The sequence below is a fragment of the Oncorhynchus gorbuscha genome, linkage group LG06, assembly GCF_021184085.1.
Source record: "Oncorhynchus gorbuscha isolate QuinsamMale2020 ecotype Even-year linkage group LG06, OgorEven_v1.0, whole genome shotgun sequence".
In the NCBI taxonomy this organism is placed as follows: domain Eukaryota; kingdom Metazoa; phylum Chordata; class Actinopteri; order Salmoniformes; family Salmonidae; genus Oncorhynchus; species Oncorhynchus gorbuscha.
Genome location: NC_060178.1, coordinates 98,361,613 through 98,433,701, shown reverse-complemented (window position 1 = coordinate 98,433,701; position 72,089 = coordinate 98,361,613). Strand labels below are relative to the sequence as shown.

At 44.3% G+C, this 72,089-nt stretch overlaps 1 protein-coding gene across 1 annotated transcript; it reads left to right on the top strand.

Moving 5' to 3' along the window:
* The first annotated feature begins 30,654 nt into the window (after positions 1-30,654).
* Positions 30,655-48,476, top strand: LOC124038601 (protein LSM12 homolog A-like). The gene is made up of 5 exons (XM_046354655.1): positions 30,655-30,821; positions 44,522-44,652; positions 45,584-45,693; positions 46,334-46,460; positions 47,856-48,476. The coding sequence occupies exons 1-5, from the start codon at positions 30,695-30,697 to the stop codon at positions 47,937-47,939; spliced, it is 579 nt and encodes a 192-aa protein (XP_046210611.1). The 5' UTR covers positions 30,655-30,694; the 3' UTR covers positions 47,940-48,476.
* The last annotated feature ends 23,613 nt before the right edge of the window (positions 48,477-72,089 follow it).

Sequence of the window (72,089 nt, the reverse complement as noted above, 5' to 3'; positions counted from 1 at the left end):
TCTGGGATATACATCTGGTCTGGGATCTTTGATAGACATCTGGGATATACATCTGGTCTGGGTTCTGTGATAGACATCTGGGATATACATCTGGTCTGGGATCTTTGATAGACATCTGGGATATACATCTGGGATATACATCTGGTCTGGGTTCTGTGATATACATCTGGTCTGGGTTCTGTGATAGACATCTGGGATATACATCTGGTTTGGGTTCTGTGATAGACATCTGGGATATACATCTGGTCTGGGTTCTGTGATAGACATCTGGGATATACATCTGGTCTGGGTTCTGTGATAGACATCTGGGATATACATCTGGTCTGGGTTCTGTGATCGACATCTGGGATATACATCTGGTCTGGGTTCTGTGATAGACATCTGTGATAGACATCTGGGATATACATGTGGTCTGGGTTCTGTGATAGACATCTGGGATACACATCTGGTCTGGGTTCTGTGATAGACATCTGGGATATACATCTGGTCTGGGTTCTGTGATAGACATCTGGGATATACATCTGGTCTGGGTTCTGGGATAGACATCTGGGATATACATCTGGTCTGGGTTCTGTGATAGACATCTGGGATATACATCTGGTCTGGGTTCTGTGATAGACATCTGGGATATACATCTGGTCTGGATTCTGTGATAGACATCTGGGATATACATCTGGTCTGGGTTCTGTGATAGACATCTGGGATATACATCTGGGATATACATGTGGTCTGGGTTCTGTGATAGACATCTGGGATACACATCTGGTCTGGGTTCTGTGATAGACATCTGGGATATACATCTAGTCTGGGTTCTGTGATAGACATCTGGGATATACATCTGGTCTGGGTTCTGTGATAGACATCTGGGATATACATGTGGTCTGGGTTCTGTGATAGACATCTTGTCTGGGTTCTGTGATAGACATCTGGGATACACATCTGGTCTGGGTTCTGTGATAGACATCTGGGATATACATCTGGTCTGGGTTCTGTGATAGACATCTGGGATATACATGTGGTCTGGGTTCTGTGATAGACATCTTGTCTGGGTTCTGTGATAGACATCTGGGATACACATCTGGTCTGGGTTCTGTGACATACATCTGGGTTATACATCTGGTCTGGGTTCTGTGATAGACATGTGGGATAGACATCTGGTCTGGGTTCTGTGATAGACATCTGGGATAATAATCTGGTCTGGTATCTTTGATAGACATCTGGGATATACATCTGGTCTGCGTTCTGTGATAGACATCTGGTATGGGTTCTGTGACATACATCTGGGATATACATCTGGTCTGGGTTCTGTGATAGACATCTGGGATATACATCTGGTCTGGGATCTTTGATAGACATCTGGGATATACATCTGGGATATACATCTGGTCTGGGTTCTGTGATATACATCTGGTCTGGGTTCTGTGATAGACATCTGGGATATACATCTGGTTTGGGTTCTGTGATAGACATCTGGGATATACATCTGGTCTGGGTTCTGTGATAGACATCTGGGATATACATCTGGTCTGGGTTCTGTGATAGACATCTGGGATATACATCTGGTCTGGGTTCTGTGATAGACATCTGTGATAGACATCTGGGATATACATGTGGTCTGGGTTCTGTGATAGACATCTGGGATACACATCTGGTCTGGGTTCTGTGATAGACATCTGGGATATACATCTGGTCTGGGTTCTGTGATAGACATCTGGTATATACATCTGGTCTGGGTTCTGTGATAGACATCTGGGATATACATCTGGTCTGGGTTCTGTGATAGACATCTGGGATATACATCTGGTCTGGGTTCTGTGATAGACATCTGGGATATACATCTGGTCTGGGTTCTGTGATAGACATCTGGGATATACATCTGGTCTGGGTTCTGTGATCGACATCTGGGATATACATCTGGTCTGGGTTCTGTGATCGACATCTGGGATATACATCTGGTCTGGGTTCTGTGATAGACATCTGGGATATACATCTGGTCTGGGTTCCGTGATAGACATCTGGGATATACATCTGGTCTGGGTTCTGTGATAGACATCTGGGATATACATCTGGTCTGGGTTCTGTGATAGACATCTAGGATATACATCTGGTCTGGGTTCTGTGATAGACATCTGGGATATACATCTGGGATATACATGTGGTCTGGGTTCTGTGATCGACATCTGGGATATACATCTGGTCTGGGTTCTGTGATATACATCTTGTCTGGGTTCTGTGATAGACATCTGGGATACACATCTGGTCTGGGTTCTGTGATAGACATCTGGGATATACATCTGGTCTGGGTTCTGTGATAGACATCTGGGATATACATCTGGTCTGGGTTCTGTGATAGACATTTGGGATATACATCTGGTCTGGGTTCTGTGACATACATCTGGGATATACATCTGGTCTGGGTTCTGTGATAGACATGTGGGATAGACATCTGGGATATACACCTGGTCTGGGTTCTGTGATAGACATCTGGGATAATAATCTGGTCTGGTATCTTTGATAGACATCTGGGATATACATCTGGTCTGGGTTCTGTGATAGACATCTGGGATATACATCTGGTCTGGGTTCTGTGACAAACATCTGGGATATACATCTGGTCTGGGTTCTGTGATAGACATCTGGGATATACATCTGGTCTGGGATCTTTGATAGACATAATAATAATAATAATAATAATAATAATCTGGGATATACATCTGGTCTGGGTTCTGTGATAGACATCTGGGATATACATCTGGGATATACATCTGGTCTGGGTTCTGTGATAGACATGTGGGATAGACATCTGGGATATACACCTGGTCTGGGTTCTGTGATAGACATCTGGGATAATAATCTGGTCTGGTATCTTTGATAGACATCTGGGATATACATCTGGTCTGGGTTCTGTGATAGACATCTGGGATATACATCTGGTCTGGGTTCTGTGACATACATCTGGGATATACATCTGGTCTGGGTTCTGTGATAGACATCTGGGATATACATCTGGTCTGGGATCTTTGATAGACATCTGGGATATACATCTGGTCTGGGTTCTGTGATAGACATCTGGGATATACATCTGGGATATACATCTGGTCTGGGTTCTGTGATAGACATCTGGGATATACATCTGGGGTATACATCTGGTCTGGGATCTTTGATAGACATCTGGGATATACATCTGGTCTGGGTTCTGTGATAGAAATTTGGGATATACATCTGGTCTAGGTTCTGTGATAGACATCTGGGATATCTGGGATATACATCTGGGCTGGGTTCCGTGATAGACATCTGGGATATACATCTGGTCTGGGTTCTGTGACATACATCTGGGATATACATCTGGTCTGGGTTCTGTGATAGACATCTGGGATATACATCTGGGATATACATCTGGTCTGGGTTCTGTGATAGACATCTGGGATATACATCTGGTCTGGGTTCTGTGATAGACATCTGGGATATACATCTGGTCTGGGTTCTGTGATAAACATGTGGGATAGACATATGGGATATACATCTGGTCTGGGTTCTGTGATAGACATCTGGGATATACATCTGGTCTGGGTTCTGTGATAGATATCTGGGATATACATCTGGTCTGGGTTCTGTGATAGACATCTGGGATATACATCTGGTCTGGGTTCTGTGACATACATCTGGGATATACATCTGGTCTGGGTTCTGTGATAGACATGTGGGATAGACATCTGGTCTGGGTTCTGTGATAGACATCTGGGATATACATCTGGTCTGGGTTCTGTGACATACATCTGGGATATACATCTGGTCTGGGTTCTGTGATAGACATGTGGGATAGACATATGGGATATACATCTGGTCTGGGTTCTGTGATAGACATCTGGGATATACATCTGGTATACATCTGGTCTGGGTTCTGTGATAGACATGTGGGATAGACATCTTGGATATACATCTGGTCTGGGATCTTTGATAGACATCTGGGATATACATCTGGAATAGACATCTGGTCTGGGTTCTGTGATAGAGATCTGGGATATACATCTGGTCTGGGTTCTGTGATAGACATCTGGGATATACATCTGGTCTGGGTTCTGTGATAGACATTTGGGATATACATCTGGTCTGGGTTCTGTGATATACATCTGGGATATACATCTGGTCTGGGTTCTGTGATAGACATCTGGGATAGACATCTGGGATATACATCTGGTCTGGGTTCTGTGATAGACATCTGGGATAATAATCTGGTCTGGTATCTTTGATAGACATCTGGGATATACATCTGGTCTGGGTTCTGTGATAGACATCTGGGATATACATCTGGTCTGGGTTCTGTGACAAACATCTGGGATATACATCTGGTCTGGGTTCTGTGATAGACATCTGGGATATACATCTGGTCTGGGATCTTTGATAGACATCTGGGATATACATCTGGTCTGGGTTCTGTGATAGACATCTGGGATATACATCTGGGATATACATCTGGTCTGGGTTCTGTGATAGACATCTGGGATAGACATCTGGGATATACACCTGGTCTGGGTTCTGTGATAGACATCTGGGATAATAATCTGGTCTGGTTCTTTGATAGACATCTGGGATATACATCTGGTCTGGGTTCTGTGATAGACATCTGGGATATACATCTGGTCTGGGTTCTGTGACAGACATCTGGGATATACATCTGGTCTGGGTTCTGTGATAGACATCTGGGATATACATCTGGTCTGGGATCTTTGATAGACATCTGGGATATACATCTGGTCTGGGTTCTGTGATAGACATCTGGGATATACATCTGGGATATACATCTGGTCTGGGTTCTGTGATAGACATCTGGGATATACATCTGGGGTATACATCTGGTCTGGGATCTTTGATAGACATCTGGGATATACATCTGGTCTGGGTTCTGTGATAGACATCTGGGATATACATCTGGTCTGGGTTCTGTGATAGACATCTGGGATATACTCTGGGATATACATCTGGTCTGGGTTCTTGATAGACATCTGGGATATACATCTGGTCTGGGTTCTGTGATAGACATCTGGGATATACATCTGGTCTGGGTTCTGTGATAGACATCTGGGATATACATCTGGGATATACATCTGGTTCTGTGATAGACATCTGGGATATACATCTGGTCTGGGTTCTGTGATAGACATCTGGGATATCTGGGATATACATCTGGTCTGGGATCTGTGATAGACATCTGGAATATACATCTGGGATAGACATCTGGTCTGGGATCATCTGGTCTGGGTTCTGTGATAGACATCTGGGATATACATCTGGTCTGGGTTCTGTGATAGACATCTGGGATATACATCTGGTCTGGGATCTTGATGATAGACATCTGGGGGATATACATCTGGTCTGGGTTCTGTGATAGACATCTGGGATATACATCTGGTCTGGGTTCTGTGATAGACATCTGTGATATACATCTGGTCTGGGTTCTGTGGGATAAACATCTGGGATTCTGTGATACATCTGGGATATACATCTGGTCTGGGTTCTGTGATAGACATCTGGGATATACATCTGGGATATACATCTGGTCTGGGATCTTTGATAGACATCTGGGATATACATCTGGTCTGGGTTCTGTGATAGACATCTGGGATATACATCTGGTCTGGGTTCTTTGATAGACATCTGGGGGTTCTGTGATAGACATGTGGGATATACATCTGGTCTGGGTTCTGTGATAGACATCTGGAATATACATCTGGGATATACATCTGGTCTGGGATCTACATCTGGTCTGGGTTCTGTGATACATTTACATTTACATTTAAGTCATTTAGCAGACGCTCTTATCCAGAGCTGACTTACAAATTGGTGCATTCACCTTATGACATCCAGTGGGACAGTCACTTAACAATAGTGCATCTAAAACTTAGGGGGTGGGTGGGAGGGATTACTTAACCTATCCTAGGTATTCCTTAAAGAGGTGGGGTTTCAGGTGTCTGGGAAGGTGGTGATTGACTCTGCTGTCCTGGCGTCATCTGAGGGAGTTTGTTCCACCATTGGGGGCCTGGGCAGCTGGGAACAGTTTTGACTGGGCTGAGACGGGAGCTGTACTTCCTCAGTGGTAGGGAGACAGCAGGTCAGAGGTGGATGAACGCTGTACCTTTGTTTGGGTGTAGGGCCTGATCAGAGCCTGGAGGTACTGAGGTGCCGTTCCCCTCACAGCTGGGTTCGTGATGGGATAGCACCATGGTCTTGTAGCGGATGCGATTCAACTGGAAGCCAGTGGATATAATCGGGTCTGGAGCTGGATGACATCTGAGAGAACATCTGGTCTGGTTGAACACCAGACGGGCTGCGGCGTTCTGGATGAGTTGAAGGGGTTTAATGGCATAGGCAGGGAGCCCAGCCAACAGCGAGTTGCAGTAATCCAGACGGGAGATGACAAGTGCCTGGATTAGGACCTGCGCCGCTTCCTGTGTGAGGCATCTGGGATATACATCTGGTCTGGATGTTGTAGAGCATGAATATACAGGAACTGGGCCACATCTGCCTTGATGTTAGTTGAGAACGACAGGTGTTGTCTGGGATCACGCCAAGGTTCTTGGCGGTCTGGGAGGAGGACACAATGGAGTTGTCATACCGTGATGGCGAGATCATGGAACGGGCAGTCCTTCCCGGGAGGAAGAGCAGCTCTGTCTTGCCTGAGATTCAGCTTGAGGTGGTGATCCGTCATCCATCTGATATGTCTGCCAGACATGCAGAGATCTGATTCGCCAGCTGGTCATCAGAAGGGGAAAGGAGAAGATTAATTGTGTCTGGGTTCTGCATAGCAATGATAAGAGAGACCATGTGAGGTTATGATAGCCAAGTGACTTGGTGTATAGCGGAATAGGAGAGGGCCAAGAACAGAGCATCTGGGGGACACCAGTGGTGAGAGCGCGTGATAGACATCTGGGATACAGATTCTCGCCACGCCACCTGGTAGGAGCGACCTGTCAGGTAGGACGCAATCCATCGTGGGCCGCGCCGGGATGCCTGGGACTCGGAGAGGGTGGAGAGGAGGTCTGATGGTTCTGTGATAGACATCTGGGATATAGATCTAGAAGGATGGAGCAGAGGAGAGAGATTACATCTGCGGGAGCGCCATCTGTGATACAGAGGAGACAGTCTGGTTGAATGACTAGACATCTGAAACCTGACTGATTTGGATCAAGAAGGTCATTCTGGGAGAGATAGCGGGAGATCTGGGGATATACATCTGGTCAAGAGTTTTGGAGAGAAAAGAAAGAAGGGATACTGGTCTGTAATTGTTGACATCGGAGGGATCGAGTGTAGGTTTTTTCAGAAGGGGATGCAACTATACATCTGAAGACGGAAGGGACGTAGCCAACGGTCAGGGATCTGTTGATGAGCAGGTGGGGTATACATCTGGGAGAAGGTCTCCGGAAATGGTCTGGAGAAGAGAGGAGGACATCTGGGATACATCTGGGTCATAGCATCTGGGCAGGTTGTTCTGGCATCTGGCCGGCATCTGGGATCACATCTGGATAGATAGACATAGACATGTGGGATAGACATATGGGATATACATCTGGGATATACATCTGGTCTGGGTTCTGTGATAGACATCTGGGATATACATCTGGTCTGGGTTCTGTGATAGACATGTGGGATAGACATATGGGATATACATCTGGGATATACATCTGGTCTGGGTTCTGTGATAGACATCTGGGATATACATCTGGTCTGGGTTCTGTGATAAACATCTGGCATATACATCTGGGATATACATCTGGTCTGGGTTCTGTGATAGACATCTGGCAGACATCTGGGATATACATCTGGGATATACATCTGGTCTGGGTTCTGTGATAGACATCTGGGATATACATCTGGGATATACATCTGGGATATAGACATCATCTGGTCTGGGATTTTGATAGACATCTGGGATATACATCTGGTCTGGGTTCTGTGATAGACATCTGGGATATACATCTGGTCTGGGATCTTTGATAGACATCTGGAATATACATCTGGGATATACATCTGGTCTGGGTTCTGTGATAGAGATCTGGGATATACATCTGGGTTCTGGTCTGGGTTCTGTGATAGACATCTGGGATATACATCTGGTCTGGGATCTTTGATAGACATCTGGGATATACATCTGGTCTGGGTTCTGTGATAGACATCTGGGATATACATCTGGTCTAGGTTCTGTGATAGACATCTGGGATATACATCTGGTCTGGGTTCTGTGATAGACATGTGGGATATACATATGGGATATACATCTGGTCTGGGTTCTGTGATAGACATCTGGGATATACATCTGGTCTGGGTTCTGTGATAGACATCTGGGATATACATCTGGGATATACATCTGGTCTGGGTTCTGTGATAGACATCTGGAATATACATCTGGTCTGGGTTCTGTGATAGACATCTGGGATATACATCTGGTCTGGGTTCTGTGATAAACATCTGGGATATACATCTGGGATATACATCTAGTCTGGGTTCTGTGATAGACATCTGGGATATACATCTGGTCTGGGTTCTGTGATAGACATCTGGAATATACATCTGGTCTGGGTTCTGTGATAGACATCTGTGATATACATCTGGTCTGGGTTCTGTGATAAACATCTGGCATATACATCTGGGATATACATCTGGTCTGGGTTCTGTGATAGACATCTGGCATATACATCTGGGATATACATCTGGGATATTCATATTGTCTGGGTTCTGTGATAGACATCTGGCATATACATCTGGGATATACATCTGGGATATACATCTGGTCTGGGATCTTTGATAGACATCTGGGATATACATTTGGTCTGGGTTCTGTGATAGACATCTGGGATATACATCTGGTCTGGGATCTTTGATAGACATCTGGAATATACATCTGGTCTGGGTTCTGTGATAGACATCTGGAATATACATCTGGGATATACATCTGGTCTGGGATCTTTGATAGACATCTGGGATATACATCTGGATATACATCTGGTCTGGGTTCTGTGATAGACATCTGGGATATACATCTGGTCTGGGTTCTTTGATAGACATCTGGTCTGGGTTCTGTGATAGACATGTGGGATATACATCTGGTCTGGGTTCTGTGATAGCCATCTGGAATATACAACTGGGATATTCATCTGGTCTGGGATCTTTGATAGACATCTGGGATATTCATCTGGTCTGGGTTCTGTGATAGACATCTGGGATATACATCTGGGTTCTGGTCTGGGTTCTGTGATAGACATCTGGGATATACATCTGGTCTGGGATCTTTGATAGACATCTGGAATATACATCTGGGATATACATCTGGTCTGGGATCTTTGATAGACATCTGGGATATCCATCTGGTCTGGGTTCTGTGATAGACATGTGGGATAGACATATGGGATATACATCTGGTCTGGGTTCTGTGATAGACATCTGGAATATACAACTGGGATATACATCTGGTCTGGGATATACATCTGGTCTGGGTTCTGTGATAGACATGTGGGATAGACAAATGGGATATACATCTGGGATATACATCTGGTCTGGGTTCTGTGATAGACATCTGGGATATACATCTGGTTCTGGGTTCTGTGATAAACATCTGGGATATACATCTGGGATATACATCTGGGATATTCATACATCTGGTCTGGGTTCTGTGATAGACATCTGGGATATACATCTGGGATATACATCTGGGATATTCATACTGTCTGGGTTCTGTGATAGACATCTGGGATATTCATACTGTCTGGGTTCTGTGATAGACATCTGGGATATACATCTGGGATATACATCTGGTCTGGGTTCTGTGATAGACATCTGGGATATACATCTGGGATATACATCTGGGATATTCATACTGTCTGGGTTCTGTGATAGACATCTGGGATATACATCTGGGATATACATCTGGTCTGGGATCTTTGATAGACATCTGGGATATACATTTGGTCTGGGTTCTGTGATAGACATCTGTGATATACATCTGGTCTGGGTTCTGTGATAAACATCTGGCATATACATCTGGGATATACATCTGGTCTGGGTTCTGTGATAGACATCTGGCATATACATCTGGGATATACATCTTGGTCTGGGTTCTGTGATAGACATCTGGGATATACATCTGGGATATACATCTGGTCTGGGATCTTTGATAGACATCTGGGATATACATTTGGTCTGGGTTCTGTGATAGACATCTGGGATATACATCTGGTCTGGGATCTTTGATAGACATCTGGAATATACATCTGGGATATACATCTGGTCTGGGTTCTGTGATAGACATCTGGAATATACATCTGGGATATACATCTGGTCTGGGATCTTTGATAGACATCTGGGATATACATCTGGTCTGGGTTCTGTGATAGACATCTGGGATATACATCTGGTCTGGGTTCTGTGATAGACATGTGGGATATACATCTGGTCTGGGTTCTGTGATAGCATCTGGAATATACAACTGGGATATTCATCTGGTCTGGGATCTTTGATAGACATCTGGGATATTCATCTGGTCTGGGTTCTGTGATAGACATCTGGGATATACATCTGGGTTCTGGTCTGGGTTCTGTGATAGACATCTGGGATATACATCTGGTCTGGGATCTTTGATAGACATCTGGGATATACATCTGGGATATACATCTGGTCTGGGATCTTTGATAGACATCTGGGATATCCATCTGGTCTGGGTTCTGTGATAGACATGTGGGATAGACATATGGGATATACATGTGGGATATACATCTGGTCTGGGTTCTGTGATAGACATCTGGAATATACAACTGGGATATACATCTGGTCTGATATACATCTGGTCTGGGTTCTGTGATAGACATGTGGGATAGACAAATGGGATATACATCTGGGATATACATCTGGTCTGGGTTCTGTGATAGACATCTGGGATATACATCTGTTCTGGGTTCTGTGATAAACATCTGGTCTGGGTATACATCTGGGATATACATCTGGGATATTCATACTGTCTGGGTTCTGTGATAGACATCTGGGATATACATCTGGGATATACATCTGGGATATTCATCTGTCTGGGTTCTGTGATAGACATCTGGCATATACATCTGGGATATACATCTGGGATATTCATCTGTCTGGGTTCTGTGATAGACATCTGGGATATACATCTGGGATATACATCTGGTCTGGGTTCTGTGATAGACATCTGGCATATACATCTGGGATATTCATACTGTCTGGGTTCTGTGATAGACATCTGGGATATACATCTGGGATATACATCTGGTCTGGGATCTTTGATAGACATCTGGGATATACATTTGGTCTGGGTTCTGTGATAGACATCTGTGATATACATCTGGTCTGGGTTCTGTGATAAACATCTGGCATATACATCTGGGATATACATCTGGTCTGGGTTCTGTGATAGACATCTGGCATATACATCTGGGATATACATCTGGGATATTCATATTGTCTGGGTTCTGTGATAGACATCTGGCATATACATCTGGGATATACATCTGGGATATACATCTGGTCTGGGATCTTTGATAGACATCTGGGATATACATTTGGTCTGGGTTCTGTGATAGACATCTGGGATATACATCTGGTCTGGGATCTTTGATAGACATCTGGAATATACATCTGGGATATACATCTGGTCTGGGTTCTGTGATAGACATCTGGAATATACATCTGGGATATACATCTGGTCTGGGATCTTTGATAGACATCTGGGATATACATCTGGTCTGGGTTCTGTGATAGACATCTGGGATATACATCTGGTCTGGGTTCTTTGATAGACATCTGGTCTGGGTTCTGTGATAGACATGTGGGATATACATCTGGTCTGGGTTCTGTGATAGCCATCTGGAATATACAACTGGGATATTCATCTGGTCTGGGATCTTTGATAGACATCTGGGATATTCATCTGGTCTGGGTTCTGTGATAGACATCTGGGATATACATCTGGGTTCTGGTCTGGGTTCTGTGATAGACATCTGGGATATACATCTGGTCTGGGATCTTTGATAGACATCTGGAATATACATCTGGGATATACATCTGGTCTGGGTTCTGTGATAGACATCTGGAATATACAACTGGGATATACATCTGGTCTGGGATATACATCTGGTCTGGGTTCTGTGATAGACATGTGGGATAGACAAATGGGATATACATCTGGGATATACATCTGGTCTGGGTTCTGTGATAGACATCTGGGATATACATCTGTTCTGGGTTCTGTGATAAACATCTGGCATATACATCTGGGATATACATCTGGGATATTCATACTGTCTGGGTTCTGTGATAGACATCTGGGATATACATCTGGGATATACATCTGGGATATTCATACTGTCTGGGTTCTGTGATAGACATCTGGCATATACATCTGGGATATACATCTGGGATATTCATACTGTCTGGGTTCTGTGATAGACATAGGGATATACATCTGGGATATACATCTGGTCTGGGTTCTGTGATAGACATCTGGCATATACATCTGGGATATACATCTGGGATATTCATACTGTCTGGGTTCTGTGATAGACATCTGGGATATACATCTGGGATATACATCTGGGATATTCATACTGTCTGGGTTCTGTGATAGACATCTGGCATATACATCTGGGATATACATCTGGGATATTCATCTGTCTGGGTTCTGTGATAGACATCTGGGATATACATCTGGGATATACATCTGGTCTGGGTTCTGTGATAGACATCTGGCATATACATCTGGGATATACATCTGGGATATTCATCTGTCTGGGTTCTGTGATAGACATCTGGGATATACATCTGGGATATACATCTGGTCTGGGTTCTGTGATAGACATCTGGCATATACATCTGGGATATACATCTGGGATATTCATCTGTCTGGGTTCTGTGATAGACATCTGGGATATACATCTGGGATATACATCTGGGATATTCATACTGTCTGGGTTCTGTGATAGACATCTGGCATATACATCTGGGATATACATCTGGGATATTCATACTGTCTGGGTTCTGTGATAGACATCTGGGATATACATCTGGGATATACATCTGGTCTGGGTTCTGTGATAGACATCTGGCATATACATCTGGGATATACATCTGGGATATTCATACTGTCTGGGTTCTGTGATAGACATCTGGGATATACATCTGGGATATACATCTGGGATATACATCTGGTCTGGGATCTTTGATAGACATCTGGGATATACATTTGGTCTGGGTTCTGTGATAGACATCTGGGATATACATCTGGTCTGGGATCTTTGATAGACATCTGGAATATACATCTGGGATATACATCTGGTCTGGGTTCTGTGATAGACATCTGGGATATACATCTGGGTTCTGGTCTGGGTTCTGTGATAGACATCTGGGATATACATCTGGTCTGGGATCTTTGATAGACATCTGGAATATACATCTGGGATATACATCTGGTCTGGGATCTTTGATAGACATCTGGGATATACATCTGGTCTGTGTTCTGTGATAGACATCTGGGATATACATCTGGTCTGGGTTCTGTGATAGACATCTGGGATATACATCTGGTCTGGGTTCTGTGATAGACATGTGGGATAGACATATGGGATATACATCTGGTCTGGGTTCTGTGATAGACATCTGGGATATACATCTGGTCTGGGTTCTGTGATAGACATCTGGGATATACATCTGGGATATACATCTGGTCTGGGTTCTGTGATAGACATCTGGAATATACATCTGGTCTGGGTTCTGTGATAGACATCTGTGATATACATCTGGTCTGGGTTCTGTGATAAACATCTGGGATATACATCTGGGATATACATCTAGTCTGGGTTCTGTGATAGACATCTGGGATATACATCTGGGATATACATCTGGTCTGGGTTCTGTGATAGACATCTGGAATATACATCTGGTCTGGGTTCTGTGATAGACATCTGTAATATACATCTGGTCTGGGTTCTGTGATAAATATCTGGGATATACATCTGGGATACCCATCTGGTCTGGGTTCTGTGATAGACATCTGGGATACACATCTGGGATATACATCTGGGATATTCATATTGTCTGGGTTCTGTGATAGACATCTGGCATATACATCTGGGATATACATCTGGGATATACATCTGGTCTGGGATCTTTGATAGACATCTGGGATATACATTTGGTCTGGGTTCTGTGATAGACATCTGGGATATACATCTGGTCTGGGATCTTTGATAGACATCTGGGATATACATCTGGTCTGGGTTCTGTGATAGACATCTGGGATATACATCTGGTCTGGGATCTTTGATAGACATCTGGTCTGGGTTCTGTGATAGACATGTGGGATATACATCTGGTCTGGGTTCTGTGATAGACATCTGGAATATACAACTGGGATATACATCTGGTCTGGGATCTTTGATAGACATCTGGGATATACATCTGGGATATACATCTGGTCTGGGTTCTGTGATAGACATCTGGGATACACATCTGGGATATACATCTGGGATATTCATATTGTCTGGGTTCTGTGATAGACATCTGGCATATACATCTGGGATATACATCTGGGATATACATCTGGTCTGGGATCTTTGATAGACATCTGGGATATACATTTGGTCTGGGTTCTGTGATAGACATCTGGGATATACATCTGGTCTGGGATCTTTGATAGACATCTGGGATATACATCTGGTCTGGGTTCTGTGATAGACATCTGGGATATACATCTGGTCTGGGATCTTTGATAGACATCTGGTCTGGGTTCTGTGATAGACATGTGGGATATACATCTGGTCTGGGTTCTGTGATAGACATCTGGAATATACAACTGGGATATACATCTGGTCTGGGATCTTTGATAGACATCTGGGATATACATCTGGGATATACATCTGGTCTGGGTTCTGTGATAGACATCTGGAATATACATCTGGTCTGGTCTGGCTGTGATAGACATCTGTGATATACATCTGGTCTGGGTTCTGTGATAAACATCTGGGATATACATCTGGGATATACATCTGGTCTGGGTTCTGTGATAGACATCTGAGATATACATCTGGGATATTCATATTGTCTGGGTTCTGTGATAGACATCTGGCATATACATCTGGGATATACATCTGGGATATTCATACTGTCTGGGTTCTGTGATAGACATCTGGCATATACATCTGGGATATACATCTGGTCTGGGTTCTGTGATAGACATCTGGGATATACATCTGGTCTGGGATCTTTGATAGACATCTGGTCTGGGTTCTGTGATAGACATGTGGGATATACATCTGGTCTGGGTTCTGTGATAGACATCTGGAATATACAACAGGGATATACATCTGGTCTGGGATATACATCTGGTCTGGGTTCTGTGATAGAGATGTGGGATAGACATATGGGATATACATCTGGGATATACATCTGGTCTGGGTTCTGTGATAGACATCTGGGATATACATCTGGTCTGGGTTCTTTGATAGACATCTGGTCTGGGTTCTGTGATAGACATGTGGGATATACATCTGGTCTGGGTTCTGTGATAGCCATCTGGAATATACAACTGGGATATTCATCTGGTCTGGGATCTTTGATAGACATCTGGGATATACATCTGGTCTGGGTTCTGTGATAGACATCTGGGATATACATCTGGGTTCTGGTCTGGGTTCTGTGATAGACATCTGGGATATACATCTGGTCTGGGATCTTTGATAGACATCTGGAATATACATCTGGGATATACATCTGGTCTGGGATCTTTGATAGACATCTGGGATATACATCTGGTCTGGGTTCTGTGATAGACATGTGGGATAGACATATGGGATATACATCTGGGATATACATCTGGTCTGGGTTCTGTGATAGACATCTGGGATATACATCTGGTCTGGGTTCTGTGATAGACATGTGGGATAGAAATATGGGATATACATCTGGGATATACATCTGGTCTGGGTTCTGTGATAGACATCTGGGATATACATCTGGTCTGGGTTCTGTGATAGACATCTGGAATATACATCTGGTCTGGGTTCTGTGATAGACATGTGGGATAGACATATGGGATATACATCTGGGATATACATCTGGTCTGGGTTCTGTGATAGACATCTGGGATATACATCTGGTCTGGGTTCTGTGATAGACATCTGGGATACACATCTGGGATATACATCTGGGATATTCATATTGTCTGGGTTCTGTGATAGACATCTGGCATATACATCTGGGATATACATCTGGGATATTCATACTGTCTGGGTTCTCTGATAGACATCTGGCATATACATCTGGGATATACATCTGGGATATTCATACTGTCTGGGTTCTGTGATAGACATCTGGGATATACATCTGGGATATACATCTGGTCTGGGTTCTGTGATAGACATCTGGCATATACATCTGGGATATACATCTGGGATATTCATACTGTCTGGGTTCTGTGATAGACATCTGGGATATACATCTGGGATATACATCTGGTCTGGGTTCTGTGATAGACATCTGGAATATACATCTGGTCTGGGTTCTGTGATAGACATCTGTGATATACATCTGGTCTGGGATCTTTGATAGACATCTGGGATATACATCTGGTCTGGGTTCTGTGATAGACATCTGGGATATACATCTGGGTTCTGGTCTGGGTTCTGTGATAGACATCTGGGATATACATCTGGTCTGGGATCTTTGATAGACATCTGGAATATACATCTGGTCTGGGATCTTTGATAGACATCTGGGATATACATCTGGTCTGTGTTCTGTGATAGACATCTGGGATATACATCTGGTCTGGGTTCTGTGATAGACATCTGGGATATACATCTGGTCTGGGTTCTGTGATAGACATGTGGGATAGACATATGGGATATACATCTGGTCTGGGTTCTGTGATAGACATCTGGGATATACATCTGGTCTGGGTTCTGTGATAGACATCTGGGATATACATCTGGGATATACATCTGGTCTGGGTTCTGTGATAGACATCTGGAATATACATCTGGTCTGGGTTCTGTGATAGACATCTGTGATATACATCTGGTCTGGGTTCTGTGATAAACATCTGGGATATACATCTGGGATATACATCTAGTCTGGGTTCTGTGATAGACATCTGGGATATACATCTGGGATATACATCTGGTATGGGTTCTGTGATAGACATCTGGAATATACATCTGGTCTGGGTTCTGTGATAGACATCTGTGATATACATCTGGTCTGGGTTCTGTGATAAATATCTGGGATATACATCTGGGATATACATCTGGTCTGGGTTCTGTGATAGACATCTGGGATACACATCTGGGATATACATCTGGGATATTCATATTGTCTGGGTTCTGTGATAGACATCTGGCATATACATCTGGGATATACATCTGGGATATACATCTGGTCTGGGATCTTTGATAGACATCTGGGATATACATTTGGTCTGGGTTCTGTGATAGACATCTGGGATATACATCTGGTCTGGGATCTTTGATAGACATCTGGGATATACATCTGGTCTGGGTTCTGTGATAGACATCTGGGATATACATCTGGTCTGGGATCTTTGATAGACATCTGGTCTGGGTTCTGTGATAGACATGTGGGATATACATCTGGTCTGGGTTCTGTGATAGACATCTGGAATATACAACTGGGATATACATCTGGTCTGGGATCTTTGATAGACATCTGGGATATACATCTGGGATATACATCTGGTCTGGGTTCTGTGATAGACATCTGGAATATACATCTGGTCTGGGTTCTGTGATAGACATCTGTGATATACATCTGGTCTGGGTTCTGTGATAAACATCTGGGATATACATCTGGGATATACATCTGGTCTGGGTTCTGTGATAGACATCTGGGATATACATCTGGGATATACATCTGGTCTGGGATCTTTGATATAGACATCTGGGATATACATCTGGTCTGGGTTCTGTGATAGACATCTGGGATATACATCTGGTCTGGGATCTTTGATAGACATCTGGTCTGGGTTCTGTGATAGACATGTGGGATATACATCTGGTCTGGGTTCTGTGATAGACATCTGGAATATACAACTGGGATATACATCTGGTCTGGGATCTTTGATAGACATCTGGGATATACATCTGGGATATACATCTGGTCTGGGTTCTGTGATAGACATCTGGAATATACATATGGTCTGGGTTCTGTGATAGACATCTGTGATATACATCTGGTCTGGGTTCTGTGATAAACATATGGGATATACATCTGGGATATACATCTGGTCTGGGTTCTGTGATAGACATCTGGGATATACATCTGGGATATACATCTGGTCTGGGATCTTTGATAGACATCTGGGATATACATCTGGTCTGGGTTCTGTGATAGACATCTGGGATATACATCTGGTCTGGGATCTTTGATAGACATCTGGTCTGGGTTCTGTGATAGACATGTGGGATATACATCTGGTCTGGGTTCTGTGACAGACATCTGGAATATACAACTGGGATATACATCTGGTCTGGGATATACATCTGGTCTGGGTTCTGTGATAGAGATGTGGGATAGACATATGGGATATACATCTGGGATATACATCTGGTCTGGGTTCTGTGATAGACATCTGGGATATACATCTGGTCTGGGTTCTTTGATAGACATCTGGTCTGGGTTCTGTGATAGACATGTGGGATATACATCTGGTCTGGGTTCTGTGATAGCCATCTGGAATATACAACTGGGATATTCATCTGGTCTGGGATCTTTGATAGACATCTGGGATATACATCTGGTCTGGGTTCTGTGATAGACATCTGGGATATACATCTGGGTTCTGGTCTGGGTTCTGTGATAGACATCTGGGATATACATCTGGTCTGGGATCTTTGATAGACATCTGGAATATACATCTGGGATATACATCTGGTCTGGGATCTTTGATAGACATCTGGGATATACATCTGGTCTGGGTTCTGTGATAGACATGTGGGATAGACATATGGGATATACATCTGGGATATACATCTGGTCTGGGTTCTGTGATAGACATCTGGGATATACATCTGGTCTGGGTTCTGTGATAGACATGTGGGATAGACATATGGGATATACATCTGGGATATACATCTGGTCTGGGTTCTGTGATAGACATCTGGGATATACATCTGGTCTGGGTTCTGTGATAGACATCTGGAATATACATCTGGTCTGGGTTCTGTGATAGACATGTGGGATAGACATATGGGATATACATCTGGGATATACATCTGGTCTGGGTTCTGTGATAGACATCTGGTATATACATCTGGTCTGGGTTCTGTGATAGACATGTGGGATAGACATATGGGATATACATCTGGGATATACATCTGGTCTGGGTTCTGTGATAGACATCTGGGATATACATCTGGTCTGGGTTCTGTGATAGACATCTGGGATATACATCTGGGATATACATCTGGTCTGGGTTCTGTGATAGACATCTGGAATATACATCTGGTCTGGGTTCTGTGATAGACATCTGTGATATACATCTGGTCTGGGTTCTGTGATAAATATCTGGGATATACATCTGGGATATACATCTGGTCTGGGTTCTGTGATAGACATCTGGGATATACATCTGGGATATACATCTGGTCTGGGTTCTGTGATAGACATCTGGGATATACATCTGGTCTGGGTTCTGTGATAGACATCTGGGATATACATCTGGTCTGGGATCTTTGATAGACATCTGGGATATACATCTGGTCTGGGTTCTGTGATAGACATCTGGGATACACATCTGGTCTGGGTTCTGTGCTAGATATCTGGGATACACATCTGGGATATACATCTGGGATATTCATATTGTCTGGGATCTGTGATAGACATCTGGGATACACATCTGTTCTGGGTTCTGTGATAGACATCTGGGATATACATCTGGGATATACATCTGGTCTGGGTTCTGTGATAGACATCTGGAATATACATCTGGGATATACATCTGGTCTGGGATCTTTGATAGACATCTGGGATATACATCTGGTCTGGGTTCTGTGATAGACATCTGGGATATACATCTGGTCTGGGTTCTTTGATAGACATCTGGTCTGGGTTCTGTGATAGACATGTGGGATATACATCTGGTCTGGGTTCTGTGATAGACATGTGGGATAGACATATGGGATATACATCTGGTCTGGGTTCTGTGATAGACATCTGGGATATACATCTGGTCTGGGTTCTGTGATAGACATGTGGGATAGACATATGGGATATACATCTGGGATATACATCTGGTCTGGGTTCTGTGATAGACATCTGGGATATACATCTGGTCTGGGTTCTGTGATAGACATGTGGGATAGACATATGGGATATACATCTGGGATATACATCTGGTCTGGGTTCTGTGATAGACATCTGGGATATACATCTGGTCTGGGTTCTGTGATAGACATGTGGGATAGACATATGGGATATACATCTGGGATATACATCTGGTCTGGGTTCTGTGATAGACATCTGGGATATACATCTGGTCTGGGTTCTGTGATAGACATCTGGGATATACATCTGGGATATACATCTGGTCTGGGTTCTGTGATAGACATCTGGAATATACATCTGGTCTGGGTTCTGTGATAGACATCTGTGATATACATCTGGTCTGGGTTCTGTGATAAATATCTGGGATATACATCTGGGATATACATCTGGTCTGGGTTCTGTGATAGACATCTGGGATATACATCTGGGATATACATCTGGTCTGGGTTCTGTGATAGACATCTGGGATATACATCTGGTCTGGGTTCTGTGATAGACATCTGGGATATACATCTGGTCTGGGATCTTTGATAGACATCTGGGATATACATCTGGTCTGGGTTCTGTGATAGACATCTGTGATATACATCTGGTCTGGGTTCTGTGATAAACATCTGGCATATACATCTGGGATATACATCTGGTCTGGGTTCTGTTATAGACATCTGGCATATACATCTGGGATATACATCTGGGATATACATCTGTTCTGGGATCTTTGATAGACATCTGGGATATACATCTGGAATATACATCTGTGATATACATCTGGAATATACATCTGGGATATACATCTGGTCTGGGATCTTTGATAGACATCTGGGATATACATTTGGTCTGGGTTCTGTGATAGACATCTGGGATATACATCTGGTCTGGGATCTTTGATAGACATCTGGAATATACATCTGGGATATACATCTGGTCTGGGTTCTGTGATAGACATCTGGAATATACATCTGGGATATACATCTGGTCTGGGATATACATCTGGTCTGGGTTCTGTGATAGACATCTGGGATATATAGCTGGTCTGGGTTCTTTGATAGACATCTGGTCTGGGTTCTGTGATAGACATGTGGGATATACATCTGGTCTGGGTTCTGTGATAGCCATCTGGAATATACAACTGGGTTCTGGTCTGGGTTCTGTGATAGACATCTGGGATATACATCTGTTCTGGGATCTTTGATAGACATCTGGAATATACATCTGGGATATACATCTGGTCTGGGATCTTTGATAGACATCTGGGATATCCATCTGGTCTGGGTTCTGTGATAGACATGTGGGATAGACATATGGGATATACATCTGGGATATACATCTGGTCTGGGTTCTGTGATAGACATCTGGGATATACATCTGGTCTGGGTTCTGTGATAGACATCTGGGATACACATCTGGTCTGGGTTCTGTGCTAGATATCTGGGATACACATCTGGGATATACATCTGGGATATTCATATTGTCTGGGATCTGTGATAGACATCTGGGATACACATCTCTTCTGGGTTCTGTGATAGACATCTGGGATATACATCTGGGATATTCATCTTGTCTGGGTTCTGTGATAGACATCTGGCATATACATCTGGGATATACATCTGGTCTGGGATCTTTGATAGACATCTGGGATATACATATGGTCTGGGTTCTGTGATAGACATCTGGGATATACATCTGGTCTGGGTTCTGTGATAGACATGTGGGCTAGACATATGGGATATACATCTGGGATATACATCTGGTCTGGGTTCTGTGATAGACATCTGGGATATACATCTGGTCTGGGTTCTGTGATAGACATCTGGGATATACATCTGGTCTGGGTTCTGTGATAGACATCTGGGATATACATCTGGTCTGGGTTCTGTGATAGACATCTGGGATATACATCTGGGATATACATCTGGTCTGGGTTCTGTGATAGACATGTGGGATAGACATATGGGATATACATCTGGGATATACATCTGGTCTGGGTTCTGTGATAGACATCTGGAATATACATCTGGTCTGGGTTCTGTGATAGACATCTGGGATATACATCTGGTCTGGGTTCTGTGATAGACATCTGGGATATACATCTGGGATATACATCTGGTCTGGGTTCTGTGATAGACATCTGGAATATACATCTGGTCTGGGTTCTGTGATAGACATCTGTGATATACATCTGGTCTGGGTTCTGTGATAGACATCTGGGATATACATCTGGGATATACATCTGGTCTGGGTTCTGTGATAGACATCTGGAATATACATCTGGTCTGGGTTCTGTGATAGACATCTGTGATATACATCTAGTCTGGGTTCTGTGATAAATATCTGGGATATACATCTGGGATATACATCTGGTCTGGGTTCTGTGATAGACATCTGGGATATACATCTGGGATAGACATCTGGTCTGGGTTCTGTGATAGACATCTGGAATATACATCTGGTCTGGGTTCTGTGATAGACATCTGTGATATACATCTGGTCTGGGTTCTGTGATAGACATCTGGGATATACATCTGGTCTGGGTTCTGTGATAGACATCTGGGATACACATCTGGTCTGGGTTCTGTGCTAGATATCTGGGATACACATCTGGGATATACATCTGGGATATTCATATTGTCTGGGATCTGTGATAGACATCTGGGATACACATCTCTTCTGGGTTCTGTGATAGACATCTGGGATATACATCTGGGATATTCATCTTGTCTGGGTTCTGTGATAGACATCTGGCATATACATCTGGGATATACATCTGGTCTGGGATCTTTGATAGACATCTGGGATATACATATGGTCTGGGTTCTGTGATAGACATCTGGGATATACATCTGGTCTGGGTTCTGTGATAGACATGTGGGCTAGACTTATGGGATATACATCTGGGATATACATCTGGTCTGGGTTCTGTGATAGATATCTGGGATATACATCTGGGATATACATCTGGTCTGGGATCTTTGATAGACATCTGGGATATACATCTGGTCTGGGTTCTGTGATAGACATCTGGGATATACATCTGATCTGGGTTCTGTGATAGACATCTGGTCTGGGTTCTGTGATAGACATCTGGGATATTCATCTGGGATATACATCTGAGATATACATCTGGTCTGGGTTCTGTGATAGACATGTGGGATATACATCTGGTCTGGGTTCTGTGATAGACATCTGGGATATACATCTAGTCTGGGTTCTGGGATAGACATCTGGGATATACATCTGGTCTGGGTTCTGAGATAGACATCTGGGATATACATGTGGGATAGACATGTGGGATAGACATCTGGGATATACATCTGGGATAGACATGTGGGATAGACATGTGGGATAGACATGTGGGATATACATCTGGGATATACATCTGGGATAGACATCTGGGATATACATGTGGGATAGACATGTGGGATAGACATGTGGGATATACATCTGGGATAGACATCTGGGATATACATGTGGGATAGACATGTGGGATAGACATGTGGGATATACATCTGGGATATACATCTGGGATAGACATGTGGGATAGACATGTGGGATAGACATCTGGGATAGACATGTGGGATAGACATGTGGGATATACATCTGGGATAGACATGTGGGATAGACATGTGGGATAGACATGTGGGATAGACATGTGGGATAGACATGTGGGATAGACATGTGGGATAGACATGTGGGATAGACATGTGGGATAGACATGTGGGATATACATGTGGGATAGACATGTGGGATAGACATGTGGGATAGACATGGGATAGACATCTGGGATATACATGTGGGATATACATGTGGGATAGACACGTGGGATAGACATGTGGGATAGACATCTGGGATATACATGTGGGATAGACATCTGGGATAGACATGTGGGATAGACATGTGGGATATACATCTGGGATATACATCTGGGATATACATGTGGGATAGACATGTGGGATAGACATGTGGGATAGACATGTGGGATAGACATCTGGGATATACATGTGGGATAGACATGTGGGATATAAATCTGGGATATACATCTGGGATAGACATGTGGGATAGACATGTGGGATAGACATGTGGGATATACATCTGGGTTAGACATGTGGGATAGACATCTGGGATAGACATCTGGGATAGACATCTGGGATATACATGTGGGATAGACATCTGGGATATACATCTGGGATATACATGTGGGATATACATCTGGGATATACATCTGGGATAGACATCTGGGATAGACATGTGGGATAGACATGTGGGATATACATGTGGGATATACATGTGGGATAGACATGTGGGATATACATGTGGGATAGACATGTGGGATATACATGTGGGATAGACATGTGGGATAGACATGTGGGATATACATCTGGGATAGACATCTGGGATATACATGTGGGATAGACATGTGGGATAGACATGTAGGATAGACATGTGGGATATACATGTGGGATAGACATGTGGGATATACATCTGGGATAGACATCTGGGATAGACATGTGGGATAGACATGTGGGATAGACATCTGGGATAGACATGTGGGATAGACATGTGGGATAGACATCTGGGATAGACATGTGGGATAGACATGTGGGATAGACATGTAGGATAGACATGTGGGATATACATCTGGGATAGACATGTGGGATATACATCTGGGATAGACATCTGGGATAAAGTAATGAAGGCGTATCCTTTCCACCAGACCTCCAACCATACAAAACACAAAACTCTGAAGCGCTCTAGTTTTATAATGGTATTTTATTTAAATGTATTTGCTTGCTGAGCAGAGTTCTTTAGTCTGTAAATGTGAGCTTGCAGAGCGCTGTGATGAAATATTAATTAAAAACTAAAAGAATGTGTTTTTATCTCATGATAACTGATTGTAATCTGTACAGTCAACCCTATGTATTGAAGAATAGCATATTTATAAATGGTTACCAACTGAAAAACATCCGGCATGTGATTTATTTGCTTTGGTCTTTCAGGTGAATGATATGAATAGCTGCATACAGTATCCTGACATTTTTATTGTCAGGGCATTTCTTATTTAGTGTTACCCCTATATCAACCCCATCGAACACCTTTGGGATGATTTCAAAACAAATCCAATTGTATTTGTCACATGCGCCGAATGCAAAAGGTTACCTTCCAGTGAAATGCTTCCTTACAAGCCCTTAACCATTTATGCAGTTTTCTGAAAAATAAGTGTTAAGTAAAAAACAGATAAGTAAAAAATAAAAAATAATGAATAGCAGCAGTAAAATAACAGTAGCGAGGCTATATCTATGGGGTACCGGTACAGAGTCAATGTGCGGGGGCACAGGTTTGCCGAGGAATTTGAGTTTGAGGTTGTTGTTTTTTTGCAGGGCCAGTGTACATTAATCAACGTTTCAGTAAAAGTGCTGGTTTTAGCCAGCCGGCTAATTTTCAACCGCAGTCCCTGGGCAGGTTATTAAAAACAATTACAATAACAATACAGACAATCATTGAGCAGTGAGTACATGCAGAGCAACGTAGGACAAGCAAGACATAGCATGCAGACAGAACAACATAGCACAAAAAGCAACAATACATAATCCATAAAAGCAACAAAGTGTTTCCACACCTCACAAGTTACAGACAGCATGGAAAGCGGCAATACACAACTAGAGATTATGTTCACAAATCTGAATGGCTTTTAGCCATGTCGTTTGTGTATAGAGATCGCATGACTGTGTGCTCAATTTTATACACCTGGCAGCATCATACCAGGTGTGGCTGAAATAGCCGAATCCACTAATTGGAAGGGGTGTCCACATACTTTTGTATTTATAGCGTAAGTCAAGGGGAACACGAGAACGAAGGCAGCTTTTGTGTCCCCAATGCAAGTGTCAATCAACCAGCGGAGATTTTAGCATTTAAATTGTGGTGGGGGAAAAAAAGAAAAGTGGAATGCATTCTAGCAAAGCCACTACACAACACAACACTAAACAATACATTAATTGCACTATAATGGTGACAAACGGTGACAAAAAATTGTTTGGGCCTGCATAAAGCTGTCCAAACAGCAGAGTCCCAACACCTTACCACTGCTATACCTGGTTATCAGCAGAGCCTTGTCTGGCAGCAAAACAGTTCATTCAGCCCCATTTACTGCCTTTTAAAAAAACATAGCTGATATGGCTGACTTGCTTAAACAAATGTGGTTTCTACTGACAACTGAGATGTACAAACTATGGCATAAGGGGACGACAAGCGGATAAGAGGCAATCCGTAATTTTGATTAAGCCATTAAAGTGCGAGCTAGGACGGACATAACATTAGTCAATATAACTAGTTGTTTAGCACTTTTTAAATGTACAGCGACAGAATTCAGAACATGGGCCGTTCTTAGAGTTCTTCCTGTACACCAAGTCAAATCAAATCTAATTTTATTTGTCACATACACATGGCAGATGTTAATGTGAGTGTAGCGAAATGCTTGTGCTTCTAGTTCCGACCAGGCAGTAATATCTAATATCTAACCTAACAATTTCACAACAACTACCTTATACACACAAGTGTAAAGGAATTAATAAGAATATGTACATAAATATATATGAATGAGTGATGGCCGAACGGCATAGGCAAGATGCAGTGGATGGTATAGAGTACAGTATATGCATATGAGATGAGTAATGTAGGGTATGTAAACGTTATATAACGTGCCATTGTTTAAAGTGGCTAGTGATACATGTATTACATCAAGATGGCAAGATGCAGTAGATCAAATGTATTTATATAGCCCTTCTTACATCAGCTGATATCTCAAAGTGCTGTACTGAAACCCAGCCTAAAACCCCAAACAGCAAGCAATGCAGGTGTAGAAGCACGGTGGCTAGGAAAAACTCCCTAGAAAGGCCAAAACCTAGGAAGAAACCTATAGAGAGGAACCAGGCTATGAGGGGTGGCCAGTCCTCTTCTGGCTGTGCCGGGTGGAGATTATTAACAGAATATGGCCAAGATGTTCAAATGTTCATAAATGACCAGCATGGTCAAATAATAATAATCACAGTGGTTGTCGAGGATGCAGCAAGTCAGCACCTCAGGAGTAAATGTCAGTTGGCTTTTCATAGGCGATCATTAAGACTATCTCTACCACTCCTGCTGTCTCTAGAGAGTTTAAAACAGCAGGTCTGGGACAGGTTGCACGTCCGGTGAACAGGTCAGGGTTCCATAGCCGCAGGCAGAACAGTTGAAACTGGAGCAGCAGCATGGCTAGGTGGACTGGGGACAGCAAGGAGTCATCATGCCAGGTAGTCCTGAGGCATGGTCCTAAGGCTCTGGTCCTCCGAGAGAGAGAAAGAAAGAGAGAAAGAGAGAATTAGAGAGAGCATACTTAAATTCACACAGGACTCTGGATAAGACAGGAGAAATACTCCAGATATAACAGACTGACCCTAGCCCCCTGACACATAAACTACTGCAGCATAAATACTGGAGGCTGAGACAGGAGGGGTCAGAATAGAATACAGTATATACATATGAGATGAGTAATGTAGGGTATGTAAACGTTAGTGCATTGTTTAAAGTGACTAGTGATACATTTATTACATCATTTTTTCCATTATTAAAGTGGCTAGTGTTGAGTCAGTATGTTTGCAGCAGCCACTCAATGTTAGTGATGGCTGTTCAACAGTCTGAGATAGAAGCTGTTTGTCAGTCTCTCGGTCCCCACTTTGATGCACCTGTACTGACCTCGCCTTCTGGACGATAGCAGGGTGAACAGGCAGTGGCTCGGATGGTTGTTGTCCTTGATGATCTTTTTGGCCTTCTTGTGACATCGGCTGGTGTAGGTGTCCTGGAGGGCAGGTAGTTTGCCCCCGGTGATGCGTTGTGCAGACCTCACTACCTTCTGGAGAGCCTTACGGTTGTGGGCGGAGCAGTTGCTGTACCAGGCGGTGATACACCCCGACAGGATGCGCTCGATTGTGCATCTGTAAAAGTTTGTGAGTGATTTTGGTGACAAGACAAATTTCTTCAGCCTCCTGAAGAAGAGGCCTTCTCCACCACGCTGTCTGTGTGGGTGGACCATTTCAGTTTGTCTGTGATGTGTATGCAGAGGAACTTAAAACTTTCCACCCTCTCCAGTACTGTCCCGTCAATGTGGATAGGGGGCTGCTCCCTCTTCTGTTTCCTGAAGTCCATGATCAACTCCTTTGTTTTGTTGACATTGAGTATGAGGTTATTTTCCTGACACCACACTCAGAGGGCATTCACCTCCTCCCTGTAGGCCGTCTCGTCATTGTTGGTAATCAAGCCTACCACTGTAGTGTCGTCTGCAAACTTGATGAACCATAGGATAAATAAAGGGGGCGTATGAGCAGACAATGAAAGCTCTTACAATATTTGATGATTACATTTCTCTAAAACAGGTTATAGGCTACAGTAGAACAGCCAGAACAGTAGGGGAAATTTAGAGGGGTAAATAGACCAAATTATTAGGGTAAGGCACATGGGCTACTAACATCTCACTACACAACATACACTTAGTATTACTTTCTTAGCTACGGTATACATGTCTCCCTGGCATATTACATAATTTATGAAGCAGCATACAATACATTTTTGGACTCACATTGTTCATGCTGTGTTCACTTGAACAAGAAGGTGGCGCTGCGGTCCTCCGAATTAACAGTTTTGAGCGTGGCACAAATCATGCTTATTTGACAGCATGGCCAATGTTGAATGTTTATCATTTTCAATTTAGAAAAAAGCCCCTTAATCCCAGATTTAGGACCACACAGCCACTGTCACTGATTCCTTCCAAACCACTCGCTGAATTTGCGATTTCCAACTTGTTGTGTAATGTTTATGTCCAATAGCCTATGAGCACTGATACGTTTTATCTATAATTTCTCTTCATTATTTCTCTTCATATGACAAGGATTAAAAATGATTTGCCAGTAGATTGTCAATTTGATTCATGAAGATGAATGCTAGCTAAAATTGTGAAAGTATGATGTTGACATGATCAGTCCAATCAAAGCTTCTGTATAACGTGGTTCTCTGTCATTTTCTCTGTGGCCAATGACCTTGAGCCTTCTTGGACGGGCACTTCTATGGCAGCCGAAGGGCTAAAATGTTCAAGGTCTCCTCTTACACTTGGCAGTGATGTAAAGTCTCCATTAGTGACAGAACACTGAGCCAATCACGGCGTAACGCTCCATATGTTCTGCTGGTTTGCCCCACCACCACAGAAAGCACTGAGCTAGGCTGAAACACCTGCCTTACTCAAGAAAACAAAACAAAAAATACCATAGCTGTGTTTGAATACTCATACTAACCACACAATTTGTGACATGAATTGAATATATAGTATGCTTATTGGTCATAGTATGGATATAGTTATTATGGCAAAAGTTCCCGGATGCCGTACTAAATTCACCAAAATACTAACTATACACGCAGAGAACACTATTTCCGTACTTTTAGAGCTGATAATGCAATTCTTAAGTAAATGGGCGTGGCTTCACAACGTTTTCAGATTTGAAGAAAATGGCGGATAATATGCAGCCAAAGTGCGACGAGAGCAAATACAAATTCATTGAACTAACTAATGGCAAAAGTTACTAAAATATTTAGCAATGTAATAAAGTCATGTCTTTTTAAATAAGTTACGTTACATGTTATGTTGGCTGACAATTTGTTAGCTACGCTACTCTTACGAAACACATAGCATTACAGTAGTATGTGCCTGTATGTTAGCTAGTTACCTAATGTTTTGAATTTACAATCTGACGACGCTCTGGATTTACGAACGCGCAGAGTACACGCTGTTGCTGCAGATTGAATTTACGAACACACCCGAAATCGTACTTTTTTTTACTAGTCATTTGTTGTGCTAACAAGCTAGCAAGAGGTTGCATAGCAAGAGGTTGCATAGCAACAGCATCAACTTCCGGTAGACAGGCAAAGCTCTAGTATGCTCAACTGAAACGATACAGTTCATTTACAGTATACTAAAATGAACTAATAGTATATTGTATGTAGTGTATACTCATTAAGTATGTACTATACAGTATGTTAGTATGGTTATTCGAAACACAGTCCATGTTGGTATGCAGCTTTATTAATTCAATAATATATATACTTTTTTATATACATTTTTTCATCCAAGGGATCCTACAATTTGATATCTTTGGTAAAAAAAAATCTAAATGTAATGCTATAATGCCAGCTAGCGAGAGTATGAACTGTGGAATTAATTAAAATCATCATATGCAACGTAGGTAATTTGACATGCCCTGGAGTCGTCCAAGTGACGAGTTCACGTACTAATTTTACGTAATACTGGAGCTCCGCTTTCCTGGCGGAGAAGATGGCGGCTCCTGGACCGGGGGAGTATTTTAGCGTCGGTAGCCATATCTCTTGTCTTACCTGCTTGGGCCAGCGTCTGCAGGGAGAAGTGGTGGCCTTTGACTACCAGTCCAAGATGTTGACTTTGAGTATCCTTTCTCCATTTTAGGGTGCCATTGAATCATTGGCCTGTTTGCCTTCGGCGAGGGCCTGTCTGTAACCAACAAATGTCAAATAGTTATCCGCGCAGGCGTAATTGTAGCTAGCCGAATTGCTTAGCTAGCTTTGTCCCACTTGAAATATTTTGATACAATTCATTACTTTTATATTACATTTTGCAAATATTGCTGGAGTTTTGCTCTGATCGTGTAGTTATTGCTTTCATGTGTTGTGAGCCAACGTAGAATTGCTGGTCCTAGGATCACTATTTGGCAGATCCCATTATGGCATCATGGCAGTTTCATTAATAACAGTATTCCATAATTGTTATTGGCTAGCGTGACCGTCTTGCTTACTGAATGACCAGCGCAAATGATTTTGACATGCGATATATTATCATTCTTATTGCCACCTAACTGATTGCAATGTTCGGCAAATGACAAATAATTTCATTTCCCCAACGCTAACTAGCGACGTTCATTTACTGTTAGTTAGCAGCTAACATAGCATAAATTATAATTTGCTGGCTACCATTTGACGCTGTTAAGAATATCAAGCATAAAGACAGTCTTAGTTATCAATCCGATTAACTAGCACGGCATGATTGACTTGTCAAAGTCAGTGGATGACCCAAGGGTACCTAGTTATCGTTAGCTAGCCTAGCTTGTTAGCTAGCTACGGTAGTATGATGAAACATGCCGGTTCTGTCACTGTACAGTAACGCTAGTTAGCCAAAAGCGAATCTCAATGGTCAACTATATGGCTCTTCAATAAACCTTGGCCCAAGTAACTAGCTAAAAAAATGGATTTCTCGTCAATCCACACGTTTGAGGGTGGGCAAAGGACCACCATGTGCTCCAATGACTGGTTGTTAGTTGCCCTTGATCATGACTCAGTTCCATTCCATTACACTTAAGTGGTTGGATGAAAGCGTCTCCTGTAGTCGTGGGTTGGGGTTGTTAAGATCCAACGGTCGGTCTGATCATTAAGATGCATAGCTTGCAGTGCAGTTTTGTATTTCTACCCCGCATTTTCTGTACTTGAGGCACATGTGCTTCTCTTTTCAACTAGCTTAAAGCTTGGTAGTTGGAGTGTGTGTATTTATGTTTGTATGCATGGTAAAACAACACGAGTAGAAAATATTGAGCTCATGTGGTGCTGACCTGTTGCACCCTCTACAACCACTGTGGTTATTATTTGACCCTGCTGGTCAAATATGAATGTTTGAACATCTTGAATAACAATCTTGCCTTAATGCCATGTACTCTTATCTCCACCAGGCACAGCCAGATGAGGACTGGCCACCCCTCAGAGACTGGTTACTCTCTAGGTTTCTTCCTATGTTCCTGCCTTGGGTGTTTTTCCTAGCCACCGTGGTTTTATATCTACATTGTTTGGGGTTTTATGCTGGTTTTCTGTATAAGCAATGTGTGACATCTGCTGATGTGAAAATTGCTTTATAAATACATTTGATTTGGTATACAGAACACACTACTGCCTAGTGCTGCACCCCCAACTCACTGCGCCATTGACAATGAATGACTTCCACTGGAACAGTTTGATGCAGCCGGTGGACATAAAGACCTTAACTTTAATATCAGAGAGAAATCATTTGAATAATACAGGTTAAATTGATACTCACCTTGATCGTGCCGAAGTGTAACGGAAGTGTAGTTTAGTCTGATGGAGGCTCCATAGCTGTAACTGCTACATGAAGGATTCTTTCACGCTGATGAAAGACGAGGGCCATATGTTTAGAAAGCCATTTTGCAAGCAATAATTATTGATGTTTCTTAACGTTAAAGATGCACTATGCAGAAATCGTTCCACCATTTCCTGGTTGCGCAAATCGTAGAAGTGCCTCTAATTTCCGTTGGTGACAAAACAAGCAAGTATAGTGTAGATTTGTACCATCTAAACCGCTGTGAAAAATATTTTCCATAACCAACATTTTGTATTTTCAGCCATTTGAAGCTTGTGTTCCAAACCAAAAGTAATAGAAAGAACAAAACTTAACGGGCAGTATAGAAAAGGAACACATAGAACAGATCTACCACCTCTTAGACTTGCTTTCAAAGAGTGACAGATCTTTAACTTACATTTCTATGTGAATTTGTTCTGGCTGCCAAAAAAGTTAAGTATTGCAGCTTGAAAACACATCTCTGGGATTGGAGTTCACATAAGTTGTGGCCGAAGCTAATGGCTGAGAACTGTAGGGAGAAGGCAGAATGCTGCCTACAATTTCAGCGCTAGGTTGTCACATGCATGCTGCTATTGCCTTTCCACTGTATTTTTTTAATTGTTATACTAGTCCACTGAGACTGAAGATGTAGTTTACATTTACATTTTACATTTAAGTCATTTAGCAGACGCTCTTATCCAGAGCGACTTACAGATTGGTGCATTCACCTTATGACATCCAGTGGAACAGTCACTTTACAATAGTGCATCTAAATCTTAAAGGGGGGGGGTGAGAAGGATTACTTTATCCTATCCTAGGTATTCCTTAAAGAGGTGGGGTTTCAGGTGTCTCCGGAAGGTGGTGATTGACTCCGCTGTCCTGGCGTCGTGAGGGAGTTTGTTCCACCATTGGGGGGCCAGAGCAGCGAACAGTTTTGACTGGGCTGAGCGGGAACTGTACTTCCTCAGTGGTAGGGAGGCGAGCAGGACAGAGGTGGATGAACGCAGTGCCCTTGTTTGGGTGTAGGGCCTGATCAGAGCCTGGAGGTACTGAGGTGCCGTTCCCCTCACAGCTCCGTAGGCAAGCACCATGGTCTTGTAGCGGATGCGAGCTTCAACTGGAAGCCAGTGGAGAGAGCGGAGGAGCGGGGTGACGTGAGAGAACTTGGGAAGGTTGAACACCAGACGGGCTGCGGCGTTCTGGATGAGTTGTAGGGGTTTAATGGCACAGGCAGGGAGCCCAGCCAACAGCGAGTTGCAGTAATCCAGACGGGAGATGACAAGTGCCTGGATTAGGACCTGCGCCGCTTCCTGTGTGAGGCAGGGTCGTACTCTGCGGATATTGTAGAGCATGAACCTACAGGAACGGGCCACCGCCTTGATGTTAGTTGAGAACGACAGGGTGTTGTCCAGGATCACGCCAAGGTTCTTAGCGCTCTGGGAGGAGGACACAATGGAGTTTTCAACCGTGATGGCGAGATCATGGAACGTGCAGTCCTTCCCCGGGAGGAAGAGCAGCTCCGTCTTGCCAAGGTTCAGCTTGAGGTGGTGATCAGTCATCCACACTGATATGTCTGCCAGACATGCAGAGATGCGATTCGCCACCTGGTCATCAGAAGGGGGAAAGGAGAAGATTAATTGTGTGTCGTCTGCATAGCAATGATAGGAGAGACCATGTGAGGTTATGACAGAGCCAAGTGACTTGGTGTATAGCGAGAATAGGAGAGGGCCTAGAACAGAGCCCTGGGGGACACCAGTGGTGAGAGCGCGTGGTGAGGAGACAGATTCTCACCACGCCACCTGGTAGGAGCGACCTGTCAGGTAGGACGCAATCTAAGCGTGGGCCGCGCCGGAGATGCCCAACTCGGAGAGGGTGGAGAGGAGGATCTGATGGTTCACAGTATCGAAGGCAGCCGATAGGTCTAGAAGGATGAGAGCAGAGGAGAGAGAGTTAGCTTTAACGGTGCGGAGCGCCTCCGTGATACAGAGAAGAGCAGTCTCAGTTGAATGACTAGTCTTGAAACCTGACTGATTTGGATCAAGAATGTCATTCAGAGAGAGATAGCGGGAGAGCTGGCCAAGGACGGCACGTTCAAGAGTTTTGGAGAGAAAAGAAAGAAGGGATACTGGTCTGTAATTGTTGACATCGGAGGGATCGAGTGTAGGTTTTTTCAGAAGGGGTGCAACTCTCACTCTCTTGAAGACGGAAGGGACGTAGCCAGCGGTCAGGGATGAGTTGATGAGCGGGGTGAGGTAAGGGAGAAGGTCTCCGGAAATGGTCTGGAGAAGGGAGGAGGGGATAGGGTCAAGCGGGCAGGTTGTTGGGCGGCCGGCCGTCACAAGACGCGAGATTTCATCTGGAGAGAGAGGGGAGAAAGGTCAGAGCACAGGGTAGGGCAGTGTGAGCAGAACCAGCGGTGTCGTTTGACTTAGCAAACGAGGATCGGATGTTGTCGACCTTCTTTTCAAAATGGTTGACGAAGTCATCTGCAGAGAGGGAGGAGGGGGGGGGGGAGGAGGATTCAGGAGGGAGGAGAAGGTGGCAAAGAGCTTCCTAGGGTTAGAGGCAGAAGCTTGGAATTTAGAGTGGTAGAAAGTGGCTTTAGCAGCAGAGACAGAAGAGGAAAATGTAGAGAGGAGGGAGCGAAAGGATGCCAGGTCCGCAGGGAGGCGTTTTCCTCCATTTCCGCTCGGCTGCCTGGAGCCCTGTTCTGTGAGCTCGCAATGAGTCGTCGAGCCACGGAGCGGGAGGGGAGGACCGAGCCGGCCTGGAGGATAGGGGGCATAGAGAGTCAAAAGATGCAGAAAGGGAGGAGAGGAGGGTTGAGGAGGCAGAATCAGGAGATAGGTTGGAGACGGTTTGAGCAGAGGGAAGAGATGATAGGATGGAAGAGGAGAGAGTAGCGGGGGAGAGAGAGCGAAGGTTGGGACGGCGCGATACCATCCGAGTAGGGGCAGTGTGGGAAGTGTTGGATGAGAGCGAGAGGGAAAAGGATACAAGGTAGTCGTCTGAGACTTGGAGGGGAGTTGCAATGAGGTTAGTGGAAGAACAGCATCTAGTAAAGATGAGGTCGAGCGTATTGCCTGCCTTGTGAGTAGGGGGGAAGGTGAGAGGGTGAGGTCAAAAGAGGAGAGGAGTGGAAAGAAGGAGGCAGAGAGGAATGAGTCAAAGGTAGACGTGGGGAGATAAAGTCGCCCAGAACTGTGAGATGTGAGCCGTCCTCAGGAAAGGAGCTTATCAAGGCATCAAGCTCATTGATGAACTCTCCGAGGGAACCTCAAGGGCGATAAATGATAAGGATGTTAAGCTTGAAAGGGCTGGTAACTGTGACAGCATGGAATTCAAAGGAGGTGATAGACAGATGGGTAAGGGGAGAAAGAGAGAATGACCACTTGGGAGAGATGAGGATCCCGGTGCCACCACCCCGCTGACCAGAAGCTCTCGGGGTGTGCGAGAACACGTGGGCGGACGAAGAGAGAGCAGTAGGAGTGGCAGTGTTATCTGTGGTGATCCATGTTTCCGTCGGTGCCAAGAAGTCGAGGGACTGGAGGGAGGCATAGGCTGAGATGAACTCTGCCTTGTTGGCCGCAGATCGGCAGTTCCAGAGGCTACCGGAGACCTGGAACTCCACGTGGGTCGTGCGCGCTGGGACCACCAGATTAGGGTGGCCGCGGCCACGCGGTGTGGAGCGTTTGTATGGTCTGTGCAGAGAGGAGAGAACAGGGATAGAGAGACACATAGTTGACAGGCTACAGACGAGGCTACGCTAATGCAAAGGAGATTGGAATGACAAGTGGACTACACTTGTTTAGCATTCACAGGGCTTCTCGATTAAATTGCCACTGAATGGCAGTGGCAGACAGAGACCCCACCAGAAACAAAGCATGCAAACATGTAACCACAGTTGCAATTCTTTCTGTGTTGTGGTTAAAGCCATAACTGTAGTTGGATGTTTTCTAGATGAATAAATCACAATTTATTAGTCACATGTACCGAATACAACAGGTGTCGATATTACAGTGAAATGCTTACTTACGAGCCCCTAAACAACAGTGCAGTTTCAAAAAATACAGATAAGAATAAGAGAAAAGTAACAAGTCATTAAAGAGGAGCAATCAAAATATCGATCTATACAGGGGGGTGCCGGTACTGAGTCAATGTGCGCGGGCACTGGTTAGTTGAGGTAGAATGTACATGTAGGTGGAGTTATTAAAGTGACTATACATAGATGACAACAGAGTGGTGGTGGGGCGGCAATGTGAATAGTGTGGGTAGCCATATTACTTGATGTTGATGTTCAGGAGTCTTATGGCTTGGGGGTAGAAGCTGTTTAGAAGCCTCTTGGACCTAGACTTGACCCTCCGGTACCGCTTACCGTGTGTTAGCAGACAGAACAGTCTATGACTAGGGTGGCTGGAGTCTTTGACACTTTTTGGGTCTTCCTCTGACACTGCCTGGTATAGAGATCCTGGATGGCAGATAGCTTGGCCCCAATGATGTACTGGGCCGTTCTGTAGTGCCTTGCGGTCAGAGGCCGAGCAGTTGCCATCCCAGTCAGGATGCTATCGATGGTGCAGCTGTATAACCGTTTGAGGATCTGAGTACCCATGCCAAATCTTTTCAGTAGGAGTAGGAGTAGGTTTTGTCGTGCCTGCTTCACGGTGTGCTTGGACAAAGTTATTTTGTTGGTGATGTGGACACCAAGGAACTTGAATTTCTCAACCTTCTCCACTGCAGCCCGTCGATGAGAATGGGGGTGTGCTCGGTCCTCTTTTTCCTGTAGTTCACAATCATGTCCTTTGTCTTGAACACAGGGAGCGGTTGTTGTCCTGGCACCACACTGCCAGGCCTCTGACCTCCTCCCTGTAGGCTGTCTCGTTGTTGTCGGTGATCAGTTGTGTCATTGGTAAATGTAATGATGGTGTTGGAGTCGTGCCTGGCCGTGCAGTCATGAGTGAACAGGGAGTACAGGAGGGGGCTGAGCACGCACCCCTGAGGGGCCCCTGTGTTGAGGATCAGCGTGGCGGATGTGTTGTTACCTACCCTTACCACCTGGGGTTGGCCTGTCAGGAAGTCTAGGATCCAGTTGCAGAGGGAGGTGTTTAGTCCCAGGGTCCTTAGCTTATTGATGAGCTTTGAGGGTGCTATGGTGTTGAATGCTGAGCTCTAGTCTATGTATAGCATTCTCACATAGGTGTGTGTTCCTTTTGTCCAGGTGGGAAAGGGCAGTGTGGAGTGAAATAGAGACTGCATCATCTGGAGATCTGTTGGGGTGGGTGGTATGCAAATTGGAGTGGGTCTAGGGTTTCTGGGATGATGGTGTTGATGTGAGCCATGACTAGCCTTTCAAAGCACTTCATGGCTACAGACGTGAGTGCTTCGGGTCAGTAGACATTTAGGCAGGTTACCTTAGTGTTCTTGGGCACAGAGACTATAGTGGTCTGCTTAAAACATGTTGGTATTACACACTCGGACAGGGAGAGGTTGAAAATATCAGTTTAGGCCCTTGTTAGGTGGTTAGCGCATGCTCGCAGTACACGTCCTGGTAATCCGTCTGGCCCTGCGGCCTTGTGACTGTTGACCTGTTTAAAGGTCTTACTCACATGGGCTGCGGAGAGCGTGATCACACAGTCTTCCGCTACAGCTGGAGCTCTCATGCATGTTTCTGTGTTATTTGCATAGAAGTAGTTTAGCTCATCTGCTTGGCTCGTGTCACTGTGCAGCCCTCGGCTGTGCTTCACTTTTGTAGTCTGTAATGATTTGCAGGCCCTGCCACATTCGACTAACGTGAATAACATGCATGTTTTGTTCAGATGGCATGATTGAATCATGCCATCTTACCAGGTTTCCTGGTAGTTTTTGACAAGCTATCCCAGAGGTGATAGATGTACCTCCAGGTGAATGTGTATTTTCAGTATATAGGCCTAGATGTTAAACATTGTTGTGGAGGGACACACCACCTCTACTGTTGCTGCTACTATGCATTGTGTGATACTGCTGCTGCTACTATGCATTGTGTGATACTGCTGCTGCTACTACTATGCATTGTGTGATACTGCTGCTGCTACTAATATGCATTGTGTGATACTGCTGCTGCTACTAATATGCATTGCGTGATACTGCTGCTGCTGCTACTACTATGCATTGTGTGATACTGCTGCTGCTACTAATATGCATTGTGTGATACTGCTGCTGCTGCTACTACTATGCATTGCGTGATACTGCTGCTGCTGCTGCTACTACTATGCATTGTGTGATACTGCTGCGGCTACTAATATGCATTGCGTGATACTGCTGCTGATGCTAATATGCATTGTGTGATACTGCTGCTGATACTAATATGCATTGTGTGATGCTGCTGCTGCTACTACTATGCATTGCGTGATACTGCTGCTACTACTATGCATTGTGTGATACTGCTGCGGCTACTAATATGCATTGCGTGATACTGCTGCTGATACTAATATGCATTGCGTGATACTGCTGCTGCTACTAATATGCATTGTGTGATACTGCTGCTGCTGCTACTAATATGCATTGTGTGATACTGCTGCTGCTACTACTATGCATTGTGTGATACTGCTGCTGCTGCTACTACTATGCATTGTGTGATACTGCTGCGGCTACTAATATGCATTGTGTGATACTGCTGCGGCTACTAATATGCATTGTGTGATACTGCTGCTGCTACTAGTATGCATTGTGTGATACTGCTATGGCTACTACTATGCATTGTGTGATACTGCTGCTGCTACTACTATGCATTGTGTGATACTGCTGCTGCTACTACTATGCATTGTGTGATACTGCTGCTGCTACTACTATGCATTGTGTTATACTGCTGCTGCTACTAATATGCATTGTTTGATACTGCTGCGGCTACTACTATGCATTGTGTGATACTGCTGCGGCTACTACTATGCATTGTGTGATACTGCTGCGGCTACTACTATGCATTGTGTGATACTGCTGCGGCTACTACTATGCATTGTGTGATACTGCTGCGGCTACTACTATGCATTGTGTGATACTGCTGCGGCTACTAATATGCATTGTGTGATACTGCTGCTGCTACTACTATGCATTGTGTGATACTGCTGCTGCTACGACTATGCATTGTGTGATACTGCTGCTGCTGCTGCTACTATGCATTGTGTGATACTGCTGCTGCTACTATGCCTTGTGTGATACTGCTGCTGCTACTACTATGCCTTGTGTGATACTGCTGCTGCTACTACTATGCCTTGTGTGATACTGCTGCAGCTACTATGCCTTGTGTGATACTGCTGCTGCTACTACTATGCATTGTGTGATACTGCTGCTGCTACGACTATGCATTGTGTGATACTGCTGCTGCTACGACTATGCATTGTGTGATACTGCTGCTGCTACTATGCCTTGTGTGATACTGCTGCTGCTACTACTATGCCTTGTGTGATACTGCTGCTGCTACTATGCATTGTGTGATACTGCTGCTGCTACTATGCATTGTGTGATACTGCTGCTGCTACTATGCCTTGTGTGATACTGCTGCTGCTACTATGCCTTGTGTGATACTGCTGCTGCTACTATGCCTTGTGTGATACTGCTGCTGCTACTATGCCTTGTGTGATACTGCTGCTGCTACTATGCCTTGTGTGATACTGCTGCGGCTACTATGCCTTGTGTGATACTGCTGCGGCTACTATGCCTTGTGTGATACTGCTGCTGCTACGACTATGCATTGTGTGATACTGCTGCTGCTACGACTATGCATTGTGTGATACTGCTGCTGCTACTATGCCTTGTGTGATACTGCTGCTGCTACTATACCTTGTGTGATACTGCTGCTGCTACTATGCCCTGTGTGATACTGCTGCTGCTACGACTATGCATTGTGTGATACTGCTGCTGCTACGACTATGCATTGTGTGATACTGCTGCTGCTACGACTATGCATTGTGTGATACTGCTGCTGCTACTACTATGCCTTGCGTGATACTGCTGCTGCAACTACTATGCCTTGCGTGATACTGCTGCTGCTACTATGCCTTGCGTGATACTGCTGCTACTATGCCTTGCGTGATACTGCTGCTGCTACGACTATGCCTTGCGTGATACTGCTGCTGCTACGACTATGCCTTGTGTGATGCTGCTGCTACGACTATGCCTTGTGTGATACTGCTGCTGCTACGACTATGCATTGTGTGATACTGCTGCTGCTACGACTATGCCTTGTGTGATACTGCTGCTGCTACAACTATGCATTGTGTGATACTGCTGCTGCTACGACTATGCATTGTGTGATACTGCTGCTGCTACGACTATGCATTGTGTGATACTGCTGCTGCTACTATGCCTTGTGTGATACTGCTGCTGCTACTATGCCTTGTGTGATACTGCTGCTGCTACGCATTGTGTGATACTGCTGCTGCTACGACTATGCATTGTGTGATCCTGCTGCTGCTACGACTATGCATTGTGTCATACTGCTGCTGCTACGACTATGCATTGTGTGATACTGCTGCTGCTACGACTATGCATTGTGTGATACTGCTGCTGCTACGACTATGCATTGTGTGATACTGCTGCTGCTACGACTATGCATTGTGTGATACTGCTGCTGCTACTACTATGCCTTGTGTGATACTGCTGCTGCTGCTACTATGCCTTGTGTGATACTGCTGCGGCTACTAATATGCATTTTGTGATACTGCTGCTGCTACTAATATGCATTGTGTGATACTGCTGCTGCTACTAATATGCATTGTGTGATACTGCTGCTGCTACTAATATGCATTGTGTGTGATACTGCTGCTGCTACTAATATGCATTGTGTGATACTGCTGCTGCTGCTACTAATATGCATTGTGTGATACTGCTGCGGCTACTAATATGCATTGTGTGATACTGTGATACTGCTGCTGCTACTAATATGCATTGTGTTATACTGCTGCTGCTACTAATATGCATTGTGTGATACTGCTACTATTACTACTACTACTACTATGCATTGTGTGCTACTACTACTACTATGCATTGTGTGCTACTGCTACTACTATGCATTGTGTGCTACTGCTACTACTATGCATTGTGTGCTACTGCTACTACTATGCATTGTGTGCTACTGCTACTACTATGCATTGTGTGCTACTGCTACTACTATGCATTGTGTGCTACTGCTACTACTATGCATTGTGTGCTACTGCTACTACTATGCATTGTGTGCTACTGCTACTACTATGCATTGTGTGCTACTGCTACTACTATGCATTGTGTGCTACTGCCACTACGATGCATTGTGTGCTGCTACTACTATAACGGACTGTAGTTGATCCGTGATCTGTACGGATCACCGGCACCCAAGTGAACCACGTATCAATTGCAAAGGTTTCCCATCATAGTGTGAAATACAGTTTTTGTCTGCCGCTCTAACTTTTTAAAAGTAATAATTCCCTAAATCTCGATGCAGAGTTGCTGTGAGAAGAGACAAGACCGATGCGTGTTTTGTTTTACTCTGAAGCTTGAAAGTTGATTTTATTTTTAAAGCCGTTGTGTGTACTGTTCATGTGAACGGGCCTGCAGGTAGCCTCGTGGTTAGAGTGTTGGACTTGTAACTGAAAGGTTGCCAGATTGAATCCCTGAGAAGGTAAAATTCTGTCGTTCTGCCCCTGTACAAGGCAGTTAACCCACTGTTCCTAGGCAGTCATTGAAAATAATAATTTGTTCTTAACTGACTTGCCTAGTTAAATAAAGGTAAAATAAAAAAATGTTGAATCCCAACTAATCAATCCTGGATGCTCGCGTTCCATAAAGCAAAGAAGAAAAGAGCAGTGACAGCCAAGGCTAGCAGAGGAGGTGAAGAACTGGAAAAGCCTCCCGCTTCATTTAAGTCTCATGTATGGGAGCAGTTTGGCTTCCCTGTCAAATATGACAGAAGAAGGGTGGTGGACAACACCATTACGGTGTGTAGTTATTGTGCCACAGGAAAACTGTATGATCATGGAAATGCATGTTCAAAGCGTCATCGCCCTGGTGTGTCAGTGACGGCAGCCAACTCAGCCAAGAGACAACTTCTCACCGCGGCATTTAAGCACTTTGCTGCAAAATCATACCGGGCTGAAGCCATCACAATCTATTGGGATGTTTATCACTGTAGACATGAGGCCATACTCTGTTGTGGAAAACATAGGGTTTAAAAATTTGGTGAAAGTGCTTGAGTCGTGCTACAAAATCCCCTCGCGCACCACTACCAGATCTTTATGAAAAGGGAAATATCAAAATTGAGCACTGAAACTTCACCATCTGTGTCCATGATCCAACCTCTGAGAACAAGGATTCTACAATCCATGACAGCACCATCACTAGAGATGTCAAGGCTTGCCATTAGAGATGACCTGAACCTCAGATACACCCCCCCCAATGTACAGGACTACCGTCATAGATCTACTGCACTGGATCCAAGGTTCCAGTCCCGGTCTGTTCAAGTCTCGGTCTCACCTAGACCCTGCCCTATGCCGGAGGCCATGCAGTGATCTCACCACTAGGATTGTGGCCACTGAAGAGGTAAAAAAAAGTGTGATTGACCTAAATAATAAATATACTGCAGTCTAATCTTAGTCAATGCTATTGCTCTTAGAATCATCGATTTTTTTATTTATTTGGAATAATGGATTTTATTAAATGTTATTGCTGGAATTTATAGTTATATGAAAATAAATAATTAGTTGGTTTAATAGATCATGTCCTTTCTTTCTGCAGGGTCAATCCACCGAGCCGACAGGAGCAGACTCGGAGGCATTTCCTCCACAAAATAATTTGGCCATGAAGGAGCTTTTCGGGGAGACCTTTGTGAGCAAGAACCCAGGCAAGACTTTTGCAACACCATCAAAGAGGAGGCATCCTACAAGGCAGCAAGTGGTGTTCCACTGGATGGTGATCCACTGACATGGTGGAAAAGCAATGAGTGTAAATACCCTCACATTGTCATGATGGCAAGATGCTGCCTGACACTTCAGTTCCTGGTGAGAGGGTGTTCTCCACGGCAGGGGACATAGTGACTGCAAAGAGGTCTATCCTCTCCCCAGACTATGTAGACATCCTCATCTTTTAGAAAAAGAATCTGAAGTTAAGCTCAGGTCTGCTTTGCTTTCTTTCTTGACTTTGTTTTGGTGACGTGGACACAGGCTATTTTTTTCATTCACTGTTCAAAGGAAGAAGGTATGATGCCTCATACTGCACTTTAATGTGCCAACTAGAGATCCTGGTTCAAGTCCAGGCTCTGTCGCAGCTGAATACAACTGGGAGACCCATGGTGCGGTGCACAATTGGCCCAGTGTCGTTCGGGTTAGGGGAGAGTTTGTCCGCTAGGAATGTTCTTGTCATAAGGTGAATGCACCAATTTGTAAGTCGCTCTGGATAAGAGTGTCTGCTAAATGACTTAAATGTAATGTAAATGTAATGTCCCATCACACACTAGTGACTCCTGTGGTGGGCCGGGTGCAATGCACGGTGTTTCCTCTGACACATTGGTGTTCAGTGGGCAGTGTGTTTTGGAGAACGCATTGCTCTCAAAATTCACCTCTCCCGATTCCGTATGCAGGGGTGAGATCTTGTGTGGAGCCCCAGATCGAGGGAGATTATCAGTGGTCTTGTATGTCTTCCATTTCCTAATAATTGCTCCCACAGTTGATTTCTTCAAACCAAGCTACCTATTGCAGATTCAGTCTTCCCAGCCTGGTGCAGGTCTACAATTTTGTTTCTGGTGTCCTTTGACAGGTCTTTGGTCTTGGCCATAGTGGAGTTTGGAGTGTGACTGTTAAAGTTTGTTTCTTTAAGTGTTCTTTAAGTAATAAATGGAAAGCAAAGTTATATTTGTCTCAGCTTTTTTTTCTGATCTGAAAAATGATCCGATCTGTGACTCAAAACCGTGATCCGAACCACAAGTTTTTTTTATTTGAGTAGTTCCACTACTACTACGCTTTGTGTACTACTACTCAGCTTGTTTACCTTAACTTGATTTCCTCCCAGAATGTGATCCCTCCAGCAGAAAGCCAAATCTCCACGACGTCATCCTGATCAATTTAGACTATGTTTCTGAAGTGGATATAATAAATGATCGCACTGAAACGCCTCCTCTAGCATCACTGAATGTTAGCAAGGTAAGCCCTCATCTGCTGTCATCCTGTAGGTCCCTCAAATTCAGCCAGTTCCACTGCTTTTTTTCATTCTGCCCCTCTAATCAGGGACTGATTTAGACCTGGGTCACTGTGTGTGTGTGTGTGAAATTAATTATCAGGTAGAACAGAACCAGGAATATTCCTGACCTCGGCGGGTAAGATTTGAATACCCCTACTGTAGATGCTGCTTGACTTATTGTAGCCTAGGCTTTAGTCCGGATTCTTTGTTCTTATGATTAGCCTATTTGTATGGAAAACAAAATCTGGTACATTTTATTTTTGTACATCTTATGAACAGGCCTGGCCCAGTGTTAGGTTACTTGCGATGAGATGACTTGAGTTCCAGTTGTCACCTGTCTCAATCACCCATCTGAGCCTGTCATTGTTAAATCTTCCTTGTCAACTTTCTCATCCTATTTTTCTGATCAAGGCTATGAATTGTGTTTTCAATTGTAAGCGAAAGTTGCATCTTGCGCTTATTCCTTTCAAATGCATTTATATACTGAACAAAAATTTAAATGCAACAATTTCAAAGATCACGAGTGCGCAGGTGAGCTTCCCTGAGACAGTTACAGAAATCCTTCGGTTGTCCACAGTTTCATCAGCTCTGGGTGGCTGGTCTCAGATGATCCTGCAGGTGAAGAAGCCGGATGTGAAGGTCCTGGGCTGGCGTGGTTGGACGTGTACTGACAAATTCTCTAAAACAACATTGCAGATTGTGCACAAAATTTGAGACACTTTTTGTGAATATTGAACATTTCTGAGATCTTTTATTTCACCTCATGAAACATGGGACCGACACTTTGCGGTTATATTTTTGTTCAGCGTAGGTTTTGATTGCACCTCGACTCAAGTTGGTTGACTGCCTTCAAATTCCTTCCTAACTTTCTCCTCCCTGCCATCTTTCTCCAAGCTTGCCAATCGAGCACGGTCAGAGAAGGAGGACAAGCTATCCCAAGCATATGCAATCAGTGCTGGGGTTTCTGTGGAGGGCCAGCATCTATTCCAGACTATTCACAAAACGTAAGTGCATTTTTCAATTCAATAATATTAATTTCAGAGGGGCAGAGTGTCGTTGGGCAGCATTGTCTACTGGTTATGATATATCTGACATGGGCAGGTGATTCTTTATGGATTCCAGGCCGCCACTGGGCCTACTGAATATCCTTTCCAGTTGTAAGGGCTAGGTTTAGAGGCAGGTGATTTGAATACATCCCACGTTAGGTCAACACAAATTCAGATCTTTGTTTAAATTGATATGATGCGGTAACGACAATCCCAGCTCCGACACCTCTGTTTTTCCACACACGGCCAACGCGGTGCGACTGATGATCAACTGCTGTGCACACAAACAAAGTGATGGCACGTCGGGCGGCAAGATTCTCTGGGAGAATTGGATAAAGGCATTCACCTTACAGTACTTAGCATCTCCCAAATGTCTGTATCCCTATCTACCTTTACAGATGATAGGCTTAGATAATCTAATGATACATACTCTTATAAATGTAAGTTTTAGCTTCATAAAAATGATTCAATTGAGATTTCATGCTTTATTTCAAAATATTAGATTTAAAATGCATTTTAGTGGTTTAAATAGACCTGACTCCTCGGCTCAAGGACTGTTTGACCCATTATATGATTTGATGTGTACTATGTTCTGCAGCATCAAAGACTGTAAATGGCAGGAGAAGAACATCATGGTAATGGACGACGTTGTAATCTCACCGCCATACCAGGCTGACAACTGCAAAGGCAAAGAGGGAAGTGCTTTAAGTCATGTACGCAAAATAGTGAGTATCGCTTCCCTACTACACCTACTACATCTGTATACCAACTACACCTACGTCTGCCTGCCTGCTACGCCCGCGTCTGCCTGCCTGCTACGCCCGCGTCTGCCTGCCTGCTACGCCCGCGTCTGTCTGCCTGCTACGCCCGCGTCTGTCTGCCTGCTACGCCCGCGTCTGTCTGCCTGCTACGCCCGCGTCTGTCTGCCTGCTACGCCCGCGTCTGTCTGCCTGCTACGCCCGCGTCTGTCTGCCTGCTACGCCCGCGTCTGTCTGCCTGCTACGCCCGCGTCTGTCTGCCTGCTACGCCCGCGTCTGTCTGCCTGCTACGCCCGCGTCTGTCTGCCTGCTACGCCCGCGTCTGTCTGCCTGCTACGCCCGCGTCTGTCTGCCTGCCTGCCTGCCTACTACACCTTTTAGGTCTGTCCACCTACGTTTGAAGTTTACATACACCTTAGCTAAATACATTTAAACTCAGTTTTTCACAATTCCTGACATTTAATCCTAGTAAAAATTCCCTGTCTTAGGTCAGTTAGGATCACCACTTTTATTTTAAGAATGTGAAATGTCAGAATAATAGTAGAGAGAATGATTTATTTCATCTTTTATTTCTTTCATCACATTCCCAGTGGGTCAGAAGTTTACATACACTCAATTAGTATTTGATAGCATTGCCTTTAAATTGTGTAACGTGGGTCAAACGTTTCGGTAAGCCTTCTACAATCGTCCCAAGGATGAACCAGACTCGTGACGGTCTTGGCTGATTTCTTTTGATTTTCCCATGATGTCAAGCAAAGAGGCACTGAGTTTGAAGGGAGGCCTTGAAATACATCCACAGGTACACCTACAATTGACTCAAATTTTGGTCAATTAGCTTATCAGAATGACATAATTTTCTGGAATTTTCCAAGATGTTTAAAGGCACAGTCACCTGAGTGTATGTAAACTTCTGACCCACTGGAATTCTGACACAATGGATTATAAATGAAATAATCTGTCTGTAAACAATTGTTGGAAATATTACTTGTCATGAACAAAGTAGGTGTCCTAACTGACTTGCCAAAACTATAGTTTAACAAGAAACTTGTGGAGAGGTTGAAAAATGAGTTTTAATGACTCTAACCTAAGTGTATGTAAACTTCTAAATTCAACTGTATTTACTGCGCTTAGGTCTGTCCACCATTATTGCTACTGTTGTTAGGTCTGTCCACCATTACTGCTATTGCTGTTAGGTCTGTCCACCATTACTGCTATTGCTGTTAGGTCTGTCAATGCATTGCCTTTGTTGTGTAAAAATGATACAATTAAGATGTAATTTGCACCTTTCCTTACTATTTGTTACCATAACAAAAGTTATTGATCATACATCTCAAGTTGTCTTCCCCTGTCCTTCCTCCGCAGGTTGAGAAACATTTTAGAGACTTGGAAAGTCAGAAGCAACGTTCACAAGCACAGCACACACAGAACTCCACTTTATCATCTTGAGTCAGCGCAGTGTGGGTCGGGCCAGCCAGGGAATGCAACACTGCGGCGGGCTGGTGGACGGCACGGTGGGCAGTCTGTCTCGACTGCCAGACGAGGTTGGCATTCCTAGCCCTCCTTGTCCTGGACCACGAACATCCAGCGCTGAACAGCACTGGGTCCAGAAGATCAAAAAAACATTCACCAAAAAGACACACAAAAAGAGGAAAAGACTTTATCTTAAATTAGACTTTATAAAGATAATTTAAAACATCAACCATATAGTTAAAGGAAACTAACTTCATCTCACTCATCCCTCCGTCAATCCATCATCGTCCTTCTCCCCAATGGCTTTTCTCCTTTTCCATAAATTTCATTTATTCAAAAAGAGAAAAATAGACCAGTCAAAGGCTTGTTACCTTTATTTTCTGTCAGTTTCCTTTGTTGCTATATCCATGTTCTACAAGTGTCTGTTTTTCTGTATTTTAAACAAAACGTGACTTAAAATGCCACACTTTAAAATACATTTTCTAAAATTAAAGTAACAAATTCTAACTGTAATACAGTAATTTCAATAGCTTTTTGCGCGGCAAAGAACACAAACCTTTTGAAAGAGTCAAGATGGCAAATTATTGATTTCCTGTTAGGTATTTGTACAATGAATTGTGTTATATGGAACATTGTCTCTGCAAAAGAATGGTCAGTCAATAGTGCTGTAGGCCTCATTAAACAACTGACCACTTCACTCATGTTTCTGTTCACATGAAGTGAAACCGAATGTGAGCTCTCGTGAGATCAGTCTGGTTTTACAAGGCTCCAGTAGGCTACCGTTTAATCATGACTATTCAATGTGCATGGTCAAACCTGGCACGCCACCCTTTATACACCTGACCATTTACACGCTGTCCCGTTAACTAAAACATTATACTGGTGCCATTTTTAAGGTCCAGATATGTATCATGTAAGTTGTTCAATCGGTCCCATTTTCTAGAATTTGACTACACAGCCATTGTTATTTTCTCATTAGAAATATATTTTATTACAGAGTCCAGCCCTTCATTACCTGGACATTCAATGAATTCAAATGCGAAACTGATTCTTATTTCTCCAATGCTGGCCCCTGCTGTGCTTGCTGCTTCAAAGAACTCTGGACAGAGGATGTAGAACAAGATGGGTGAAGGGAGGCAAAGTTGTCATTCCAATGGAATGTAAATTACAGGTCATTTCAGTGTCAGTGATGTTCCCTGTCAAAGTAGGAAGTGAGAATCTGCAGGTAATGTCAATATGTTCCACTGGATACCTGCTGGTCTAATCTGAAGTCTGATCATGGAGAAGACTAATTAATGGACTGCTGGAGACCTGATTGGACAGGGGCCGTGCTTCCCCAACTCCAGACCTCGAGTACCCCCCCCCCCCCCCCCCCCCCCAACAGCACACATTTTTATTGTAACCCAAGAGAAACTCACCTGATTCAAGTCACTGAGGGCTCTGGTTAGTTGACTCAGGTGTGGGAACACTGGACTAGGGTGTGTATATTTGGTTGATTGAACCTTTATTTATCCTGGAAGTCCCATTGCGGTCAGAAGACCTCTTTTTCTATTGCATATTTAGATTGACTGCATACTAAATAATGAAGCTGTATAAGTCAGAGGAATATGGTGGGAGGGGCTATAGGAGGATGGGCCCATTGTAATGGCTGGAATGGAATGGTATCAAACATGTTTCAAGATGGTTTTATATTGTAGCAAAAACAAATCCCTATTATGGGAGTCCACCCAAAATGGACCATCATACTTGATCTATTTAATTGCTAACTTTCAACATTAACCAACAGCATCAACTATGAACTGCATCACATGACCAAATCTGTCCCCATAACAGCTACAGTGTTTAAAAAAATAAAACTAACAGACCAACAAAATCTAAGGGGATCCAATTTGGGAATTGGATGACGATAACCATATGCAAACAGTGACAGTCTGGTACAACAGTGGTAGGTCTGATTAGCAACAATGAGACGGCCTACAGGGAGGAGGTGAGAGCCCTGGTGGAGTGGTGCCAGGTAAATAGCGTCAACATAGGAACTGATCGCGAATGACAGGAGACAGCAGAGTACGCGCCCCCATCCACATCAATGGGGCCGCAGGGGAGAGGGTCAAAAACATCACTGACAACCTGAAATAGTCCCTTCACAAAGACAGCGTGGTGAAGGCACAACAGTGCCTATTCAACCTTGGAAGGCTGAAATAATTTGTCTTGGCCCCCTAAGACCCTCACAAACTTCTACAGATGCACCATTGAGAGCATCCTGTGTATCTGTATCACCGGAGGGTGGTGCAATCAGCCCAACTTGTCACCGGGGGCACACTGCCTAAACTCCAGGACATCTACAGTACCCAGTGTCACAGAAAGGTCAAGAAGATCATCCTCGAGGACCTCAGTCACGCGTGCCACGGCCTGTACACCTCGCTACCATCGAGAAAGCAGAGACCGTACAGGTATATCAAAGCTGGGACCGAGAGCCTTAGAAATCACTTCTATCTCCAGGCCATCAGACTTAAAGTCACCAACAGCCTTAGTCACTGTTCTAGCCAGCTACCACCTGGTACTCTACCCAGCTGCTCTGTAAATAGTCATTAAACACTGGTCACTTTAATAATGTTTACATAATGTTTTACCCACTTTATATGTACACTGTACAAAATATGCTCTTTCCATGACAGACTGACCGGGTGAATGCTATGATCACTTATTGATGTCACTTAAGTCCACTTCTATCAGTGTAGATAAAAGGGAAGAGATGGGTTAAATAAGGATTTTTAAGCCTTAAGACAATTGAGACATGGATTGTGTGCCATTGAGGCTGTTGTGGTATATACTGTTTCTAGTAATGGCGCAACCTATATAACTACTGTTGTACACACCTTTTCCGTTCATATACTGTCTATACACCAATATATATGTATATATTCCTGTCTCTGACCTTGCTTGTTCATATATTTCCTCATTTCTTTATGGATTATGTGTGTATAGTTTATTTTTATTGCCAGGTATTACTGCACTGTTGGAGCTAGAAACAAGCATTTAATCTCATCTGCGTACGCTATCAATAAACTTAGATTTTATACATCCTCCAGATTCAGAAATGAGACTTACATGTACAGCACAGTTTCTGAATAATGCTAGGTCTGAAGTGTGTTGCTTGTTTTGAGTCACTACATGTTAAAATCACCTGTGGCAGCGATTACAGCTGTGAGTCTTTCTGGGTAAGTCTTTGCACACCTGGACTACAATATATGCACATTATTATTTTTAAAAAAATATTCAAGTTCGGTCAAGTTGGTTGTTGATCATTGCAAGACATCACTTTTCAAGTCTTGCCATAGATTTTCAAGCACATTTCATTAAAAACTGTAACTAGGCCACTCTGGAACATTCAACGTCATCGTGGTAAGCAACTGCAGTGTATATTTGGCCTTATGTTATAGGTTATTGTCCTGCTGAAAGTTGAATTTGTCTCCCAGTGTCTGGTGGAAAGCAGCCTGAACAAGGTTTTCCTATGGGATTTTTTTTGGTGTTGCTTATTTTATTACATTTTTATTCTAAATAAACTCAGTCCTTGTCGATTACAAGCATACCCATAACATGATGCAGCCATTCCTGGAAGCTGATAATGTCCCAGTTTTACCATGGCATGCATACTCACCAGACATGTCACCCATTGAGCATGTTTGGTATGCTCTGGATCAACGTGTACGACATCGGATTCCAGTTCCTGCCAATATCCAACTTTGCACAGCCATTGAAGAGGGGTGGGACAACATTCCACAGGCCACAATCAACAGCCTGATTAACTATGCGAATGAGATGTCGCGCGCTGTTTGAGGCAAATGGTGGTCACACCAGATACGGACTGGTTTTCTGATCCACACCCATACTTTAAAAAAAAAAGTTTACTGTGACCAACATATGGATATCTGTATTCCTAGTCATGTGAAATCCATATAGGGCCTAATGAATTTATTTCAATTGACTGATTTTCTTATATGAACTGTAACTCTTTGAAATTGTTGCATGTTGCCTTTATATTTATGTTCAGTGTAATTACCTGTAATTAAATGTGTGCTTTTGGCGAATGAACGATTGACAAACAACCTTGACAAAGCATTAAAGTACAGTGTATCATTTAGATTAGAAAATAATTCCTTTCCAGGCCCTATCCTCCTTCTCTTTCCTGGAGAGAATGGACCTCAGCTACAACTGGCTGCGTTGGCTCCCGCCTGACTCCAATGGTCTATCCTCTTTCCTGGAGACGACAGAGATGGAGAGACACCTGAAGAAGCAGATGATGTTGCTACCATCAAAACGTTTTTCAAAATCATGAACAAACTTTATTTCAGTGGGGGGTTTGGTGGTCATGAGAACATTGATGTGATCAACTGAGCATTAACAGTATTGTAGTCACCTCTAGCCATTACCTAGTGACCTCATCAAGAAATGGGATCTCTTGGGGTAACAGCTGAGGTGTTAGGTTGACAGTCCTGTGGTTCAAGCCCTGATTGGAACTATCCTATGACTTCACTGAGGTGTTTGGTTGACAGTCCCAAGGTTCAAGCCCTGGTAGGGACTACCGTCTGACTTCACTGAGGTGTTTGGCTGATGCTACAAGGTTCAATCCCTGTTTGGGACTACCCTCTGACTTCACTGAGGTGTTTGGTTGACAGTCCCAAGGTTGAAGACAAAGTTCAAGACCTGGTTGTGGTTGGGACTACCCTCTGACTTCGCTACAGTATATTAACTGATATTTTTACCTCAAATGTCCATCTGTATCATGCCAGGTGTCAGCCAAGAAGACCCACAACCTGGCCTCTCTGAAGCTGATCCCCCACTACCTAGCCTCTCTGAAGCTGATCCCCCACTACCTAGCCTCTCGGAAGCTGTTCCCACACTACCTGGCCTCTCTGAAGCTGATCCCCCACTACCTAGGCTCTCTGAAGCTGATCTCCCCCACTACCTAGCCTCTCTGAAGCTGAACCTCCCCACTACCTAGCCTCTCTGAATCTGATCCCCCCCCACTACCTGGCCTCTCTGAATCTGATCCCCCACTACCTAGCCTCTCTGAAGCTGATCTCCCCCACTACCTGGCCTCTCTGAATCTGATCCCCCCCCCACTTCCTAGCCTCTCTGAAGCTGAACCTCCCCACTACCTAGCCTCTCTGAATCTGATCCCCCCACTACCTAGCCTCTCTGAAGCTGAACCTCCCCACTACGTAGCCTCTCTGAAGCTGAACCTCCCCACTACCTAGCCTCTCTGAAGCTGAACCTCCCCACTACCTGGCCTCTGAATCTGATCCCCCCCACTACCTAGCCTCTCTGAAGCTGAACCTCCCCACTACCTGGCCTCTCTGAAGCTGAACCTCCCCACTACCTGGCCTCTCTGAAGCTGAACCTCCCCACTACCTGGCCTCTCAACACTTTATCTGTTGTTTTCTATTGATAGTTCTTTGTATATGTCCATAAATATTTAAATATTGAAACAATGTTGCAAAAGTCGGAGAGACAGACCGCAAGGTTTATACAAATCTCCGCTGTCTAAAACTAGATGTTAGTCTGAAAGAAATGTGAGATAATGTCTGGATTCTTTTTATAGTGGTGATAAAGTTTATAAATTGACTGGCTGGGCTGATGAGACAGTGGATTGTGCAGTCAGATGGAATAGTAAATAGGCCTTCATAGATTTAGATGGTGGGAACGTGTGGAATAGACACCGACAATAGACACTGGATTAGACCCACCCGTTGTATAAACTATACTATTCTATTATTTTCTATATTATTCTATTCTAAGCTCTGAACAAGGGGTTAAGACCAATTGAGCCATGTCTACAGGGGAATATCTGCCATAATTCTGTACGACATCGGATTCCAGTTCTGGCCTGGTTTAGGTCTTATCTGTCGGAAAGATATCAGTTTGTCTCTGTGAATGGTTTGTCCTCTGACAAATCAACTGTACATTTCGGTGTTCCTCAAGGTTCTGTTTTAGGACCACTATTGTTTTCACTATATATTTTACCTCTTGGGGATGTTATTCGAAAACATAATGTAAACTTTCACTGCTATGCGGATGACACACAGCTGTACATTTCAATGAAACATGGTGAAGCACCAAAATTGCCCTCGCTAGAAGCATGTGTTTCAGACATAAGGAAGTGGATGGCTGCAAACTTTCTACTATTAAACTCGGACAAAACAGAGATGCTTGTTCTAGGTCCCAAGAAACAAAGAGATCTTCTGTTGAATCTGACAATTAATCTTAATGGTTGTACAGTCGTCTCAAATAAAACTGTGAAGGACCTCGGCGTTACTCTGGACCCTGATCTCTCTTTTGAAGAACATATCAAGACCATTTCGAGGACAGCTTTTTTTCCATCTACGTAACATTGCAAAAATCAGAAACTTTCTGTCCAAAAATGATGCAGAAAAATTAATCCATGCTTTTGTCACTTCTAGGTTAGACTACTGCAATGCTCTATTTTCCGGCTACCCGGATAAAGCACTAAATAAACTTCAGTTAGTGCTAAATACGGCTGCTAGAATCCTGACTAGAACCAAAAAATTTGATCATATTACTCCAGTGCTAGCCTCTCTACACTGGCTTCCTGTCAAAGCAAGGGCTGATTTCAAGGTTTTACTGCTAACCTACAAAGCATTACATGGGCTTGCTCCTACCTACCTCTCTGATTTGGTCCTGCCGTACATACCTACACGTACGCTACGGTCACAAGACGCAGGCCTCCTAATTGTCCCTAGAATTTCTAAGCAAACAGCTGGAGGCAGGGCTTTCTCCTATAGAGCTCCATTTTTATGGAACGGTCTGCCTACCCATGTCAGAGACGCAAACTCGGTCTCAACCTTTAAGTCTTTACTGAAGACTCATCTCTTCAGTGGGTCATATGATTGAGTGTAGTCTGGCCCAGGAGTGGGAAGGTGAACGGAAAGGCTCTGGAGCAACGAACCGCCCTTGCTGTCTCTGCCTGGCCGGTTCCCCTTTTTCCACTGGGATTCTCTGCCTCTAACCCTGTTACGGGGCTGAGTCACTGGCTTGCTGGGGCTCTCTCGTGCCGTCCCTGGGGGTGCGTCACCTGGGTGGGTTTATTCACTGTTGTGGTCGGCCTGTCTGGGTTTCCTCCCCCCTTGGGTTGTACCGTGTCGGAGATCTTTGTGGGCTATACTCGGCCTTGTCTCAGGATGGTAAGTTGGTGGTTGAAGATTTCCCTCTAGTGGTGTGGGGGCTGTGCTTTGGCAAAGTGGGTGGGGTTATATCCTTCCTGTTTGGCCCTGTCCGGGGTGTCCTCGGATGGGGCCACAGTGTCTCCTGACCCCTCCTGTCTCAGCCTCCAGTATTTATGCTGCAGTAGTTTATGTGTCGGGGGGCTAGGGTCAGTTTGTTTATCTGGAGTACTTCTCCTGTCCTATTCGGTGTCCTGTGTAAATCTAAGTGTGCGTTCTCTAATTCTCTCCTTCTCTCTTTCTTTCTCTCTCTCGGAGGACCTGAGCCCTAGGACCATGCCCCAGGACTACCTGACATGATGACTCCTTGCTGTCCCCAGTCCACCTGGCCATGCTGCTGCTCCAGTTTCAACTGGCCTGGGCCCTAGGACCATGTCCCAGGACTACCTGACATGAGGACTCCTTGCTGTCCCCAGTCCACCTGGCCATGCTCCTGCTCCAGTTTCAACTGTTCTGCCTTACTATTATTCAACCATGCTGGTCATTTATGAACATTTGAACATCTTGGCCACGTTCTGTTATAATCTCCACCCGGCACAGCCAGAAGAGGACTGGCCACCCCACATATGCTCTCTCTAATTCTCTCTTTCTTTCTCTCTCTCGGAGGACCTGAGCCCTAGGACCGTGCCCCAGGACTACCTGACATGATGGCTCCTTGCTGTCCCCAGTCCACCTGACTGTGCTGCTGCTCCAGTTTCAACTGTTCTGCCTTATTATTATTTGACCATGCTGGTCATTTATGAACATTTGAACATCTTGGTCATGTTCTGTTATAATCTCTACCCGGCACAGCCAGAAGAGGACTGGCCACCCCACATAGCCCGGTTCCTCTCTAGGTTTCTTCCTAGGTTTTGGCCTTTCTAGGGAGTTTTTCCTAGCCACCGTGCTTTTACACCTGCATTGTTTGCTGTTTGGGGTTTTAGGCTGGGTTTCTGTACAGCACTTTGAGATATCAGCTGATGTACGAAGGGCTATATAAATAAATTTGATTTGATTTGATAATTCATGAAATAGGACTGAGGTAGCTAATTGTTTATTTTCTGTGCCCCCTGGTGTTCCCCCAAGGACTCCAGTGTTGTGATCAAGGCTATTCTGTTGCACCACTAGAAAAGCGATGCTACCATAATACTTTTCTGTTGCACCAATACAAGAGAGGTACTACCCTAATGCTGTTATGTTGCACCAATACAAGAGAGATACTACCCTAATGCTGTTATGTTGCACCAATACAAGAGAGATACTACCCTAATGCTGTTATGTTGCACCAATACAAGAGGGATACTACCCTAAATCTGTTCTGTTGCACCAATACAAGAGAGATACTACCCTAATTCTGTTCTGTTGCACCAATACAAGAGAGATACTACCCTAATTCTGTTCTATTGCACCAATACAAGAGAGATAATATCCTAATGCTGTTCTGTTGCACCAATACAAGATAGATACTACCCTAATTCTGTTATGTTGCACCAATACAAGAGAGATACTACCCTAATTCTGTTCTGTTGCACCAATACAAGAGAGATAATATCCTAATGCTGTTCTGTTGCACCAATACTACCCTAATGCTGTTCTGTTGCACCAATACAATATAGATACTATCCTAATGCTGTTCTGTTGCACCAATACAAGAGAGATACTACCCTAATACTCCACTGTTGCACCACTACAAGAGAGATAATATCCCAATGCTGTTCTGTTGCACCAATACAAGAGAGATACTACCCTAATGCTGTTCTGTTGCACCAATACAAGAGAGATACTACCCTAATGCTGTTCTGTTGCACCAATACAATATAGATACTATCCTAATGCTGTTCTGTTGCACCAATACAAGAGATACCATCCTGTTGCAATGCTGTTCTTTTGCACCAATACAAGAGATACTATCCTAATGCTGTTCTTTTGCACCAATACAAGAGATACTATCCTAATGCTGTTCTTTTGCACCAATACAAGAGATACTATCCTAATGCTGTTCATTTGCACCAATACAAGAGAGATACTACCCTAATGCTGTTCTGTTGCACCAATACAAGAGAGATACTATCCCAATGGTGTTCTTTTGCACCAATACAAGAGAGATACTATCCTAATGCTGTTCTGTTGCACCAATACAAGAGAGATACTACCCTAATGCTGTTATTTTGCACCACTACAAGAGAGATACACCTGCTGGAGCGCGTGCTACTAGGGTAGTATCTCACTGATCATCCCTAAAGCCAACACCTCATTTGGCCGCCTTTCGTTCCAGTACTCTGCTGCCTGTGACTGGAACGAATTGCAAAAATCGCTGAAGTTGGAGACTTTTATCTCCCTCACCAACTTCAAACATCAGCTATCTGAGCAGCTAACCGATCGCTGCTGCTGTACATTTTCTATTGGTAAATAGCCCACCCATTTTCACCTACCTCATTCCCATACTGTTTTTATACTGTTTTTATTTATTTACTTTTCTGCTCTTTTGCACACCAATATCTCTACCTGTACATGACCATCTGATCATTTATCACTCCAGTGCTAATCTGCAAAATTGTAATTATTCGCCTACCTCATGCCTTTTGCACACATTGTATATAGACTCCCCTTTTTTCTACTGTGTTATTGACTTGTTAATTGTTTACTCCATGTGTAACTCTGTGTTGTCTGTTCACACTGCTATGCTTTATCTTGGCCAGGTCGCAGTTGCAAATGAGAACTTGTTCTCAACTAGCCTACCTGGTTAAATAAAGGTGAAATAAAAATAAATAAATAAATAATACTCCACTGTTGCACCACTACAAGAGAGATAATATCCCAATGCTGTTCTTTTGCACCAATACAAGAGTGATACTGTCCTAATGCTGTTCTCATGCACCACTACAAGGCAGATACTACCCTAATATTCTACGGTTGCACCACTACAAAGGAGATTACTACCCTAAAGGAGGAGATATCCTACCAGATCATCCCTGTCATCCAAAAGTCTGGAGGCAATGTCCTGGTCAGATTGTTGGGTGGTCCTTTGCATGGGGTGATGTACGTTTCCTTTAACAATCAGTCTTCCAGATAGATAACACAGACACAGGAACCTTGGTATAGAACTCTTTAGTAATACAATTAAATTGCAGACAGAGTACCTCAGTACAGAGTACCATACAGAGGACCTCAGTAGTCTATAGTAAAGATCTGTGTGGCGAAACAGGAGACCACACTCTTTATACAACCTACCGTCAATCAAATCTTAAGATTGATGTATTGGATTAGATACAAAGTATCTAAGATGAGAAAAACATGTCTAGACTGTGGTTTCTCACTCTACTATCTCATCCTTGAGGCTGTGTGACTATGAGCAGGTGCAGACAGTTCTCAGCCCAAGAACTAAAGCATTATATCTCCATTATCCAGTACTTTTCCATCATTGCGCATTGCAAGCATAGAAAGGTTATCACAGATATACAGTAATCATGGAAGCGGTAGGAACTGAACACAAGTGCCTAAGTAATATTGTTTCCCAATGAGAACTCACTGAACAGACAGAGACCTCAAAATAAAAATCTGAACGGTTAGACCTCGGGGTTTTGCCTGCTACATAAGTTCTGTTATACTCACAGACATGATTCAAACAGTTTTAGAAACTTCAGAGTGTCCTCCATCCAAATCAACTAATAATATGCATATCTTATATTCTTGAGTAGCAGGAAGTTGAAATTGGGCACGCTATTTATCCAAAAGTGAAAATGCTGCCCCCTATACCTTAAGAAGTTAACTGGTAAGATTGGCGTGTTACATGGGCTGAAAGTAGGGAAAATTACAGTTCCATTCTCCAATTCAGAGATTGTTTCTCCAATTACTTATTCTCCCTCAGGTGACATTGGATACTGTTTCTGTCTTGGACCGTCACAGCCAGGTTTAAGTTTCACCTTTATTGCGCTTGCTGATTTAATCAGACCAATATCATACCTCCGTTTGACTACGGGTAGTCTGGAACTACTGACAGGACATCTTCATCCCTCAGGGTGAGGGGCAGGAGGAGTCGATTATCTTTGCTGTACTCAACAACCTCCGGGGTGGTGGGGATACACGTATAGTCATTCTCATTATCAATCTTCAGCTCACCAGTCTGATTTTTATATAGGTAGCAACTTCCTAAAGCAGGTTGGTTCCCTGATTTTCTCCAGCACTGATCCTTGTGCATTCTCTTTACCATCACTCCCAGATCTTTTGCCTCGTATCCTGGATTCACCTGTAGTGTCACGTGAGGGGCAGAGTTCTTTCCCAAGCGGTACCATTGCCACAGGTCTCTACCGAACTCTTCTGCTACAGCAACTCCTTCTGGTCCAATGTAGCAGCACTGGAGGATGATGTAAGGTAAGTACTACTCACAAATTCAGTCCAATCCATTTAATCCCCTACCTTGTCATAGTTCATGGTGCAGTGCACAACTGGTAGAAAATTATTCATATCCAACAGATGGTGGATGGACTCAACCAGTCAGCAATGGTATAAAAGTTGTGGAGACTCAACTGGTAACACTTATCCATCTGAGTTTGTACCTCGAATCTGTCTTGAAGATGTGTCACCAGCAGGTAGTGGTCTTCAGGGTGGTGGATGCCAGGTAGTTCAGCAGTTAATTCACCATCTTTAAAAAACAGCTTGGTGTTCAAAAGTGGAAAGGAAATCTCTTCCCAATAGCTTAACATGCGTTGATGGGGAGTTTAGAAAAGGAGCCTTGCATATTTCTCCTTCCTCCATGTCAATTATCAATGGTTCAGTCCAGTACAATTCTTGTGGAGTTCTCGAGACACCTACAGTTCTTACAGACTGTTTGGTTATAGGTGGAGCCAGGATTTGTCCTGGTGCACCTAAGCAGGAACAGTGGGCTCCAGTGTCAATTAAGAATGGGATAGTTCTTCCATGTATCCGAAGTTTGATTATTGGGTCCCTTTTCCCATTTTCGAACATGTACTGGGGACACTGGAGGAAAGGGGTTGGGCCTCTATATTGCTGATTGTCAGGGAAGTAGGAACTGTTGGTGTTCTGATTTTCTTTTGGCAAGACATCTCCTCTTCCCCCTCTCTGTGGTTGATTTCCTCCGAGTCCTCCTTGGTGGCCAGGACCAGGCTGGTAACCTCATTGTGCCTGCTGGAGAGGTCCTCCATAGGTTTGGGGTTGCTGTTGATACCCACCTTGTTGTTGGTATCCTCCTCTGTTTCCTCCTCTGAAATTTCCTGTCCCTCTTCGGTTCACTCCAGGTGTTGTAGCCCATCCTTGATATTGAGGCTCTTGTGGAAATTGGTTCCTCATGTGTCCAAATTGTCCACACCCCCAGCATTGCATAGGTGGCATTCTGGGTGATGGTACACCCCATGGTTGTGGGTTCCCATAGGTCTGAGGGGGAAATTGTACAAAAGCACTATGGGCTGTGGTTGCGGCGCAGGGCCAGTTGGGAGCGCTGTAGGAGCAGGAGTGTTCATCATCACCATGTCAGGTTCACCTCTCTTAGTTTGTCATATGGTCTCCTGTTTTCCTCAGAATCGTCATCCTGTAGTTCCCTCAGTTGTTTTCGGTGTTCGCAGATTCATGCCTTAAGTCTTTCCATTGTTCTTCGAGAACACAGTATTATTTTACTTTGTTCTTCCATCATATGTCTGGCAGTTCTCACTGGTTTGTATGAGATCTTCTTCTAACTGCCTGTTTCCCAGTCCTTCTCCTGATCCCAGGGTCCAATACTGCCCTTATATGAACTACTGGCCATATACATAATCATCCTGTCTTTGTCTTTGCTTGGGTTTCCTAGAGGAGTTGATGAGGACCCGGGGGAACCCAATTCCGCAATTTGCCAATTACTGAAACTTTTTTCTCCATCTCGTTCTATTCTTTTTTTTCAGTATGTAGACTCTCAACCTCTTCTCCTTCTTCATCTTCTTTCATTAGTTCCCCCTTAATAATTACATTTGTCCAGTAGCTATTAAAGGGTATAAACCTTCTCTCACTTCCACACCTCCTTCTTTATCTTCATAAGGTGGGGAGCTGTAGGGTGATGGGGCCCACATCCTGGGTCTCTCTTTTTCCCTTGTTCCGCCACAAAACGTCTGTCCTTCAGTCTGAATTAGTCCCAATATAGTGGCTGACAGTATGGTAACCTTCTTATTACTCTTCTTCTTACTGCCTTAGCTTCCCTTGAATCTGTCATGGTGCCCCGGTATTTTGTTTTAATCAGGTTCTATGTAATGTGGACTGAGTGTCTTATCTGTATGGTACTGAAGAAAAACCCAGTTCTATCCCTGTATATGGGAAGTCGAACCTAACATAGGTTGATATACCCAACGCAGTTCTATTCTCTCTAACCCCTCTTCTTCTTTAGTTTCACTACATTCATTCACATCATACATAAAACCAGTGTCCTCCCTCAGATAAGAACACCATACATAAAACCAGTGTCTTCCCTCAGGTAAACACCATACATAAAACCAGTGTCTTCCCTCAGGCAAGAACACCATACATAAAACCAGTGTCTTCCCTCAGGTAAGAACACCAGACATAAAACCAGTGTCTACCCTCAGATAAGAACACCAGACATAAAACCAGTGTCTACCCTCAGGTAAGAACACCATACATAAAACCAGTGTCTTCCCTCAGGTAAGAACACCATACATAAAACCAGTGTCTTCCCTCAGGTAAGAACACCATACATAAAACCAGTGTCTACCCTCAGATAAGAACACCATACATAAAACCAGTGTCTACCCTCAGATAAGAACACCATACATAAAACCAGTGTCTCAGATAAGAACACCACATAAAACCAGGTAAGAACACCAGACATAAAACCAGTGTCTACCCTCAGATAAGAACACCATACATAAAACCAGTGTCCTCCCTCAGATAAGAACACCATACATCAAACCAGTGTCCTCCCTCAGGTAAGAACACCATACATAAAACCAGTGTCTTCCCTCAGGTAAGAACACCATACATCAAACCAGTGTCTTCCCTCAGGTAAGAACACCATACATCAAACCAGTGTCTTCCCTCAGGTAAGAACACCATACATAAAACCAGTGTCTTCCCTCAGGTAAGAACACCATACATCAAACCAGTGTCTTCCTCAGGTAAGAACCCATACATCAAACCAGTGTCCTCCCTCAGGTAAGAACACCATACATCAAACCAGTGTCCTCCCTCAGGTAAGAACACCATACATCAAACCAGTGTCTTCCCTCAGGTAAGAACACCATACATCAAACCAGTGTCCTCCCTCAGGTAAGAACACCATACATAAAACCAGTGTCTTCCCTCAGGTAAGAACACCATACATCAAACCAGTGTCTTCCCTCAGGTATGAACACCATACATAAAACCAGTGTCCTCCCTCATCACCATACATCAAACCAGTGTCTACCCTCAGGTAAGAACACCATACATCAAACCAGTGTCCTCCCTCAGGTAAGAACACCATACATCAAACCAGTGTCTTCCCTCAGGTAAGAACACCATACATCAAACCAGTGTCCTCCCTCAGGTAAGAACACCATACATAAAACCAGTGTCTTCCCTCAGGTAAGAACAACATACATCAAACCAGTGTCCTCCCTCAGGTATGAACACCATACATAAAACCAGTGTCCTCCCTCAGGTATGAACACCATACATAAAACCAGTGTCCTCCCTATCTGTTTCACAAGTCCAGGTATGGTCTATATGTGTTTCACAAATCCATCTTTGTTCATATCTGTTTCACAAATCCATGTATGGTCCATATATGTTCCACAAATCCAGGTATGGTCCATATCTTTTCCACAAATCCAGGTATGGTCCATATCTGTTTCACAAATCCAGGTATGGTCCATATCTTTTCCACAAATCCAGGTATGGTCCATATCTGTTTCACAAATCCAGGTATGGTTTATATCCATTTCACAATAGGCAATCACAGTCATATTGCATTGATTCAGTCCCTGAATGATGGGACAGTTGTGATAACTCTATAATAACAGCCACATAGTCTCCTCTTGTTGTGCTCCGAGAGTAAGTGTTCCATTTCTTATTTCCTCATGCAAGAATAATGAGGACTAAAATAAGCTTGTCATTTGATGAGATCATGTTGCTATTTCAAAGGCAATGTCTTTCTGAGTCTGATCCTGTTTGTTTCTATTGCCCGGTGTAAAGGTGAGAAGGGGACAGGAGGAGGTGGACGTACATGCTCGTGTGATCATCTACAACTGTGGTCTGTTCACCACCTGCCAGAAAGTGCTGCCCTCTGAAATCCAGACCAAGCCAGGTGAGTCACATTGACAAACTAACAGCATGTAGGATCTCAATCAATCGACTGACAGATCAATCCATTTGATTTGTGTTGCCTTATGGTGTTCTGTCTTACTACTATCTTGTCTTGCTATGGGTTTATGGCAAAACACTTTCTTCCTAACAGTAATGTCTGACATGATGAAACACAGCAAAGGATCATTATCTCTGGCTTTCATGGAACCCAAGAGGAGCTGGGTATTGTCGCCACCAGCTGCTTCTTCATAATGATATGGATGGCTCCTAAGTACAAGCGCCGAGTGCTCTTTCAAGAGTGACATGAGATGATGTCGCTCTCTGTACTCAAAAGGTGGCGCTGCTGTATAAACAATGAGTACAAGCAGTTACTATGGCATCCATATATAGCCTACAGCTGTATATGAAGACTAAGATGAATCATCATTCTAGCATTCTTCAGATGTTGACAGCCTTGTTGTTTTGTGTAGGATGGAAGGGTTCTTTGCCATGAGTAAAGAGGATGGGAGGAATAAAATCCCTTTTAATAACAAACATAGTGTATATTGAATCTCGCTCTCTCACGCTCTCTCTCGCTCGCTCTGTGCTTGGGAGTTTGTAGAGGTTTAGAGACGAATCCATGTTAATTCAATTAATCAATTAGCAGTCAATTAACTATTGATAATGTCTCTATGCTCTGTTCTCCATTTAGTGTGCCAAGACGTTGTGACCCCCCTAGCTAACATGCACTACTTGGGAGCCCAGTGCGGGGCCATGTACTCCACTGAGCACAACCTGGACCTCTTCCATGCTGAGGCCGTGGCCAGGAACTGCTGCTCCACCCATGTCAAAAACCTTTTAATCTCAGGTTACACTCCTGGAGCTTCTCCTCCAATGCTTCTCCTAAGGATGAAATCCTCTATAAAGTGAGATGAAATGTGCATTAGCAGTAAAGTATATTGAGTTATATTGTCACATGTTATAAAGTCTATTTAGTTAAATAGTCACATGTTAAGACTATTGAGATATATTGTCACATGCTATTAAGACGGTTGAGTAATATAGTTACATGTTGTAGTCTATTGAGTTGTATAGTCACATGTTACGACCCCAGCCACCCCAGTCATAGACTGTTCCCTCTACTACCGCATGGTACCGGAGTGCCAAGTCTAGGATCTCAGGACCCATGCCAAATGTTTTTAGTTTCCTGAGTGGGAATAGGCTTTGTCGTGCCCTCTTCACGACTGTCTTGGTGTGTTTGAATTCCAGTTTGTTGGTGATGTGGACACTTGAACCACTACAGCCCCGTCGATGAGAATGTAGACGTGCTCGGTCCTCCTTTTCCTGTAGGATTTCCTCCTCTTCGTCTGAAGAGGTGTAGCAAGGATCGGACCAATACGCGCGTGGTAAGTGTCCATGTTTTAATAGAAAAGAATGAACATGGCACAAATACAAAATAACAAAGTAAAATGGAAACTAAACAGTCCCGTGTGGCACAATCACCCACAAAATACCCAAAGAATATGGCTGCCTAAATATGGATCCCAATCAGAGACAACGATAAACACCTGCCTCTAATTGAGAACTAATCTAGGCAACCATAGACCTACATAAACACCTAGATGGAAACAACCCCATAAATCTACAAAAAACCCTAGACAGTACGAACACACTAGATCAGACAAAAAACACACATACCACCCACGTCACACCCTGACCCAACCAAAATAATAAAGAAAACAAAGAATACTAAGGTCAGGGCGTGACAGTAGTCCACAATCATCTCCTTAGTCTTGTTTACGTTGAGGGACAGGTTGTTATTCTGGCACCACACGGCCAGGTCTCTGACCTCCTCCCTATAGGCTGTCTCATCGATGTCAGTGATCAGGCTGTTGTATTGTTTGCAAACGTAATGATGGTGTTGGAGTCGTGCCTGACCATGGTGAACAGGGAGTGCAGGAGGGGAATGAGCACGCACCCCTGTTGAGGATCAGCGTGGCAGAAGTGTTGCTCCCTACCCTCACCAACTGGGGTCGGCCCGTCAGGAAGTCCAGGATCCAGTTGCAGAGGGAGGTGTTTAGTCCCAGGATCTTTAGCTTTAGTGATGAGCTTTGAGGTTTCCAAGGTATTTTTTTATTGATTTATTTGACAAATCTAGGATCAGCTTCCCCTCCCCCTAGCTTCACCCTACACATTCCTTCTACAGTAAGGTAGTCAATGCGCAGTCGGAAGAAACCACTAACATCCGGTTTAACTGGATACAGTATCTTTAATCTAGCTTCCTTTTCCCCTGAAACGGTGACCTTCTGCAGAAATGTTGTGTTACCCTTCCCCAGACCTGTGCCTCGACACAATCCTGTCTCGGATCTCTACGGGCAATTCATTCCACCACATGCCTCAGAATTTGCTCTGACATGCACTGTCAACTGTGGGACTTTATATATCATTTTCTAAATCATGTCCAATCAATTTAATTTACCACAAGTGGACTCCAATCAAGTTGTAGAAACATCTCAAGGATGATCAATAGAAAGAGCATGTACCTGATCTCAATTTCAAGTCTCATAGTAAAGGGTCTGAATACTTATGTATATAAGGTATTTCTGTTTTCACTTTGCCATTGAGGTATTGTGTGATGAGGAAAAACATGTATTTAATCCATGTTAGAATAAGGCTGTAACGTAATACAACATGTAGAAAGGGAAGGGGACTGAATTCTTTCCCAATGCACTGTAAGTCTTCCTATGGCGTAGAATAAGAAACCTTTCAAATCAAATTCATTGTAGGCTACTGTCAAAGTCAATATTTGTTTCAGCACAAAACAGAATGTATCTCTGTATTTCCAAAATCATATAACACAATAGAACTGAGCACAAATTCTCTTATATTGGGTTAAGGACATGAAAAAAATCAAATGAAACATTAATATATGGGTAATAATGGGTCAATATGGGACATTTGCAGGTCAGAGGACAAAGGTATTGAGGAAATCCACACAATTGAAGTACAACTGCTTTGGCCTTTCAAAGAGAGAACATACTCATTTCAGAACAATACTTCATGTTCCACCTTCAACAACGTCATTGTGAAATGCTACTTCCAAACATGTTTATTAAATTCCTGAGAGCATGGGTCCAAGTTGAACAAGTTATTCCACAAAAAAAGCTCTAATACTGTATTCTAATTGCCATTGTAGTGGTTACAATCTGCTCTACTCAGACTCAAATCAAATCAAATGTTATTTGTCACATACACATGGTTAGCAGATGTTAATGCGAGCGTAGCGAAATGCTTGTGCTTCTAGTTCCGACAATGCAGTAATAACCAACGAGTAATCTAACTAACAATTCAAAAACTACTACCTTATAGACACAAGTGTAAGGGGGATGTACATAAAGATATATGAATGAGTGATGGTACAGAGCGGCATAGGCAAGATACAGTAGATGGTATCGAGTACAGTATATACATATGAGATGAGTGTGTAGACAAAGTAAACAAAGTGGCATAGTTAAAGTGGCTAGTGATTCATGTATTACAAAAGGATGCAGTAGATGATATAGAGTACAGTATATACATATGAGATGAGTGTGTAGACAAAGTAAACAAAGTGGCATAGTTAAAGTGGCTAGTGATACATGTATTACATAAGGATGCAGTAGATGATATAGAGTACAGTATATACGTATACATATGAGATGAATAATGTAGGGTATGTAAACATTATATTAGGTAGCATTGTTTAAAGTGGCTAGTGATATATTTTACATAATTTCCCATCAATTCCCATTATTAAAGTGGCTGGAGTTGGGTCAGTGTGTTGGCAGCAGCCACTCAATGTTAGTGGTGGCTGTTTAACAGTCTGATGGCCTTTAGATAGAAGCTGTTTTTCAGTCTCTCGGTCCCTGACACCACACTCAGAGGGCCCTCACCTCCTCCCTGTAGGTCGTCTCGTCGTTGTTGGTAATCAAGCCTACCACTGTTGTGTCGTCCGCAAACTTGATGATTGAGTTGGAGGCGTGTGTGGCCACCCAGTCGTGGGTGAACAGGGAGTACAGGAGAGGGCTCAGAACGCACCCTTGTGGGGCCCCAGTGTGGAGGATCAGCGGGGTGGAGATGTTGTTGCCTACCCTCACCACCTGGGGGCGGCCCGTCAGGAAGTCCAGTACCCAGTTGCACAGGGCGGGGTCGAGACCCAGGGTCTCGAGCTTGATGACGAGCCTGGAGGGCACTATGGTGTTAAATGCCGAGCTGTAGTCGATAAACAGCATTCTCACATAGTTATTCCTCTTATCCAGATGGGTTAGGGCAGTGTGCAGTGTGGTTGAGATTGCATCGTCTGTGGACCTATTTGGGCGGTAAGCAAATTGGAGTGGGTCTAGGGTGTCAGGTAGGGTGGAGGTGATATGGTCCTTGACTAGTCTCTCAAAGCACTTCATGATGACGGAAGTGAGTGCTACGGGCGGTAGTCATTTAGCTCAGTTACCTTAGCTTTCTTGGGAACAGGAATAATGGTGGCCCTCTTGAAGCATGTGGGAACAACAGACTGGGATAGGGATTGATTGAATATGTCCGTAAACGCACCAGCCAGCTGGTCTGCGCATGCTCTGAGGGCGCGGCTGGGGATGCCGTCTGGGCCTGCAGCCTTGCGAGGGTTGACAAGTTTAAATGTTTTCCTCACGTTGGCTGCAGTGAAGGAGAGTCCGCATGTTTTAGTTGCGGGCAGTGTCAGTGGCACTGTATTGTCCTCAAAGCAGGCAAAAAAAGTTATTTAGTCTGCCTGGGAGCAAGACATCCTGGCGGTGACGGTGCTGGTTTTCTTTTTGTAATCCGTGATTCACTGTAGACCCTGCCACATACCTCTTGTGTCTGAGCCGTTGAATTAAGATTTTACTTTGTCTCTATACTGACGCTTAGCTTGTTTGATTGCCTTGGGGGGGAATAGCTACACTGTTTGTATTCGGTCATGTTTCCAGTCACCTTGCCCTGATTAAAAGCAGTGGTTCGTGCTTTCAGTTTCACGCGAATGCTGCCAACAATCCACGGTTTCTGGTTTGGGAATGTTTTAATCGTTGCTATGGGAACGACATCTTCAACGCACGTTCTAATGAACTCGCTCACTCAATGTTGTCGTCTGACTGTGGGATGCCCTCTCACGAGGCTCTACTCAGGCTGTAGGATGCCCTCGGTCACTAGGCTCTACTCAGACTGTGGGATGCCCTCTGTCACTAGGCTCTACTCAGACTGTGGGATGCCCTCTGTCACTAGGCTCTACTCAGACTGTGGGATGCACTCTGTCACTAGGCTCTACTCAGGCTGTAGGATGCCCTCTCACTAGGGTCTACTCAGGCTGTAGGATGTCCTCTGTCACTAAGGTCTACTCAGGCTGTGGGATGCCCTCTGTCACTAGGGTCTACTCAGGCTGTGGGATGCACTCTGTCACTAGGCTCTATTCAGGCTGTAGGATGCCCTCTCACTAGGGTCTACTCAGGCTGTGGGATGCCCTCTGTCACTGGGGTCTACTCAGGCTGTGGGATGCCCTCTGTCACTAGGGTCTACTCAGGCTGTGGGATGCCCTCTGTCACTAGGTTCTACTCAGGCTGTGGGATGCCCTCTCACTAGGGTCTACTCAGGCTGTGGGATGCCCTGTGTCACTAGGGTCTACTCAGGCTGTGGGATGCCCTCTGTCACTAGGGTCTACTCAGGCTGTGGGATGCCCTGTGTCACTAGGGTCTACTCAGGCTGTGAGATGCCCTCTGTCACTAGGCTCTATTCAGGCTGTAGGATGCCCTCTCACTAGGCTCTGCTCAGGCTGTGGGATGCCCTCTGTCACTAGGCTCTACTCAGGCTGTAGGATGCCCTCCTACTAGGGTCTATTAGGGCTGTAGGATGCCCTCTGTCACTAGGGTCTACTCAGGCTGTGGGATGCCCTCTGTCACTAGGGTCTATTCAGGCTGTGGGATGCCCTCTGTCACTAGGGTCTATTCAGACTGTGGGATGCCCTCTGTCACTAGGGTCTATTCAGGCTGTGGGATGCCCTCAGTCACTAGGCTCTATTCAGGCTGTGGGATGCCCTCAGTCACAAGGCTCTATTCAGGCTGTGGGATGCCCTCGGTCACTAGGCTCTATACAGGCTGTGGGATGCCCTCTGTCACTAGGGTCTACTCAGGCTGTGGGATGCCCTCTGTCACTAGGCTCTATTTAGAATGTGGGATGCCCTCTGTCACTAGGGTCTATTCAGGCTGTGGGAAGCCCTCTGTCACTCGGGTCTAGTCAGGCTGTGGGATGCCCTCTGTCACTAGGCTCTACTCAGGCTGTGGGATGCCCTCTGTCACAAGGCTCTATTCAGGCTGTGGGATGCCCTCAGTCACAAGGCTCTATTCAGGCTGTGGGATGCCCTCGGTCACTAGGCTTTATTCAGGCTGTTAGATGCCCTCTCACTAGGGTCTATTCAGACTGTGGGATGCCCTCTCACTAGGGTCTGCTCAGGCTGTGGGATGCCCTCTCACTAGGGTCTATTCAGACTGTGGGATGCCCTCTGTCACTAGGGTCCACTCAGACTGTGGGATGCCCTCTGTCACTAGGGTCTACTCAGGCTGTGGGATGCCCTCTGTCACTAGGCTCTACTCAGGCTGTGGGATGCCCTCTGTCACTAGGCTCTATTCAGGCTGTGGGATGCCCTCTGTCACTAGGCTCTATTGAGACTGTGGGATGCCCTCGGCCACAAGGCTCTATTCAGGCTGTGGGATGCCCTCGGTCCCTAGGTTCTATTCAGGCTGTGGGATGCCCTCAGTCACAAGTGTCTATTCAGGCTGTGGGATGCCCTCGGTCACTAGGCTCTATTCAGGCTGTGAGATGCCCTCCCACTAGGGTCTACTCAGGCTGTGGGATGCCCTCTGTCACTAGGGTCTATTCAGACTGTGGGATGCCCTCTGTCACTAGGGTCTACTCAGGCTGTGGGATGCCCTCTGTCACTAGGCTCTATTCAGAATGTGGGATGCCCTCTGTCACTAGGGTCTATTCAGGCTGTGGGATAACCTCTGTCACTCGGCTCTATTCAGAATGTGGGATGCCCTCTGTCACTAGGGTCTATTCAGACTGTGAGATGCCGTCTCACTCGGTTCTACTCAGGCTGTGGGATGCCCTCGGTCACTAGGGTCTATTCAGGCTGTGGGATGCCCTCTCACTAGGTTCTACTCAGGCTGTGGGATGCCCTCTCACTAGGGTCTACTCAGGCTGTGGGATGCCCTCGGTCACTAGGCTCTATTCAGTCTGTAGGATGCCCTCTCACTAGGGTCTGCTCAGGCTGTGGGATGCCCTCTCACTAGGCTCTATTCAGACTGTGGGATGCCCTCTGTAACTAGAATCTACTCAGGCTGTGGGATGCCCTCTGTCACTAGGGTCTATTCAGACTGTGGGATGCCCTCTGTCACTAGGCTCTACTCAGACTGTGGGATGCTCTCGGCCACAAGGCTCTATTCAGGCTGTGGGATGCCCTCGGTCACTAGGCTCTATTCAGGCTGTGGGATGCTCTCAGTCACTAGGTTCTATTCAGGCTGTGGGATGCCCTCAGTCACAAGGCTCTATTCAGGCTGTGGGATGCCCTCGGTCACTAGGTTCTATTCAGGCTTTGGGATGCCCTCAGTCACAAGTGTCTATTCAGGCTGTGGGATGCCCTCGGTCACTAGGCTCTATTCAGGCTGTGAGATGCCCTCTCACTAGGGTCTACTCAGGCTGTGGGATGCCCTCTGTCACTAGGGTCTATTCAGACTGTGGGATGCCCTCTGTCACTAGGGTCTACTCAGGCTGTGGGATGCCCTCTGTCACTAGGCTCTATTCAGAATGTGGGATGCCCTCTGTCACTAGGGTCTATTCAGGCTGTGGGATAACCTCTGTCACTCGGCTCTATTCAGAATGTGGGATGCCCTCTGTCACTAGGGTCTATTCAGACTGTGAGATGCCGTCTCACTCGGTTCTACTCAGGCTGTGGGATGCCCTCGGTCACTAGGGTCTATTCAGGCTGTGGGATGCCCTCCCACTAGGTTCTACTCAGGCTGTGGGATGCCCTCTCACTAGGGTCTACTCAGGCTGTGGGATGCCCTCGGTCACTAGGCTCTATTCAGTCTGTAGGATGCCCTCTCACTAGGGTCTGCTCAGGCTGTGGGATGCCCTCTCACTAGGCTCTATTCAGACTGTGGGATGCCCTCTGTAACTAGAATCTACTCAGGCTGTGGGATGCCCTCTGTCACTAGGGTCTATTCAGGCTTTGGGATGCCCTCTGTCACTAGGGTCTACTCAGGCTGTGGGATGCCCTCTGTCACTAGGGTCTACTCAGGCTGTGGGATGCCCTCTGTCACTAGGGTCTATTCAGGCTGTGGGATGCCCTCTCACTAAGCTCTACTCAGGCTGTAGGATGCCCTCCTACTAGGGTCTTTTAGGGCTGTGGGATGCCCTCTGTCACTAGGGTCTACTCAGGCTGTTGATTCCCTCTGTCACTAGGGTCTATTCAGACTGTGAGATGCCCTCTGTCACTAGGGTCTACTCAGGCTGTGGGATGCCCTCTCACTAGGGTCTACTCAGGCTGTGGGATGCCCTCGGTCACTAGGCTCTATTCAGTCTGTAGGATGCCCTCTCACTAGGGTCT

Coding starts and splice junctions, on each gene's coding strand:
- LOC124038601 (XM_046354655.1), top strand. CDS start 30,695: ATGGCGGCTCCTGGACCGGGGGAGTATTTTAGCGTCGGTAGCCATATC. Junction 30,822..44,521: donor GTCCAAGATGTTGACTTTGA/GTATCCTTTCTC, acceptor ATTTCCTCCCAG/AATGTGATCCCTCCAGCAGA. Junction 46,461..47,855: donor TAAGTCATGTACGCAAAATA/GTGAGTATCGCT, acceptor CTTCCTCCGCAG/GTTGAGAAACATTTTAGAGA.